The sequence below is a fragment of the Arachis ipaensis genome, chromosome B5, assembly GCF_059453495.1.
Source record: "Arachis ipaensis isolate K30076 ecotype BB chromosome B5, ASM5945349v1, whole genome shotgun sequence".
NCBI classification, from domain to species: Eukaryota; Viridiplantae; Streptophyta; class Magnoliopsida; order Fabales; family Fabaceae; genus Arachis; species Arachis ipaensis.
The window spans coordinates 125,647,187-125,719,275 of record NC_142440.1 but is presented as its reverse complement, the minus strand read 5'-3'; the positions used below and the strand labels follow the sequence as shown (position 1 = coordinate 125,719,275).

The 72,089-nt window shown below is 36.4% G+C and overlaps 2 protein-coding genes and 1 non-coding gene across 5 annotated transcripts in view; all 3 read right to left on the bottom strand.

Moving 5' to 3' along the window:
- Positions 1 to 6,310, bottom strand: part of LOC107643870 (nuclear factor kappa-B-binding protein) — a 9,289-nt gene extending 2,979 nt beyond the window's left edge. Inside the window, exons 1-7 of one of the 3 annotated variants that reach the window (XM_021124300.2) lie at positions 5,932 to 6,310; positions 4,158 to 4,627; positions 3,909 to 4,045; positions 2,427 to 2,540; positions 2,248 to 2,331; positions 1,685 to 1,858; positions 63 to 219 (exon numbers count right to left, since the gene is read on the bottom strand). In XM_021124300.2, coding sequence (XP_020979959.2) covers positions 63 to 219; positions 1,685 to 1,858; positions 2,248 to 2,331; positions 2,427 to 2,540; positions 3,909 to 4,045; positions 4,158 to 4,475 — 984 coding nt within the window. In that variant the 5' untranslated portion in view covers positions 4,476 to 4,627; positions 5,932 to 6,310. Of the gene's footprint in view, positions 1 to 62; positions 223 to 1,684; positions 1,859 to 2,247; positions 2,332 to 2,426; positions 2,541 to 3,908; positions 4,046 to 4,157; positions 4,628 to 5,931 lie in introns of all 3 variants that reach the window. The other 2 variants (XM_016347617.3, XM_088489154.1) reach the window with 2 other exon arrangements.
- Positions 6,311 to 24,478: 18,168 nt separating this feature from the next.
- LOC110272269 (uncharacterized) lies at positions 24,479 to 36,929 on the bottom strand. The gene is made up of 3 exons (XM_088487215.1): positions 35,333 to 36,929; positions 34,909 to 35,263; positions 24,479 to 24,599 (listed from the first exon to the last, which is right to left on the bottom strand). Exons 2-3 carry the CDS (start codon positions 35,175 to 35,177, stop codon positions 24,479 to 24,481), a joined length of 390 nt encoding a protein of 129 aa, XP_088343341.1. The 5' UTR covers positions 35,178 to 35,263; positions 35,333 to 36,929.
- Positions 28,290 to 28,397, bottom strand: LOC148565695 (small nucleolar RNA R71). Its single transcript, XR_015885505.1, has one exon. It is a non-coding gene; the product is annotated as a small nucleolar RNA R71 (small nucleolar RNA).
- Positions 36,930 to 72,089: the final 35,160 nt, after the last annotated feature.

Sequence of the window (72,089 nt, the reverse complement as noted above, 5' to 3'; positions counted from 1 at the left end):
CTACCAGGACTTCTCTCCCTGCCATCACAGTATATCTCAGAAACAAGGTAGGATGGTCTAACCTTGATACACGACATGTATTTGTCACCGTCACTGGAGTGAATATTGCGCTTGGACAGTTTGTCCCCTTTCTTAAGCCTCTCTCCAACATTATGCACATCATCAGATGAAACCATCAAATTCGTAGATTTACCTTTCATGCTGCCTATTTCCCGCACCCTGCTGAAATTTCCAAACAATTATATATGCATTATTAAAAAAACAAGTATTGAGAAATTAAGACAAAAATAGGGAGTAAATAGTCAAATTAGTCCTTGAAAGATCACTTGTTCTCCAAATTGGTCCTCAAAGGATCTTTTTAATCAAATTCGTCCTTCAAAGATTTAAAAATTAGTCATGTTAGTCCTTCTGTCACTTCCATTGCTAATGACGTCAAAATTTGCTAATATGGTACATTAAGTGACATCACAACACACACCTAGTAGTTCTAATTGGCAGCTAACATGATAAGTTCAAGAAATTAGATCAAATCAACCCCAAATTAAGGGATTCTAATGCCTCAAGTTCTCCCCTCAATTAGATTTTGATTTGATCTAATTTTATAGACTTATTATGTTAATAGTCAATTACGACTCTTAGTTGTGTGTTGTGGTGTCACTTAATGTGCCAAATTAACAAATTTTGACACCATCAACAAAGAAAGTGACGGAAGGACCAATATGATGAACTTAAAAACTTTGAAGGATGAATTTGATTAAAAAAAATCTTTCGGGGGACCAATTTGGAGAACAAATGATTTTTTAGAGACAAATTTGACCATTTACTCCAAAAATAGGACAGAAACATAGCAAAGCATCTAGCAGGAGACTTAAATCTAAACAATGCGAACAAAAGCATACAATTATGGCAAAGAAAAATAAACAAGCCAGAAGAGTAATGTGCCCAAAATGATATCAATATAACTTTAGCATACTAAGATTCTTCCATAATAATGTTGCATACTAACATGCTTGTCATAGACAGTCATCAAATTAAAGTAAGAACTTCTTATAATAACAACTGACAACAGTCACCAAATTCAAGATTTTCACAGCATCTCAACAGTATGAGCAAATATCGGAAGCAACCTGGACATCACCTACCAACATCTAGTTCATTCAAAAGCAACCAATGGGGAAGGAGGGGATTATATATATGGCAAAGCAAATCATAGGGTATACAAGCATTGTACAAGAGCCACACAACATTTATACAAAGGTTAGCATTTGCCATGCTACAAAAAACTACGACTAGCAACCAATAAACATTGTGTCAATACAAATGAGCATCTCATAAGAAAATAAATTTTTTATGATTGTTCAATAAGCAGGGGAGAGTGCCAAAAGGAGCAACCACCAATGAAGAAGTTAACAATCATTCAAAACAAGACAACAATCATAAAAACCATGATAGTGCCATCAGCAACTATGTGTATTAGTTAAGAATTCATAGATTTATTAAGCAAACATTCTAGTAGATCTATTAATTAAGCAGTCTTGGGTACATAATTCATAGATTTCTTTATCACATTATCTCAGCTTTACAAACTGTTCAAAAGATGGCAAATTAATCAACTTTGTAAACAATTATCATAAATGTTGCAGGCCAACCCTATGTGAACAAACCATCCAAATTCACAAGTTACCTTCTTTGGAGTTTTTCATCCCTTTTCACTGAGAAAATTTGATTGTCACAACTAAATTCCTTCTCCTCTGCATCCCAGGAACACGACTCAGATGTAACTGTAAAATTTCCATCATGATCATAGACTTTCAAGTCATTCACATTTGAGGACACTCTTTTATCTACATTCTTTGACCTGCATAGTACAACGAAAATGGGAATGACATCAATAAAGTCTGAAATTCAAATAAAGAAGGTTCCCCATAACAACAAAGCTCAATATTCAACATGAATTCTCTCCAAGTATTATACATATGTATATAGGGTAAGATGACATTTCAGATTATCTCTCCATAAACCAAAAATCATGTGAGCAATTTTTAGGATATCTTCCAGTTATTTTCTCCCCTGCTTCTACAGCAATGAGCAGCTTTTTCTTACTGAAGTACTACTGAACCACTAATGCAAGCATTGGAAGCAGCAAAGAGTAAAAAGGCATGCTTCTACTATATGTCCTGTCTGACTTTGTGTGTGCAGGTGTGTTGCGAACAAATAAAATGGATAGAAAGTCTTGCAAGCATCAACCTCCACATCTTCTGCACAATATCCTTTTCTGGATCTTTGCAGCTTTGCCATCTTTCCTTCAACTTAACAAGAAATCCTATCATACTGAAAAAGAACAGTGTCAATACTGGATTAAGTGCCATGCCAAAAAGACACAATCACACAAGCTGATGAACAGTGGATATCTATGGATGACTTACTCATTATGATAATTATGCAACTGTGAATAGTATGCCCTCTTCTCAGACTTCAGATGCCGCTCCTGATCAACAATTACATCAGGATGAAGATCACCTGAACAAAGTGAAGCACCCCTGCAAATATATATTTATAAGCTACTTGTGACTTTGAAGAGAAGATTTTCATAAAAAGTAACAACAACTAAGCCTTTCCCACCTCCCAGGGATGGCGTGATGGGACAGAACTTTATGGGTCAAGTGACACCATGGTGTCCTGTCATACGTTCAAGATTCTACAATCTTTTCCACAATAAATGCTACCACAACTTTCTCTAAAGTACATTCATTTCCAATTCTACCTAGTCCAATGTGAGAGTCACACAATGTGACACCCTCATCTTTGACCATTTAGCTTATTTTCAAGTAGGATTTTCACCATCCAAGATTCAATCCCATGCTGCTCTTATAGCAGTTCAGTAAAAATCTTCCTTAAGCTTTAGTTGTATTTTCTTTGTACACAACAACTAGTTTAATTTCACAAAGGATCAGCAAACCAAGGGAAGAAAGGTATTCCATGTTTAACAATAGGACAATAGTAAAACGCAAAAGGATCATGCTGAAAGATAATCAGAAGCTATATTAGACAGGCATATAAGTGGTATTGTAAGGAACCACACAATAAAACAGAAAGAATACGTATGGTGTATTATTTACTCACAGTACGCTGGGGTCTCAGCTCTACTGCTTGAGAAGAAAACATATTAGAATTAGCAAAGTAGAAGGGAGAAATGAGACACTGTAGCCACCTCACTCTCCTAGCCAATTCCTACCTTGCCTGTGTACAGGTTTTCCTCATAACATATTCTACTGCCAAACTGGGAGTCTCTCATTCCTCACTCCCTGAAACAAGTTAGTTAGGCTCTAAGGTCCCACTCAATCCTGCCCTATTCTGATTTTGAGTAAACCCCAAACTTCCCCTGAATTTCTTACACTTACAAACTTGTAGCCCATTGAGGAATTTGTTTCTAATCCTAACAGGTAGTCAGATAATTAGATAAAACAAAGTAAAATGTGAAAAATAGAAACTACGAATGATGATCAAAGCAAACTTCCACCAAACAAGACACCTTCAAGTAACGAAAAATAGATGTGTGTGTCTAATGCAACAAAAGGCTAATTCAAGAAAACTGGTCAAGCATGCTGCAAGAATAGTTAAACCTAGACTGAATTAAAAAAGTTCAACACAACTTAATTTATACTAAATATATAATATATAATTGGTAAAGCTGGTGAACTCAACCCAACAACTAATATCAGGCCGTCATCTAGACTCAACAATATATCAACAACAAATATCCAATCAATCGTTCAAAATGGAAAATAATCAAAATATAACATGTAGTATAATATAATCTGCAAGATTAGATGTAAATGCTACAAACAGCAGACCATGTCTCTAAAGAGCTAAAGAAAGAAATATTAAGAAATTAGAAGCGATATTACCATTTCAAGAAGGGGTTTCCAAAGTGAATGTTATTCCCAGCAAGTAATTCTTCCACAACTTGATGTGGCTCCAAGCCATGAGGAAGAAAATGCACAAGAAGGTTTCTCTCATTTTCTGAAAGATGGTTCTTCCAAACCTGCAAATTTCCAAAATTGTAACAAAAGATTATTTAATAATTTAATTACTAGAAAAAAAATTAAGGTTAATTTAGCTGATACAAATCGAAACTGAGTGCAACAGTATATTACCTTATATGAAAGCACTTCCTTTAAATTATCCAGGTCAAAGAATTCTTTAGGTATGGTCAACACATCTGCCAGGACATTGTGATCATTGGATACAAAATTGAAAAATGGTTTCATTTGTCTCCAGGTGATGCCAATCTGTTCCTGTTTGGCAACAACCCTTTTCTGACTACTGTCCCACTCAACAGTGATGTGAGATTTCATCCTTAAGTCATGTTGCATCAATCCCAAATTTTTTCTCTTAGCCCTTTGTTGCTCTCTGGAACCATAACTGACAATGCTTGCACCATTTAACCGTTTTCTCCTCTGATCAGCAGCCATGGTTACAAAGGAATATGATTCAAAAAAACACTATACCGGTATTGAGCAAAACACCACCTTGTTCGCACTCAATAAACATATTTCATTCTAAGTTATCTGGCAATCACCAATAGAAGATGAAATCAATTATATCACCATTTTCCATGAGCGATCTACAATTTCCATAAAAGAATAGTTATTTTCTACACACAAAATGAAACTTTAATTAATAAAACTACTAGTAAAAAGTAAAATCAAGTCAATCACTCCCCTACTTAAAAAAGTAGCAGCAATTTTGATATGCAAAATTGCCATTTAATTTCTACAATTATTGCATTTTCAGCAATTTCGGTATGCAAAATTACCATTTAAGTTCTACAATTATTGCATAAATACAACAACAGCAAAGTTCAGGAGAAAAGATTTTAATTGAACACCATAATTTTAAAAAAGCATAAACCTTGTAATTTAGATTAATTCTATGTGGCAGAAGCTTTGAACCAGCATAGAATAGAACAAAAACTTAATAGTATCATTTAAACACCAGAGCTCATATCACATCATACATCAAAAGGAAAGAGGTTATTCACAATGAGTATACAATTCAATCAAATAAAACACATACTTATATTTGTACCAGGTTAGTTGGTCCCAAAATTTTACCACTAATGCTGACATAAAAAAAGGTTTCAATGTATCATAAGTTATGAGCTCAATAAAACAGATTTTCAAAGAACAAATATTCACATAATCAAAGAAACACAACTGTGATAGAGAAACTATCCACAATGTAATGGATGCAAATTTCTTTTTAGAGTCCAGATTATCTATAACTACACCATCACAAGCATCATAATTATGCAAAATGATCAAGCGTTTCCCAGTAAAACTGCAGTGCAGCTTCGCCAATAACAATCAAGTTGACAACAACAACTAGCTTTTCCATCTTAAACCAGATAAGCCACATGTAACACAGAGAAATACAGTTTTTAGTTAGTTGGAACACCCCATAATTCGAAAAGATAACAACATTATATTCTCAAAAGAACAATACGAATATTCTTGGATACCCGAGCAAAACTAAATTACCATCCAAACATTAAAATCAACCACAGATGCAAATCCATTGTTTTTGCTCTCAACCCTTATGCTCCCCACAAACAAAACCCATAAAGAAAATTTTTAAAAAAGAAAATCACTAAAAGGAAAACATAAAAGAATTCGCAAAATATTATCTACGGATTACATGTCGAACTCCAAAAATTCGGGTGAAATCGCGTTCAAGCTATCACCTTTCAAATTCAGAGCAGCAAAACCCTAAAAGTATTTAAAAGGAAGAAGCAGCAGCTCATAAAATAAATTACAAGTTACTTTCTCGGCGACAGACCCAGTAAAAGAAGAAGAGCCACTTTATTTGCAGTAAATCCAAGTTAAATAAAAAAAGAAATAAATACTGCGAGAAGGATTGGAAGTTTACCCTGCACCGAAGACTGCGATAACCTAAGAGAAGGAGAGAGAACAAGAGGGAAAGAGAGAGAGAAGTCTTCGTTTTTTATGAGATATAAGAATATGAGATGAGATGAGATTATTTATGAGATTGGGCCTTAGAAAGGAGCAAGAGAGAAAAGACACGCCACAATTGGCAGAGAGACAGAGAGGATCGACGACTGTGGTTTCTCCATGGAAACCGTTATTTTCCACATCGCTTGGCGCCTGGATCGGCTCGGCTCGGCTCGGCTCGGCTCGGCTCCGCTCCACTTATGTTGCGGCTCGGGGCTCCAAGTGGCTCCTGTTTGTGGTGCTGTGTGGTGTGCGGTCTGTGGGGGGTCGGTGTGGAGTGATGTATTTAGGAGGACGAGAGCGATAAGATGACGTCAGGTTGTGTTTGAGACTGTACCTCCGGGTGCTGGACCTAGTTCAAGTATTTAAGTGGTTCTGATTCAATTGGATCTGGACCTAAAACCTTTAAGGTCCGAAAAACTCTAGAAGTAACTTTTTTTTACTTTTGACTTATGAAAAATAGTAGTATTAATATTTGGTGCAATTTTTAAAATCAAATTGCAATTTTTTAAGAAGCTATTTAAGAGCTTATAGAGAAGTTAAAAAAAATGACTTCTCTCATAATACTTCTACTTTTCATCACATTTCTATGACTAAAACCCCAAAGTGATCCCTGAGATTGGGCGAGTTACCCATAATCGTCCTTGACTTTTAAAATTCCTTAATGGTATCCCTCACATTCAGCTCCGGGACCCATAGTCGTCCTGCGACCCTTTCCGGCGCATAGTCAGCAAACGGAGTAATGATTTGGCACCTCCCATGCCATGCTGGAGCCAGCAACGGCTAGCTGACGTGGCAAATCTTAATTTTTTACCCAATGTGGTCCTGGTCCCATTAAAACCCTAGAAAGTAAGAATGATGCAGTATCTCTTCTTCCCTTCTCCTCCGTCCCATAATTGTGGTCCACCATAATTGTTGTTCCGATGGCCTAGGGCCTCTCGAGGTGGAGACGCTGTTCTGGAAGGCGACCGTTGACAAGCCGTTCTCGGTGGAGTATGTGAACGACATGCCGGGCTTGGCGTTCAGCCGGAAATGCAGGGAGGAGTGTGCGGCGGCGCTAGCGGAGTCAGCGTGGAATATGAGGGAGATTTCGAGGGCGAATGGTTCGTTGTTGAGGTTCATGAAGGAGGAGATACATGGTGTTACTTCTCCAATGGTGTATTTGGCTATGTTGTTTAGCTGGTTCGCTTGGCATGTTGAGGACCATGACCTCCATAGCTTGAATTACCTTCACATGGGTTCTAGGAAGACCTGATATGGCGTGCCAAGAGATGCAGCCATGGCGTTCGAAGATGTTGTTAGGGTTCATGGATATGGCTCTGAGATTAATCCTCTTGGTGAGTTTTCTTCACTTTTTGCAGGGGATAACAGAGTGTTTGTGTTTTTGGATTTTGGATTTCAATTTGCATTGTTACTATCCCCAACTCCCAAATTTTAGCTCCAAGTATGCAATTTGAGCTTCGAGCTTCCAATGGATTTCAATTTGCATTGTTACTGTTGAGTTAAGAAATTAACTAAATTAATTAGTGATGACAAAAATTATTTTTGGGAAAATAAATAATTAGTGTTAATTAATTATAATTGCATATTACTAATTATTTATAAAACTGCTGCAGGCCAAAATCTGATTTACAGCCCAAATTTGAATGGAAAATAAAACAAGGCAAATGGGCTGAATGGTAAGTGTGAATAAAGGCAAGCCCAAGTCATTCATTTCAAACAAAATTCATCAAAGAAGCATAGCAAGGCACCAACGGGCTGAAGTAGAGAAGAACCCGATCCAAGCCCGAAATTGTTTTTCAATTTCCCACCATCTTGCTCCAACCAAAGCAACGTTCCTCTCCTCTTTAATCAAGTCAAATCAAGACTTTAGAAAAAAGTAAGAAAGAGAAAGAGAAGAAAAGCTTCCTCCATAAGCCAGTAACCAAAGAAGCAAGAAAGAGAAAAACTAAGCTTGAAGCACAGAAGCTAAAGCAGAAAATCTAATCCAAATCAAGCTTAGGTTAAAGGTAATCCATCTCATCTTACATGCATCAGATCTTCATCCCTTCTTCCCAACTCTCTGCACTATCCGAAAATGACATTCAAGGAAAAGTTGATCTCTGTTCTTCACTGCTACAAATCCACGGTCATAAGAGATTCTTGGGGACCAAGTTGCATCTCTATGGTTCAGATTTGGTTGACCATTGGAAGAAAATTTCGGTTACTCTTATATGGCTTTTGGTCAAGTTGGAGAAGTCAGAAGCAAAGTTTCCATTGTGAGGTTTAATGGAAAAAGTGAGACAGTGGGTTGGTGAAGCTCAAGGCTCAAGGTGTTGACCTTGGAAGAAGAACTCAGCCACATGCAAGGAGATAAAAGAAGATTGTTGTTCATTCAGAATGCAAAGAGAGAAAACCAGTGAATAGAGGTTTTGTTCTGAGAGAGCTCTTTGAAGAAGTTCAACTAACTGGACAGTGTACCCTAATCAAAGGTGCATTCCGCCAGTATGAAGAACTAAATCAGAGGCTTGCTAGTCTGGTTTTTCGCATAGCACAGAGGTTGTTGATGAAGTCAATCTCCTTCATGTTTTACTGATTGTAATGTACTTTTCTACGTTTATCTTTCTGTAATTTCTTGTGAGAAAAGGCATAGTGAGAAAGTTCAAGTAAAAGCCATGAGTGGAAAAAGGCTGAGTGAAACACTTGAGAGAAAAGCCTAGAGTTATTTTCAGATTTCTTTAGGTGTGTTTATGTCTTGTATCTTGTACCTGTGAGGTATTCCTTTCTTAGTTGGATTAGCACTAAGAGTGAATAGTTAGGTATTAGCATAGCCAATGTCAAGTTAGGTTAGAACTTGAGTGTGAAAGGATTGGGTCAATCCTGAGTTATTGGTGTATGTAATACTGTTAACTATAGTGAAATTCTTCCATAGTTGTGGAGGAGACTGGATGTAGGTTGCATAGCACAAGGCAACCGAACCAGGATACATGCTGGTGTTAGCTTTTCTCTTCTCTGCTGTGTTCTGTTTTCTGATATTCATGAGACAAAAATAAATTGTCTCATAAATTTTCGCTGCTAAGTTAAAACAGAATCAGAATTGCAAATCTGTTTTGAAAGGGTAACAACAGCAACTAAAAGGAAGGCATAGATTCAACCCCCCCTTCTCTAAGCCTACCACAACCTTCAATTGGTATCAGGAGCTAAGGTCTCAAGAATCAAGCTTAACCGCTTGGAGCAAAGATCCAATGGTGAACAATCTGGGCACAACCACAATTGCCTACACCCTCACTGAAGGCCAGTCAAACAACCGGCCACCTTTCTTTAACGGAAAGAACTATTCCTACTGGAAAGAAAGGATAAGGATCTTCATCCAATCCATTGACTACAACTTATGGAAGATCGTTGTGAGTGGTCCCAAGATCCCAACAAAAACAAGTGTTGATGGAGTGGTAACTCCGAAAGAAGAAGCTGAATGGAATGAAGATGACAAGAAGAAGATAGAGCTGAACGCTAAAGCAATCAACCTTCTTCACTGTGCTATCAGCTTTGAAGAGTACCGGAAGGTGTCTAGATGCAAGACAGCCAAAGAAATCTGGGAAAAACTCCAGGTTACACACGAAGGTACTAAACAAGTCAAAGAAACGAGGATTGATATGCTGCGAAAAGAGTATGAGATGTTTAGCATGAAGGATGGAGAAAGCATTGATGAATGATGAAGCATTTGAGAGATTCTCAATCATAATCAACAACCTTGATGCTATGGGTACAAACTATGCAGAACAAACCTTGGTGAGAAAACTCCTTAGAAGCCTCACAAAATAGTGGGAAAACACTGCCACTGTCCTAACCGAGAGTAACAACATAAGTCCCATAACCTATGATGAGCTGAGAGGAAAACTCCTTGCCTATGAAGCCACACACACAAACACAGACTCAAAGAAAAAGGGAATAGCCCTCAAGTCACAAATAGAACCAAAAGAGAGTGAGTCTAGTGATGATATTTCAGATGACGAACTTTTGTTTTTTGCTAGGAGATTTAGAAGGATGATGAAAAGCAAGGGCAAATACAAGGGTTCAAGTTCAAAGGAGCAAAAGATGGACTTGAGCAAGGTGACATGCCATCATTGCAAGGAGGCTGGACACTTCAAGTCAAACTGTCCAAAGCTCAAAAAGGAGGACAAAGGCAAGAGGGAAAGGAAGAGAGTACTCATGGCAGCTTGGGAGGATCTTGAGAATGACTCAAATAAAGAAGAAGAATCTGAAGGAGATGACAAAGACTGCTTCATGGCTGGAAACAACAATCTTGATGAGGTAAACTACTATGATTTAACCAATGAGGACTTGCATGCTATTATTGATGATCTTACTTTAAACACATCAAAACTGATTGATAAATACAATGAGTGCAGATCTGAAAGAGATGTGTTAAGAGCTGAAAATGATTTTTTAAAAGAAAAAGTGAAGGAAACTGAATGTACTTTAGACATCATTGAAGAAAACAGATTTCTAAAATCTGAACTTGAAAAATTAAAAGGAAAGCACATTGTGGATCCTTCTCATGAGTTAATTGCTAAAAATAAAAGATTAAATGATATGATTAAAAGGCTGAATGGTGACTTAGCAAAATTTGCTCAAGGTTCTAGCAACTTGGACAAATTACTTGCAAGTCAAAGACCATTGTTTGAAAAATCTGGTTTAGGCTACATAGCCAAGGAAGATGTAGTTTCTAACACTTCCTCTATAAAATTTGTGGCCTCTTCATCAAATACCAAATCCATACCAAACAAATCAGGTATCGGATATGTTTCAACATGTGAAGAAAAATCTGATGAAGAATACACAATTGAAACTGAGCCTTCACCAAAAACTGAACCGAGTTCAAACCGGCCAGGTTTGGGTTATATTTCGAAAAATGAGGCTGCTTTCAAGAAACCAACTTTTTACAACAAAACCTCATTTTCGAAAGGCAAAAATATTCAAAAAAATCTGGTGAAAATGCTTTTGCAAAGAGGAATAACTTTATTAAAAATCAGTTTGTCAAAAGAAATGCATCTCCTCCAAGAACCAGAAAATTTCAAAGCTTTAATCATTTCAAGCAATATAACTCACATCAGTTTCAGCAACACACCCCAGAAAATTATTGTGTTAATTGCAAGAAATTTGGTCACTCATATGCACAATGCTTCATTGAAAAGAGAGTTGTAGGAAACAAAGTCTACAATGTTGTTTGTGATTTCAATGCACTTGTGCAACCAAGATAGATTAACTTCAAATGATCCAAATTAATTTGGATACCTAAGGCTACTTGAAACTCATCATGCAGATTTGCCTAGCATCTAAGAACAAAAAGGACATGTGGTACATGGATAGTGGATGTTCAAGGCACATGACTGGAAGGTCAACCTACTTCATCAAACTAAATAAGTATGATGGAGGTTTTGTGACCTTTGGAGATGATGGTAAAGGTAAAATCATTGCTGTTGGAAAAGTAGGTAATGAGCAATCTACTTTCATTGATGATGTGCTTTTGGTTTGTGGTTTAAAGCACAATCTTTTGAGTATAAGTCAGCTGTGCGATTTAGGATATTTAGTTGTTTTCAAAAAGCTTGAATGCTGTGTTGTTAATGAAAAAATAAATGAAGTGATGTTTGTTGCCAAGCGCTTCAATAATATGTATGGACTTACTCTTGATGAACTAAAGAATCAAAATGTAGCTTGTCTTCACTCTAAAGAATCTGAAAAGTGGTTATGGCACAAGAGATTGGGCCATGCAAGTATGTTTCAAATAAACAAACTTGTAAAGAAAGAATTAGTAAGAGGTCTTTCTTTGATAAAGTTTGACAAAGACATCACTTGTGATGCTTGCCAAATGGGAAAACAAACAAAAAGTTCTTTTAAACCAAAGGAAGACATCTCTACTAAAAGACCACTTGAGTTGCTACACATTGATTTATTTGGTCCAACAAGAACTCAAACCCTAGGTGGTAAACATTATGGTTTAGTAATTGTGGATGACTATACTAGGTTTGGTTGGGTTTTATTTCTTACACACAAAAATGAAGCCTTTTCGGCCTTTGAACCTTTTTGCAAGAAAATTCAAAATGAAAAGGATTTGAAAATCTCTTCTATAAGAAGCGATCATGGAACTGAATTTAAAAATAATTTATTTGAATCCTTTTGTGAGGAATTTGGAATATCTCACAACTTCTCTTGTCCAAGAACACCACAACAAAATGGTGTTGTGGAAAGAAGAAATAGAAGCATACAAGAGATGACAAGAGCCATGCTTTGTGAGAGTAATGTTCCAAAATTCCTTTGGGCTGAAGCGGTTAACACAGCTTGCCACATTTTAAATAGAACAATCATAAGAAAATTTTTGAAGAAAACCCCTTATGAACTTTGGAAAGGCTACCCACCAAACTTAGATTACTTGCACATCTTTGGATGCAAATGTTTTGTTTTAAATAACAAAGAAAATTTGGGAAAATTTGATCCAAAGGCTTATGAGTGTTTGTTTGTAGGATATTCCACAACTAGTAAAGCATATAGGGTTTATCATCAAGATGCTAGGATTATTGAGGAATCCATACATGTTACATTTTGTGATACTAACTTGGTACAAAGCTTTTTGGAAGAATGTGATGCAAGAAATCAAGCTCAAAAGGAAGGTGAAGCTGCTCAAAATCAAGAAAAAGAGAGTTCTGGACAAGCTGAATCAGAAACTGCTAATACTGAGAATTCAAGAGACAATTCCATTTTGTCTCATGAATCTGAAGGAAATCCTGCAGTCAGCAGCGTTCAGAATCCCTTGGTGAATGAATCTGCCTCCAAGTCCACCAGACCTCGTGAATGGAGATTCTTGAAGAATTATCCTGAGGAATTTGTCATTGGAGACGTCTCTCATGGAGTGCAAACAAGGTCTTCCACTAGAAAGGCAAATGAAGGATCAAACATTGCCATTCTCTCACAAATAGAGCCTCAAAACGTCAAGGAAGCACTTAGTGACCCTTCTTGGGTTAAAGCTATGGAGGATGAGCTTCTTGAGTTTGAAAAGAACCAAGTATAGACTTTGGTTCCAAGGCCAAGTGGAAAGAAAGTGACCGGCACCAAGTGGATTTTTCGGAACAAGTTGGGAGAAGATGGTAGCATTGCAAGAAACAAGGCAAGGCTAGTGGCTCAAGGATATGACCAAGAAGAAGGAATAGACTTTGATGAATCTTTTGCCCCTGTTGCCCGAATGGAGGCCATAAGACTTCTCTTAGCTTATGCTGCATTTTGTGGTTTTAAATTATACCAAATGGATGTGAAATGTGCATTTTTGAATGGAGTGATAGATAGAGAAGTGTATGTGGAGCAGCCTCCTGGTTTTGAAAATAAAGAGCATTTTGATCATGTTTTCAAACTATCTAAAGCTCTCTATGGTTTAAGACAAGCTCCTAGAGCTTGGTATGAGAGACTTAGCTCTTTTCTTTTGAAAAATGGTTTTCAAAGAGGCACCACTGACACAACTCTGTTCATCAAGAACTCTAATGATTCTTTTATTCTAGTCCAAATATATGTTGATGACATTATTTTTGGATCAGCAAATGAATCCCTTTGTTCTGAATTTGGAAAACTCATGACAAGTGAATTTGACATGAGTATGATGGGTGAACTTAATTTCTTCCTTGGGCTGCAAATTAAACAAACTGAAAAATGTATTTTCATTCATCAAGAGAAGTATGCCAAGGAATTAGTTAAGAAATTTGGTATGGAAAATGCCAAACCCATGGGAACTCCCATGCATCCTAATTCTAAATTAGATAAGGGAGAAACTGAGAAAGATGTTGATGAGACTAGGTATAGAGGAATGATTGGCTCTCTTATGTACTTAACTTCCTCTAGACCCGATATTGTGCAAAGTGTTGGATTGTGTTCTAGGTTCCAATCCAAACCAAAAGAGTCACATCTTTCTGCAGTTAAAAGAATCATTAGATATGTTCATGGCACATCCAATTTTGGTCTTTGGTATCCTAAGATGATGATTTTTCTGCAGTTGGTTATTGTGATGCAGATTTTGCTGGTGATAGAGTTGATAGGAGGAGCACCTCGGGTTTATGTTGCTTCCTTGGGAAGTCCTTAAATGTATGGTCAAGTAAGAAGCAACCAACAGTGGCCCTTTCCACTGCAGAGGCTGAGTATATAGCTGCTTCTTCTTGTTGTTCTCAGCTTTTATGGTTAAAAACGCAGCTTGCTGATTACAAATTAAATGCTGAAAATATTCTCCTGCTGTGTGATAATATGAGTGCCATTAATATTTCTAAAAATCCAGTTTTGCACTCTAGGACTAAACATATTGAAGTGAAATTTCACTCAATAAGAGAACATGTCCAAAAGGGGGATATTAGTATTCAATTTGTTAAATCAGAGGAGCAATTAGCAGATATTTTTACAAAACCATTAGCTGAGGATAGATTCTGCATGCTTAGGACTTGTCTAGGAATTTTGAGTTATGATTCCTTGTTTGAAAAATGCTGATGTATTTGCTGGAGTTTTTTGTCTCATAAACAGGCATGAGACAATTCTGGGCAGGTGATGAACATTTCCATCACGTCAACATGTTCTGGGCTTGTTTCAAATGAATCTCAATCTGGGCCAACCTCAATATTCAGATCAAGAGTGGTCCAAATGTGTTTCATTAATTTCATATCACCTCAAGGCCCAAATATGAATGTTACAATCTTGTTTGTTAGTTTTTGATGAATTGTGTGTTTCATAAAAGGCTTTTACTAAATGTTTTGTGGCCCAAAAAGTGTTTCAGGTTAATTTTGTTGTTTTTCAAAATTTTAAAATTAATTTTTTAAATTTTTTAAAATCAAATAAAATCTTTCTTGAATGAGGTCATGTCTTTTCAAGTCTTTTCAAATGGTGATGCAGTTGCATGATTTTGGAAATTTGCTTTTGGGTATGGTTACCAACACTCCCTCTCTTCCCTCCATTACTCCTTCTTTATCCCTTCGGTTTTCACCGCTACCCACATTACTCTCTTTCTTCTTAAATCAAAAACCACCAAATGAGGAAGAAAACCATAGCACACAAGCCTCCTCGAGAAAAAGTGTATAAACTTCCATCCAAACCCTCCACTCGCTCCCAAGACCGCACCTTCACACCTTCACCATCTCCTCCTACCTCTCCTCCTCGTACTGCACCCATGGCGCGAACCAAGACTACACCAAGGTACCCTGCTCCTGCCAAGCCGACGCCACCACCTAAGACGACGCCCTCCAAACTGAGCTCTTCGAAACCTGGCTCATCCAAAGGGAAGCGTCCTGCTGTTGCAGAACCTGTTCCTGAGACAGCAAAACCTAAGTCAAGGTCTGTCCCTGTTCGATCACAAAGAGGTAACCCTCATCGCCCTCTCACATCTGTTAGAGAACCAGACATTGATCCTTTTGCTCACAAATCACACTACATGACATCTCACTCAGACTTTAACCCCCATCGTTTCAAATCTGCCATGAACCATGATTTTTATGAGGGAGTCGTTTAGTATCGTACTCTATGTCCATCTTTTCTGGCTGATTTACCTGATTTGAAAAAGAAAGGTTTTTCTTTTGTTGAAAATTTGGAATTTTTAGACTGGAATCACCTTTTCAAAATCAAAAACCTGTATATCCTCAGTTGGTCAAAGAATTTTATGCAAACATGACTTACCATGAAGGAAGTGTGCATTCGTATGTTAAGGGCAGAGACATTATCTTGAATAATGAAACTATCAGTGACTCCTTGAAGTACACTGATGTTGGGCCGTGTGCTTATACCTCTGTGAAATGGGATGAAGGTGTTGGTATTTCTTACCATGATGCTTTGGCTCACATTTGTGAACATGTTTCCCTAATTGATGGCATCACACCCACTCACAAAGCCCTGGGATATGAACGTGCTCAGTTGCACCGAATTGTTAATCACATCTTGATTCCTCAAAGTGGTTCATATCAAAGGGTCTCTTACACTGACACACTTGTTTTGTATGCCCTAATCACTAAAACAGAAATCTCTTTTGCCTACTTGATGGCTAGATACATGTTTGATTCTGTTAGAAGTATAAAAGATAAAGCACTATCTTATGGCATGTTTTTAACTTGCATATTTGAGAATTTTGGTGTTGACCTGTCAAATGAGGATTATGAAAACAGACATTCATACCTAAAAGGGGATGGTTCAGTGAAACAGCAAAAAGGACCAACTCGATCTAAGAGAGTGGTTCTAGATGATGATGATGATGATGAAGAGTTCATTCCAGATGATTCTATTGCTCCGTCCACTGAGGGTACTTCCATCTCTACTGGGAAGAAATCCACTCTGCTGAATGTGATCAGGGATGTTGCTCAAGAGTTTGTCTCCCAATCGAATCACTTGATTGAATTGAGCAAAGAGAAAAGGAAGCTGGCTAGCAAGCATGAGAACTTTCTGAAGAAATCAAGGGATAGGGTGGCTGTACTGATGACTTTCATTGACAACCTTCAAAATGATGAAGACATTGCCACGGATGTTGAAGAGGAAGATGCTTCAGAGGGGAATGGTTCTGATGCCTAGGATTTGTCTCATAAAATCTGCTGATGCTGCTCATTTTTTTTGTCTCATAAACTCTGTTTTATTTTGCTACTGTTTGGTATACTCTTGTTGTCTTGGATAACTGTAATAACTTTGAACACTGATGCACTTTTGGTTATTTCGTTAGTTATCTTGGCTGTGCACTAACCTTTCTTGCAGGGCTTATAATGCTGTTTTTGTTGATCTTGCTTATTATCAACCCTTGATGACAAAAGGGGGAGTAATAGGAGCAATAGCTGGCATGCTGGCATGCTATTCTGACTAAAGTTGCCTTTTGATTACTGTTTTTTTTTGTGGACTTTGTTTGACTGCAGCAGATTTTAATAAGCTTGATTTGCAAATGTTTGCAATTATTGTGAACTGTTGTGAAAGAGGTTGGAAACTTGCTTTATGATATGTTGCTATCCGACTCTGACCCTGATGTATTAGAGCTCTATTTTGGCCATTTAAACTATCACTATTTGCTATATTTCTAGTTGGTACATAGCATCTGTTTGGTTCCATAAAAGCATATGTAAACAGGAAAGAAGAGAAGAGCATAAATCCAGGGGGAGCAAATCTTGAAAAGGAAAGGGGGAGCAACATAAAAGCAAATGATAAAAATCAAAGGAAGCTTCTAAACCTTACTCAAACTCATTTCTTTTGCTTATTGCTTAAATCATGTTTGTCATCAAGGGGGAGATTGTTGAGTTAAGAAATTAACTAAATTAATTAGTGATGACAAACATTATTTTTGGAAAAATAAATAATTAGTGTTGATTAATTATAATTGCATATTACTAATTATTTATAAAACTGCTGCAGGCCAAAATCTGATTTACAACCCAAATTTGAATGGAAAATAAAACAAGGCAAATGGGCTGAATGGTAAGTGTGAATAAAGGCAAGCCCAAGTCATTCATTTCAAACAAAATTCATCAAAGAAGCATAGCAAGGCACCAACGGGCTGAAGTAGAGAAGAACCCGATCCAAGCCCGAAATTGTTTTTCAATTTCCCACCATCTTGCTCCAACCAAAGCAACGTTCCTCTTCTCTCTAATCAAGTCAAATCAAGACTTCAGAAAAAAGTAAGAAAGAGAAAGAGAAGAAAAGCTTCCTCCATAAGCCAGTAACCAAAGAAGCAAGAAAGAGAAAAACTAAGCTTGAAGCACAGAAGCTAAAGCAGAAAATCTAATCCAAATCAAGCTTAGGTTAAAGGTAATCCATCTCATCTTACATGCATCAGATCTTCATCCCTTCTTCCAAACTCTCTGCACTATCCGAAAATGACATTCAAGGGAAAGTTGATCTCTGTTCTTCACTGCTACAAATCCACGGTCATAAGAGATTCTTGGGGACCAAGTTGCATCTCTATGGTTCAGATTTGGTTGACCATTGGAAGAAAATTTCGGTTACTCTTATATGGCTTTCGGTCAAGTTGGAGAAGTCAGAAGCAAAGTTTCCATTGTGAGGTTTAATGGGAAAAAGTGAGACAGTGGGTTGGTGAAGCTCAAGGCTCAAGGTGTTGACCTTGGAAGAAGAACTCAGCCACATGCAAGGAGATAAAAGAAGATTGCTGTTCATTCAGAATGCAAGGAGAGAAAACCAGTGAATAGAGGTTTTGTTCTGAGAGAGCTCTTTGAAGAAGTTCAACTAACTGGACAGTGTAACCTAATCAAAGGTGCATTCTGCCAGTATGAAGAACTAAATCAGAGGCTTGCTAATCTGGTTTTTCGCATAGCACAGAGGCTGTTGATGAAGTCAATCTCCTTCATGTTTTACTGATTGTAATGTACTTTTCTATATTTATCTTTCTGTAATTTTTTGTGAGAAAAGGCATAGTGAGAAAGTTCAAGTAAAAGCCATGAGTGGAAAAAAGTTGAGTGAAACACTTGAGAGAAAAGCCTAGAGTTATTTTCAGATTTCTTTAGGTGTGTTTATGTCTTGTATCTTGTACCTGTGAGGTATTCCTTTCTTAGTTGGATTAGCACTAAGAGTGAATAGTTAGGTATTAGCATAGCCAATGTCAAGTTAGGTTAGAACTTGAGTGTGAAAGGATTGGGTCAATCCTGAGTTATTGGTGTATGTAATATTGTTAACTATAGTGAAATTCTTCCATAGTTGTGGAGGAGACTGGATGTAGGTTGCATAGCACAAGGCAACCGAACCAGGATACATGCTGGTGTTAGCTTTTCTCTTCTCTGCTGTGTTATGTTTTCTGATATTCATGAGACAAAAATAAATTGTCTCATAAATTTCCGCTGCTAAGTTAAAACAGAATCAGAATTGCAAATCTGTTTTAAAAAGGTAACAACAGCAACTAAAAGGAAGGGATAGATTCAACCCCCTTCTCTAAGCCTACCACAACCTTCAGTTACTATCTCCAACTCCCAAATTTTAGCTCCAAGTATGCAATTTGAGCTTCGAGCTTCCAATTTAGGTCAACATGTTCAGCAAAATCAAGTTGAATTGTTATAGTTTTGACTAGAAGTGAAGTTAGGGTTTAGTTAGCTTTCTGCTGGACCAGAGCATAGTTTGTTAATTGAAGCAAGCAAAATTCTATGCAAGCAAAATTCTTTGGGACGGAGGAGAAGAGAAGAAGAGATACTGCATATAATAATCATTCTTACTTTCTAAGGTTTTAATGGGACCAGGATCACATTGGGTAAAAATTAAGATTTGCCACGTCAGCTAGCCGTTGCTGGCTCCAGCATGGCATGGGAGGTGCCAAATCATTACTCCGTTTGCTGACTGTGCGCCGGAAAGAGTCGCAGGACGACTATGGGTCCCGGAGCTGAATGTGAGGGATACCATTAGGGAATTTTGAAAGTCAAGAATGATTATGGGTAACTCGCCCAATCTCAGGGATCACTTTAGGGTTTTAGTCCATTTCTATAAAATAAGTACTTTTAGAGTTAAAAATCCAAACAAAATAACTTATTTATAAGTTACTTTTAACAGAGTCATTTATTGTTTAAGTTATTTTATCAAAAGGAGCTTAATTAAGTTGGTTACCCAAACTGGGCCAGTCCAATTTGAATAACAGCTTAATTAAGTTCTTTTTAAAAAAATAACTTTAATAATAAATGATTATATTAAAAATTATTTATAAATAAGTTATATTGTATTTGAGTTTTTAGTTCTAAAAGTGTTTATTTTATAAAAATATAATCAAAAGTAATAGTATTATCAGAGAAGTTATTTTTTTTTAATTTCTCTATAAATTCCTAAATAGCTTTTTAGAAAGTTGCAATTTGGTTTTGAAAATTATATCAGACATTAATACTACTACTTTTTATAAGTCAAAAGTTCAAAAAAATTACTTTTAAAACTTTTCAAACGATCTTTAATCTGATTGGGATAAGAATTAACTACTAATTCTTTACGCCAAAAATTTAAGCGTGAACAAAAAAGGTTTTTAAAAATATTATTGATAAAATAATTTTTGAATAATTTAAAAATAATTAATGTAAATTATATCTTTTATAAATGATAAAATTTTTTTGTCTTTAGAAAACGTTTTGTACATTTAACTTGAATTTTTTTTAATAGTATTTGAATAAATATTTAGAAAGTGTATAAAAAAATTCGGAACAAAATTTAATTTTTAGATTTTTTATTTTTCAAAAAATTTTTGTCATTCATAATAAAAGAATTTAAAAAAAATCACTTGATATAAAAATTACCAAATTTTGAGAATGAAAATATCTTATTTTTCTAATGATGTTTGTAAAAAATTACATCAAAATATGATTTTTAAAGTTTTTTTTAGAATCATTTTTATTAGCGATGTAAATTTTTTCGAGTATTTTGATAGTTTATTCTAAGAATAAATATTAGCATTATTGAACTAGTCCCATATTATTATATGTTTTCTATTTTAAAAGTTATAATTTTGTATATTTTAATTTAAAAATATTATTTTGAAAACTTAATTTAGTAATTTAATCATGGTTTAATTACTCTGTAGGTCTCTATAGTTTCACCAAATTTTCAATTAGGTCCCTATACTTTTTTTCTTTTCAATTAGGTCCTTAGATGTTAAATTTTTTTCAATTTAGTCCCTACCGTGACAAAACCGTTTAAAATAACAGAATATTCTATTCAAAAATCGAATATTCTCCTAATTAAGTTATAATAGCTAATTAAACCCACTTCTATTTTTTTAGAATACCAAAATTACCCTTGCCATTTTATCCAAAAACAAAGAACCCTAATCAGCCCTTATTCTCTGAAGTCACTGCGTTTCTCCTCCGATCCATTCGATGGTGTCGTCCTCCATCTGCGGCGGCGTCGTCGTCCTTGGCGGCGTGAGCGTCCATCGTCGTCATCGTCCGTCGTCCTTGGTCTGCGCTGCACTGCTCTGTGCTGGTCATGCGTCTGCTCTACTCTGCTTCCCACTGGTGGTGTGTCGCTTCCGTCGCGTTCCCTCGCCGTGGATCGCTACGCCGCTACTCGCGTCGCCACACCTCGCCGCACCATGCCTTGCTGCCTGAAGTCGATCTGCCAAAACAGGTAACAGGTTAATTTTTTCTTTTGTTTTTTCAAAGTTAATGAAACAAGTTTAAGCAAATGATAATTTTTCTGATTTCTGAATTGATTTGATATACCTATTTGTTTAATTGAATTCTGAATTCTTTTGATACAATAGTTTGGGTTTACAATATATATATATATATATATATATATATATATATATATATATATATATATATATATATATATATATAGAGGGACCTAATTGAAAATTTAGTGAAATTATAAGACTTGTAGAGTAATTAAACCTTTAATCATTTAAAGCTATTATTCTAAATAACAAAAAAGATTACTTAACAAATAATATTAATTTTTCTTTGTGTTGTAAAATAAGTAAATAGAGAAGATGGAATAGATATAAAATAGAGAAATGAGAATAAAAAATTTTACTATAAATATTCTCTAATATGTGTACCACAATTTGGTTGAGATGATTGAGAGATATTATGTAGTCGTAAAGCCTTGAGATCAATTAGGTCAAATGAAAAGTGCTTTTTTTTTTGGTGACTAAATGAAAAGTGCTTTGGTTCAACATTAGTGTGGATTAGAATTTTTAGTTTATCAATATAGTGCTACCAAAAAGAGGTTATGCTTCTTATTACGACGGCCATAAATAATCCAATCAAAGTTGATTTGGCAACCAAATTAGCAGAATGAAGACGTTATAAACTTATGCGCGTGCTTGTATCCAAATAGATTTGGAGCGTGCTTGTATCCAAATAGATTTGGAATTGTCGGTAACTAAAAAAATTATTGTTGAGGATATAGGTATGAGATTGAATATAAAAACCTCCATCTTATTTGTGATTCTTGCTCTAGGTTCGAACATGATATCCGAGCTTACGAGAACGGTAGCAATTTAGGGATCAGAGAAGGAGTTAAAGCCACAATGGAGAAGGTGGTAACACAACTGCCAGAAAATAAATTCACATAAGTCGGTAAGTATTAAAAGAGAAACATTTAAATTTGGCAAGAATCATAAAGAGAGTAGCATAACTACCACTATTCCAGATTTGATTAGAAGTGATTTGCATGTAATTCACATATAACATGCATATCTTGATGATATGGAGGGTCGGACTCAAATCTTGAGAAAGAAAAATATATCATGGGCCATAAACTATCTTTATCCCATCAGCATGCCCATATGAAGCATATGAGGACTCCTTCTAACCCTTTATATAAGTGAAACAAGTCCAATCAACTATGAAGCACAGATACGAACATGGATGCGGAACATGACACGATATAGAACACGACGACACACTAATTCTAAAAAATTGTCGAACATAAGGACACATATATATCATTAATATTAAATTAATAACTATTTTCAAAAACAATGGTATGATATGCAATTATTCTTAAAATGTATAGGTATTTAAAAGATAAAATTGTCTTAATAGAGTTAGTACATCACATGTACACAAAAAAATATCTAAAGGCGCACTATTTCTCCATTATATATGGTTGATATCTTCATCATTATAAAAAAGTTACTCTTTTCAACCTTGCTTCATCAAGAGAAAGGTCAATAACTTCAAGGACACCATATTTTTATCAATTGGCAAAAAATTATCTCTAATAATATTCCACATCATAGTTTCTCATTCATTGTATTGTGAAATCTTTTTTGAAAGAAAACGAAAATTAGTGTGGACAAATACTAAATTTTTTGTACGTTTAGGTTTCAGCTTATTTCTTTTTAGGAAATATATAAAAGAATAAATGCTCCTACTTCTTTCACAACAAGAAGATGAAGATAGTTGCCCAAGTAATCTAAGAGCAATTGGTTGAAGAAGTTTTTCTTTACCACCATGAATTAGCCACCAAAATTTTGGATTGACTATGCCTTAAAATAATTTGACTAATTCATGAGCATTCTTCATTAATTAGCAATTTGAAAACGAAAATATTTGGTAACAAAAAATAATTAGTCAAAAATAACCAAAACTTGTCTTAATTAGCATTCATTAATTATTGTAATAATTAATGCTACAATAATTAATGAATGCTACAATAATTAATGAATGCTAAATAAGGCAAGTTTTGACTATTTTTTTGTCTTCCTAACATTACCGATTAAAAAAAATACATCTTCAAGTATTTAACTCTTTCATTAGTGATCTCAATATCTTGATGAGGAGAAACTCGTGTAGGGTCTTTTCTTAACCATTGGTAGCTATAATACCTATATAATTAGTGATTAAGAAGAAATACTAATAATTCAATTATCTTTACTTAATACTTATAAATAAAAGATATAAATCATAAATGTAAAGGGTTATCTTGGATTCAATGAATGTGATAAACAATGAAGGAAGTATGCTACTTTTTGTCTATTTTTAAACTAATATTGAGTGCCCAACATTGTAGAAGGATGATGACTCTTGTTCTTTCTTTTTTTCATAGAGATATATAATACTTTTCACATTCTTGATCATTGAATCACACATCTCATGAACCAAATAAAGAGTAGGTACATCCATGTCTGTACTTCTTAAAATATCATAAATAGAATTTGTGAAAATAAGAATACAATCAATTTTTTGTCATAAATTTTCACTCAAAATTTTTTCTATAACAAACTCAGCTTTGCTAACATTATCTTCCTTATATGAAGACCACTTTTCACTTATAACCATCTCTTTGAATTCTTTCTTTAACAATCTAAATCTTTTGAGTATCATAATGGTAGAGGCAAATCAAGTAGGAGCAACATTAAATAATTTCAATGTATTAAACTCATTGATATGATGATTAGCATTAAAATTTTTTATAAAAGAAGCATCTTTAGCAATTTGACTAATTCATGAGCATTCTTCATAAATAAAGTTGTTATTCTCTGTATTCTTAGCTGCAGAAATATCCTTTGAAGCAAGGTTGAGAGTATGAATAACACAAAGAGTCCAAACAATAGATGAAAATTTAACTTTAATCAATAAACCAGTCGCTTTATGTAAGACCTCGGATTTTAAAAAATTAAATAAGAAATTTATTTATAATTTATTATATTTAATTGAGATTATATTTTTAAGAAATTTTATATATCAATTAAGCAATTTCTTATATATGATTTAAAGTTTTAGTAATTGAATGATAATAATAATGTTATATGCTTTAATTTAAATAATTAGATTTTTAGCTCTATTTTATAATTTAAAGAAAATTAGTTTGATTATTTTCAAATATTGAATTAGAGTATTGAGTTAAAAATAATTTGTAAATTTATGATTAAATAATATTTTTATAGATATTATTATTAGATTCAAAATTAGTTTTCAATTACTATATTATTTTTTAATTTAATTAAAATTACTAAATTATCCAAAATCCCCAATTTCATACACAAAACCCTAATTTTGCCCTAAATCACCCTAACCTAACCGCCTCACCTCTCTCATCCTCCCCAAACACACACACACGACACACAAACACAGAAATGGATTAAGGGAAACGAGAGAAAGAAGGTTGCGATCGCGGAGAGAGAGAGAGAGCCTGATGAGCGGATAATTTATACGCTTTTTGGCATTGTTTTTACATAGTTTTCAGTATAATTTAGTTAGTTTTTAGTATATTTTTATTAGTTTTTAAATAAAAATTACATTTCTGGACTTTACTATGAGTTTGTGTGTTTTTCTGTGATTTTAAGTAATTTCTGGCTGAAATTGAGGGACTTGAGCAAAAATCAAATTCAGAGGTTGAAGAAGGACTGCAGATGCTGTTGGATTCTGACCTCCCTGCACTCAAAGTGGATTTTTTGGAGTTACAGAACTCTAAATGGTGCGCTCTTAATTGCGTTGGAAAGTAGACATCCAGGACTTTTCAGCAATATATAATAGTCTATACTTTACCCGAGTTTAGACGATGCAAACTGGCATTCAACGCCAGTTCTATGCTGCATTCTGGAGTTAAACGCCAGAAACAGGTTGCAAAGTGGAGTTAAATGCCAGAAACAGGTTACAAACTGGCGTTCAACTCCAAGAGAAGCCTCTACACGTGTAAAGCTCAATGCTCATCCCAAGCACACACCAAGTGGGCCCTAGAAGTGGATTTCTGCATCATTTACTCATTTCTGTAAACCCTAGTAACTAGTTTAGCATAAATAGGACTTTTTACTATTGTATTTACATCTTTGGATGATCTTTTGATCCTTTGATCATGTTAAGGGGGCTGGCCTCTCGGCCATGCCTAGACCTTCATCACTTATGTATTTTCAATGGTAGAGTTTCTACACACCATAGATTAAGGTGTGGAGCTCTGTTGTTCCTCATGAATTAATACAAAGTACTATCGTTTCTCTATTCAATTCAAGCTTATTCCGATTCTAACATTCGCACCTCAATATGAATGTGATGATCGTGACAGTCATCATCATTCCCAACCTATGAACGCGTGCCTGACAACCACTTCCGTTCTACCATAGATTGAATGAGTATCTCTGGGATTCCTTAGTCAGAGTCCTCGTGGTATAAGTTAGAATCCATGGACGGCCATTCTTGAGATCCGAAAAGTCTAAACCTTGTCTGTGGTATTCTGAGTAGGATCTGGGAAGGGATGGCTGAGACAAGCTTCAAACTCGCGAGTGCTGGGCGTAGTGACAGACGCAAAAGTATCAATGGATCCTATTCCAGTATGATCGAGAACCGACAGATGATTAGCCATGTAGTGACAGCGCATTGGACCATTTTCACTGAGAGGACAGGATGTAGCCATTGACAACGGTGATGCCTAACATACAGCTTGCCATAGAAAGGAGTATGAATGATTGGATGAAGACAATAGGAAAGTAGAGGTTCAGGAGGAACGAACGCATCTCTATACGCTTATCTGAAATTCTCACCAATGAATTACATAAGTATCACTATCTTTATTTTATATTTTATTTATCTTTTAATTACTAAATCTCCATAATCAATTGAATCCGCCTGACTGAGATTTACAAGATGACCATAGCTTGCTTCAAGCCGACAATCTCCGTGGGATCGACCCTTACTCACGTAAGGTTTATTACTTGGACGACCCAGTCCACTTGCTGGTTAGTTGTGCGAAGTTGTGACAAAGAACTAAGATTATGAACGTGCGTATTGAGTTTTTAGCGCCGTTACCAAGGAATGAACCGTCACGATTTCTGCGCACCAAGTTTTTGGCGCCGTTGCCGGGGATTGTTCGACTTTGGACAACTGACGGTTCATCTTGTTGCTCAGATTAGGTAATTTTATTTTTATTTTAAGCTTTTTATTTCTTATTTTTGAAAAAAAATACAAAAAAATTTCTTCTTTTTCTTTTTTCCCAAAATAATTTTCGAAAAATCCAAAAAAGAAAAATTGATAAAATCATAAAAATAAAAAATATTGTGTTTCTTGTTTGAGTTTTGTGTCAAATTTTAAGTTTGGTGTCAATTGCACCCTTTGTAATTTTTCAAAAAAATTTCGAAAACTCATGCATATGTTCTTCATGATCTTCAAGTTGTTCTTGATGAATTACTTTGTTTGATCTTTGCATTTTTTCGTTTTGTGTCTTTTCTTATTTTTCATATGCATTTTCAATTTCTTAGTGTCTAAAAATTAAAAATTTCTAAGTTTGGTGTCTTGCATGTTTTCTTTTATTGAAAATTTTTCAAAATACATACTTGATGTTCATCATGATCTTCAAAGTGTTCTTGGTGTTCATCTTTTCATTCAAAGTGTTCTTGCATATTTTTCTTGTTTTGATTCATAATTTTCATGTTTTGAGTCTTTTTGATGTTTTTCTCTTTCATCATTAAAAATTCAAAAATAAAAAAATATCTTTTCCTTTTTCTTCTCATCAAATTCGAAAATTTGAGTTGACTTTTTCAAAAATTTTTTAAATCTAGTTATTTCTTATGAGTCAAATCAAATTTTCAATTTAAAAATTCTATCTTTTTCAAATCTTTTTCAAAAATCAAATCTTTTTCATTTTTCTTTCATTTTTTCGAAAGCTTTATGATTGATTTTTAAAATCTTTTTCTTATTTTTATTTCATATTTTTGAAATTAATGCTAACAATTAATGTGATTGATTCAAAATTTTTAAGTTTGTTACTTGCCTAGTAAGAAAGGTTCAATCTTTAAACTCTAGACTCATATCTTTTTAGTTTCTTGTTAGTCAAGTAATCAACTTTAATTTCAAAATCAAATCTTTTTAAATTTCTTTTTCAAATCTTTTTCAAAACAAATTTCAATCACATCTTTTTCAAAATTAATTTCAAAATCTTTTCTAACTTCTTATCTTTTCAAAAATTAAGTTTCAAATCCTTTTCAATTAATCTTATCTTTTTGTTTGATTCATATCTTTTTCAAAACTACCTAACTAACTCTCTCTTTCTAATTTTCGAAAATTACCTTCCCCTTTTTCTAAAATTTTCTTTTTAAATTAACAAATTGTTTTAAATTTAATTTAATTTGATTTAATTTTTCCTTTCTTAATTTTCGAATTTTCGAAAATTCTTTTCCCTCACCTACTTCTATTTATTTATTTATTTACTAACACCCCTCTTCATCTAAGAATTCGAACCTACTCCTCACCCTTGTGTTTGGATTCTCCTTCTTCTATTCATATCTTCTTCTACTCACATAAAGGAATCTCTATACTGTGACATAGAGGATTCCATATTTTCTGTTCTCTTCTTTTTCATATGAGCAGGAACAAGGACAAGAACATTCTTGTTGAAGCTGATCCTGAACCTAAAAGAACTCTAAAGAGGAAGCTAAGGGAAGCTAAAGCACAACTCTCTAGAGAAAATCTGACAGAAATTTTCGAAAAAAGAAGGAGACATGGCCGAAAATAACAACAATGCAAGAAGATGCTTGGTGACTTTACTGCACATAATTCCAATTTACATGGAAGAAGCATCTCAATCCCTGCCATTGGAGCAAACAATTTTGAGCTGAAACCTCAACTAGTTTCTCTGATGCAACAGAATTGCAAGTTTTATGGACTTCCATCCGAAGATCCCTTTCAGTTCTTAACTAAATTCTTGCAGATCTGTGATACTGTTAAGACTAATGGGGTTGATCCCGAGGTCTACAGGCTTATGCTTTTCCCATTTGCTGTAAGAGACAGAGCTAGAATATGGTTGGACTCTCAACCCAAAGACAGCCTGAACTCTTGGGATAAGCTGGTCACGGCTTTCTTAGCCAAGTTCTTTCCTCCTCAAAAGCTTAGTAAGCTTAGAGTGGATGTTCAAACCTTCAGACAAAAGGAAGGTGAATCCCTCTATGAAGCTTGGGAGAGATATAAGGAACTGACCAAAAAGTGTCCTTCTGACATGCTTTCAGAATGGACCATCTTGGATATATTCTATGATGGTCTGTTTGAATTATCAAAGATGTCATTGGACCATTCTGCAGGTGGATCCATTCACCTAAAGAAAACGCCTGCAGAAGCTCAAGAACTTATTGACATGGTTGCAAATAACCAGTTCATGTACACTTCTGAAAGGAATCCTGTGAATAATGGGACGCCTCAAAGGAAAGGAGTTCTTGAAATTGATACTCTGAATGCCATATTGGCTCAGAATAAAATATTGACTCAGCAAGTCAATATGATCTTTCAGAGTCTGAATGGATTAAAGGAATCATCCAACAGTACTAAAGAGGCATCTTCTGAAGAAGAAGCTTATGATCATGAGAACCCTGCAATAGCAGAGGTGAATTACATGGATGAACCCTATGGAAACACCTATAATCCCTCATGGAGAAATCATCCAAATTTCTCATGGAAGGATCAACAAAAGCCTCAACAAGGCTTTAATAATGGTGGAAGAAACAGGTTTAGCAATAGCAAACCTTTTCCATCATCCACTCAGCAACAGACAGAGAATTCTCAGTAGAACCCATCTAGCTTAGCAAATATAGTCTCTGATCTATCTAAGGCCACTGTGAGTTTCATGAATGAAACAAGGTCCTCCATTAGGAATTTAGAGGCACAAGTGGGCCAGCTGAGTAAAAGAGTCACTGAAATCCCTCCAAGTACTCTCCCAAGCAATACAGAAGAAAATCCAAAAAGAGAGTGCAAGGCCATAGCCTTACATGATGTGGCCGAACCCAAAGAGGAGGAGGAGAACGTGAATCCTAGTGAGGAAGACCTCCTGGGACGTTCAATGACCAATAAGGAGTATCCCTTTGAGGAACCAAAGGAATCTGAGGCTCATCTAGAGACCATAGAGATTTCATTGAACCTCCTTCTGCCTTTCATGAGCTCTGATGAGTATTCTTCCTCTGAAGAGGATGAAGACATTACTGAAGAGCAAGTTGCTAAATACCTTGGTGCAATCATGAAGCTGAATGCCAAATTATTTGGTAATGAGACTTGGAAAGATGAACCTCCCTTGCTCACCAATGAACTAAATGCATTGGATAGGCAGAAATTACCTCAAAAGAAACAGAATCCAGGCAAATTCTTAATACCCTGTACCATAGGCACCGTGACCTTTGAGAAGGCTCTGTGTGACCTGGGGTCAGGAATAAACTTAATGCCACTCTCTGTAATGGAGAAACTTGGAATCTTTGAGGTGCAAGCTGTCAGAATCTCATTAGAGATGGCATACAACTCAAGAAAACAGGCTTATGGACAAGTAGAGGACGTGTTAGTAAAGGTTGAAGGCCTTTATATCCCTGCTGATTTCATAATCCTAGACACTGGGAAGGAAGAGGATGAATCCATCATCCTTGGAAGACCCTTCCTAGCCACAGCAAGAGCTGTGATTGATGTGGACAGAGGAGAGTTGGTCCTCCAACTGAATGAGGACAACCTTGTGTTTGAAACTCAAGGATCTCCTTCTGTAACTATGGAGAGGAAGCCTAAAAATCTTCTCTCACTGCAGAGTCTACCAAAGCCCCCACAGTCAAACTCTAAGTTTGGTGTTGGGAGGCCACAACCAAACACTAAGTTTGGTGTTGAACCCCCACATTCAAACTCTAAGTTTGGTGTTGGGAGGTTCCAACCTTGCTCTGATTATCTGTGAGGCTCCATGAGAGCTTACTGTCAAGCTATTGACATTAAAGAAGCGCTTGTTGGGAGGCAACCCAATGTTATTTAATCATATCTATTTTATTTTCTTTTTGTTATTCCGTGTTTTATTAGGTTGATGATCATGTGAAGTCACAAAAACTACTGAAGAATAAAAAATAGAATGAAAAACAGCATTGAAAATAGCACACCCTGGAGGAGAGCAGTCTGGCGTTTAAACGCCAGAAAGAGGCACCAAGCTGGCGTTTAACGCCAGAAATAAGCATCTGCCTGGCGTTAAACGCCAGAAACAAGCTACATTTGGGCGTTTAACGTCAGAAACAGGCAGCAGTCTGGCGTTAAACGCCAGGATTGCACAGCAAGGGCGTTTTACACACCTAATTGGGGCAGGGATGTTAAGTCCTTGACCCCACTTGATCTGTGGACTCCACAGGACCCCACAGAATCCCCACATTTCTTCTCTCCTCTTCACACCTTTTCATAACTCTCTTCCCCAAATACCCTTCACCAATCACCTCAATCACTCTTTCCCATCACCTCTTCACCACTCACATCCATCCTCTCTTCCCCATAAACCCCACCTACCTTCAAAATTCAAACTAATTTCCCTCCCAAACCCAACCCTAATGGCCGAACCCTACACCCCCATCACTCCTATATAAAATCCTCACTCCTTCTTCATTTTCACACAACACAACCCTCTCTTCTTCTCCTTGGCCGAATACATCTTCTTCCCCCATCTCCTCCATTTTCTTCTTCTTCTACTACTTTCTTTCTTCTTTTGCTCGGAGACGAGCAAACATTTTAAGTTTGATGTGGTAAAAGCATAGCTTTTTGTTTTTCCATAACATTTATGGCACCTAAGGCCAGAGAAACCTCTAGAAAGAGGAAAGGGAAGGCAATTGCTTCCACCTCTGAGTCATGGGAGATGGAGAGATTCATCTTAAAGGTCCATCAAGACCACTTCTATGAAGTTGTGGCCAAGAAGAAAGTGATCCCTGAGGTTCCTTTCAAGCTCAAAAAGAATGAGTATCCGGAGATCCGACTTGAGATCCAAAGAAGAGGTTGGGAAGTTCTCACCAACCCCATTCAATAAGTTGGGATCTTGATGGTTCAAGAGTTCTATACAAACGCATGGATCACTAGGAACCATGATCAAAGTGTGAACCCGAATCCAAAGCATTGGCTTACCATGGTTTGGGGAAAATACTTAGATTTCAGTCCGGAAAATGTAAGGTTGGCGTTCAACTTGCCAATGATGGAAGAGAACGCACGCCCCTACACAAGAAGGGTCAACTTTGATCAAAGGTTGGACCAAGTCCTCATAGACATATGTGAGGAAGGAGCTCAATGGAAAATTGACTCAAGAGGCAAGCCGGTTCAACTAAGAAGGCATGACCTCAAACTAGTGGCTAGGGGATGGTTAGAGTTCATTCAACGCTCAATCATTCCTACTAGTAACCGGTCTGAAGTTACTATAGACCGAGCCATCATGATCCATAGTATCATGATTGGAGAGAAGGTGGAAGTTCATGAGATTATACCTCAAGAACTTTACAAGGTGGCTGACAAGTCCTCCACTTGGGCAAGGTTAGCCTTTCCTCACCTCATATGCCACCTCTGCAATTCGGCTGGAATTGACATAGAGGGAGACATCCTTATTGAAGAGGACAAGCCCATCACTAAGAAAAAGATGGAGCAAATAAGAGATCATGGACTTCAACATGAGCATGAGGAAATTCCCCACCATGAAATCCCTGAGATGCCTCAAGGGATGCACTTTCCTCCACAAAATTATTGGGAGCAAATCAACACCTCCCTAGGAGAATTAAGTTCCAATATGGGACAACTAAGGGTGGAGCACCAAGAGCACTCCATCATCCTCTATGAGATTAGAGAAGATCAAAGAGCCATGAGGGAGGAGCAACAAAGACAAGGAAGAGACATAGAGGAGCTCAAAAGCACCATTGGTTCTTCAAGAAGAGGAAGACGCCACCCTCACTAAGGTGGACTCATTCCTTAATCTCCTTGTCTATTTATTTTTTGTTTTCGGTTTCCATGCTTCATGTTTAATTATGTTTGTGTCTTTACTATATGATCATTAGTGTTTAAGTGTCTATGTCTTAAAGTTATAAATGTCCTATGAATCCATCACCTCTCTTAAATGAAAAATGTTTTAATTACAAAAGAACAAGAAGTACATGGTTTCGAATTCATCCTTAAAACTAGTTTAATTATTTTGATGTGGTGACAATACTTTTTGTTTTCTGAATGAATGTTTGAACAGTGCATATGTCTTTTGAAGTTGATGTTTATGAATGTTAAATATGTTGGCCCTTGAAAGAATGATGAACAGGAAAAATGTTATTTGATAATCTGAAAAATCATAAAAATGATTCTTGAAGCAAGAAAAAGCAGTGAATACAAAAAGCTTGCAAAAAAAAGAGAGAAAAGAAAAAAATGGCGAAAAAAAAAATAGAAAAAGAAAAAGCAAGCAGAAAAAGCCAAAAGCTCTTTAAACCAAAAGGCAAGAGCAAAAAGCCAATAGCCCTTAAAACCAAAAGGCAAGGGTAAATAAAAAGAATCCAAGGCTTTGAGCATCAGTGGATAGGAGGACCTAAAGGAATAAAATCCTGGCCTAAGCGGCTAAACCAAGCTGTCCCTAACCATGTGCTTGTGCGCGTGAAGGTGTCAAGTGAAAACTTGAGACTGAGCGGTTAAAGTCAAGGTCCAAAGCAAAAAAGGAGTGTGCTTAAGAACCCTGGACACCTCTAATTAGGGACTTTAGCAAAGCTGAGTCACAATCTGAAAAGGTTCACCCAGTTATGTGTCTGTGGCATTTATGTATCCGGTGGTAATATTGGAAAACAAAATGCTTAAGGCCATGGCCAAGAATCATAAAGTAGCTATGTTCAAGAATCAACATACTGAACTAGGAGAATCAATAACACTATCTGAACTCTGAGTTCCTATAGATGCCAATCATTCTGAACTTCAATGGATAAAGTGAGATGCCAAAACTATTCAAGAGGCAAAAAGCTACAAGTCCCGCTCATCTGATTGGAGCTAAGTTTCATTGATATTTTGGAATTTATAGTATATTCTCTTCTTTTTATCCTATTTGATTTTCAGTTACTTGGGGACAAGCAACAATTTAAGCTTGGTGTTGTGATGAGCGGATAATTTATACGCTTTTTGGCATTGTTTTTACATAGTTTTCAGTATAATTTAGTTAGTTTTTAGTATATTTTTATTAGTTTTTAAATAAAAATCACATTTCTGAACTTTACTATGATTTTGTTTGTTTTTCTATGATTTCAAGTAATTTCTGGCTGAAATTGAGGGACTTGAGCAAAAATCAGATTCAGAGGTTGAAGAAGGACTGCAGATGCTGTTGGATTCTGACCTCTCTGCACTCAAAGTAGATTTTCTGGAGCTACAGAGCTCCAAATGGAGCGCTTTCAATTGCGTTGGAAAGTAGACATCCAGGGCTTTTCAGCAATATATAATAGTCCATACTTTGCCCGAGTTTAGATGACGCAAACTGGCGTTCAACGCCAGTTCCATGCTGCATTCTGGAGTTAAACGCCAGAAATAGGTTGCAAAGTGGAGTTAAACGCCATAAACAGGTTACAAACTGGCGTTCAACTCCAAGAGAAGCCTTTACACGTGTAAAGCTCAATGCTCAGCCCAAGAACACACCTAGTGGGCCCCGGAAGTGGATTTCTGCATCATTTACTCATTTCTGCAAACCCTAGTAACTAGTTTAGCATAAATAGGACATTTTACTATTGTATTTACATCTTTGGATGATCTTTTGATCCTTTGATCATGTTAAGGGGGCTGGCCTCTCGGCCATGCCTGGACCTTCATCACTTATGTATTTTCAACGGTAGAGTTTCTACACACCATAGATTAAGGTGTGGAGCTCTGCTATTCCTCATGAATTAATACAAAGTACTATCGTTTCTCTATTCAATTCAAGCTTATTCCGATTCTAAGATATTCATTCGCACCTCAATATGAATGTGATGATCATGACAGTCATCATCATTCCCAACCTATGAACGCGTGCCTGACAACCACTTCCGTTCTACCGTAGATTGAATGAGTATCTCTGGGATTCCTTAATCAAAGTCCTCGTGGTATAAGTTAGAATCTATGGACGGCCTTTCTTGAGATCCGGAAAGTCTAAACCTTGTCTGTGGTATTCGAGTAGGATCTGGGAAGGGATGGCTGCGACGAGCTTCAAACTCGTGAGTGCTGGGCGTAGTGACAGACACAAAAGGATCAATGGATCCTATTCCAGTATGATCGAGAACTGATAGATGATTAGCCATGCAGTGACAGCGCATTAGACCATTTTCACTGAGAGGACAGGATGTAGCCATTGACAACGGTGATGCCTAACATACAGCTTGCCATAGAAAGGAGTATGAATGATTGGATGAAGACAATAGGAAAGCAGAGGTTCAGGAGGAACGAATGCATCTCTATACGCTTATCTGAAATTCTCACCAATGAATTACATAAGTATCACTATCTTTATTTTATATTTTATTTATCTTTTAATTACTAAATCTCCATAATCAATTGAATCCGCCTGACTGAGATTTACAAGATGACCATAGCTTGCTTCAAGCCAACAATCTCCGTGGGATAGACCCTTACTCACGTAAGGTTTATTACTTGGACGACCTAGTGCAGTTGCTGGTTAGTTGTACGAAGTTGTGACAAAGAACTAAGATTATGAACGTGCGTATTGAGTTTTTAGCGCCGTTACCAAGGAATGAACCATCACGATTTCTGCGCACCAGAGCCAGAGGGAGATGTTGCCACCACGCCTAGCTACCAAAGCATTGCCGCCGAACCCATCACCTGTGTCGCCATCGTGAACTGCGAACAGAGGAGAAGGAGAGACGAGTTCGTAAGGAAGAAGTGGAAGCAGCATCCTCACTCCGTCGTCGTTCCTCGCCATTGTCGAGCCACCGTTCGTGCTTTCATTAGCGCCACTGTGACTCTCGTTGTCTCCAGATCTGTCGCCGCGAGCTGCAACCGCCACCGTTGAAGTCACCCTCGCCATCGTCCTTGAGCGCCAGTAAGAGAGAAGGCTCGAGGAAGAAAGGAACGCGATAGAGGGGACTGGAGAGGAACACTGTTCCGCATGCACTGTTGTTGTTGGAGCTGGACCACCGTCGTGGGAGGGAGGTCTCGCCGCCAAGCTATTGTCGCCGAAGCCCTGTCACTGCCGTGGAGTTCGACGCTGTCAGATCAGAGAAGAAAGGAGGAAACTTGCACCGCCGTGTTCCTTGCTGCCGTCGCCATCGCTATTCAGGGTTGTGCGCCGCCATTCGTCATTGCTCAGTCACCGCTGAAGCTTTCTGCCGCCGCTCTGTTGTTGGTTCCTTTTGTTATAGTAAGTATTTTGTTCCGGAACCCTTGATATATCAATTTTTGTTATTTGTGGCTGAGTATTCTGCAGCGTTATCGGGATAGGTTTAAGCTTCGGTTCTTGCATGTGGTGTTTGATGATTGCCGCTGTTACGGGTCGAGAAATAAAGGGGGTATTTGACGCACTGTATAGCTTTCGAGTTTCGATGAGTTGAGGTAGGGGATTTTATTTTGAAATTAACTGTTTTAATTTATGAATGCCATGGAAGTCTAGTGGGTATTTGCAAATAATTTATGATTGTTTGGAATGACCAAATGATGAGTTTGAATTGTATTTGTGACTGAATTTGGTGAATATGTGTTGATTTCTTGATTGTTTAGGAATGCTGAAAAATTCTGATTTTACTAGCTAGTTATAATGAATATTTGTTGAGTTGTGGTTGTGAATGCTGATAGATTTGGTATTGCTTGTTGAATTGGAGATATGAATTGAATTTTATGAATTAAGTTTGAATTGAGGCTGGGATTGATGCTGGAAACTCTGGTTATGTCAATGTCTTGGTTGGGTTGTTGATTTGAGAAATTATATAAGTGAGGGAGCCCGTAAGGGTGGTGAAGACGAATTTTAAGAGGAGGTTTTGTCCGAGTTTTTATAAAAACATTTGAAAAAGTGATCTTATTTTGAAAATCCGATTTATAAGCTTATTTTGAGAAATAATTCTATGTTGGAAAAGACCTAGTTTACACACTTACCCATACTGAGAAAAGGATTTTGTATTTAAAATTTGAGTTATACATTTATATTATGAAGTGACTTGGATTTGAAATCGTTGAAAAGAGTTTGAGAAAATATTGGTTTGATTCAAGAGCAAAAGATTTAGAAAGAGGCTGGATTTTATTGAAAAAGAATGTGGCTTTGTTTCAAAGGAAACGATTTGATTATTGAAATTTATTTGATATTTGAAAATGGTTTAATTATTGAAAAGGATTTGATATTCAAAATGGTTGAGAGATTGTTTAGTAGGGACCCTGAAAGGGTGGCATAGTCCGAATTTTAGAGGAGATGCTGCATAAATTTTTTTAAACTCCAAGGCCTTATTTAAAGCATTATTTAAAAGCAAATCTGATTTAAGAGTATTATTGGATTTCGATTTATTACTGAAAGAGTCTTGTTTTCAATTCGATTTGTTATAAAAGTATAATGTTTTCAAATCAATCTTTTGAGAAGAGTTTTTGTTTTAAGTTATGATATGAGTTCGATTTATTAAGGAAAAGAAAGAAAGAGAAAAGAGAACACGGCACGTGTGATTATGAAATGAATAAAAGGTCACGAGAGGGTGACGGAAAGTAAATAGTTATGGTGCCGATGTGAAAATGTTAAGCCATGGGCTTTGTATGTGAATAATTGTGCAGGGACACATGTGTAAATGGAATGGATTCCAGGAGAAAGGGACACATGCTTCAGCTGGAAAATCAGCGCTTGCAAGTACTTGCAGAGGTCATGTTCGGTATACTTCAGCTGTAGAATCAGCGCCTGCAAGAAGTGAAAACTTGCAGAGGTTATGCCGCTGGAATGCCTTATCTGACTTGCGAGTCGGATTGCATCAGGTGCGGGTCGAAATCGACAAATGAGCTCATCACCTGCGTTAGGGATAGACATGCATTATGTTGTTTGCATATTTGCATTTGGTTGTGTTTGCTTGTATTATTTCTCTGTAATTATTCTGTTTGACTTGTTTGTGTGTTGATATGTTTCTTGTGCTATTAGTTTGTGGATTGAGATTTGTTTTAAGTTCGAAAATTTAAAGAAGGTAATTAATTATATAAAGTAAAAGTAAAAAGTATTTCCAAAGATTTAGCAAAATAGTTTTATTGAGTAAATTAATTATTCGCATTATATTCATTACTTTTACGACATTCCCATTCCCTACTGAGAACATGTGGTTTATTCTCACCCCAAAATCTTCCACCCTTTTAGTGACACAGGTTCGAAGACTCTGTATGAAACCGTGGACGAATATTTAAAAGTGAAGCTGTTTTCATAGAATTCCCTCGCCTTTATTGATTAGGATTTTATTTTACCCAGAGGGATAGGTAATGTATTCGAGTTTTGCGTTGAATTTATTTGTATGGCATTTATTATTAGTAATAACTATGTGATTACTATTATTTGGTGATCTTTAATATATGATTTTTAGTTAATAAAAACAAAATTTTCAGGCATTTTCTTAAAAATTGAAACGCGACAACGAACTAAAGGCTCAATATTAAATAGATAATAAGAAAAACAGGTTAGTAACGCCTTACTTTTGGGACGATCATGACGTGCTAAAAGTTAGGGTGTTACACTATGGTATCAGAGTGGTTCATCCTGATTAGAGCCTTGGGAATGGACTGACTATGCTTCATTGCATACTCTGAGTGTATGTCATGTAGTAGGTCTTGTCCAGATAAAAAGAATTAGAGCTTTAAGCACCTAACTGTCTATTGATTAACGCTTTTGGCTTACCATTGCAAATCTATTAATATTAAGTCTGGCCAACTTAATGTTGATGGTTTATGTATACGAAAAAGTTAACGGGTTATCATAGGTAAAATAGAAGAAATAGATAACGTGAATCGTGGGTTTTGGGAACCTTAGGAGTTAATTTCTTGATGCTACTCGGTTACGTATCTATTCTTTCATGGTTTGCCTAGAGGTTTTTGTTCGAGATTTCTTTCTTGAAAAGTTAACTGATTATTTTCCAACCCTGTTCCTCGTTCATATGTGTCTTTCATTCGATCTGAACTGTGTATGTTTATTTGAATCCCCTATGATATCAAGTCTATCTCGTCACTTCTGTTTTGCGAATCACACTCCTACCCTATCCTCTTTATATAGTATGAAAACCCAAGTATATGTAACTGTATATGTATCCATATGAGTACAGACAGTTTACTTCTTCCACAAATATTTAAAAAAAAAAGAAAAAAAAGAGAGGTAAAATGTTGAAATTATGTAATGTTTTATGCAATATGTTAATTTTTTAGGACGAAAATTTTTATAAGTGGGGTGGGATGTAAGGGCTTGGATTTTAAAAAAATTAAATAAAAAATTTATTTATAATTTATTATATTTAATTGAGATTATATTTTAAGAAATTTTATATATCAATTAAGCAATTTCTTATATATGATTTAAAGCTTTAGTAATTGAATAATAATAAGAATTTTATATGCTTTAATTTGAATAATTAGATTTTTAGCTCTATTTCATTATTTAAAGAAAATTAGTTTGATTATTTCCAAATATTGAATTAGAGTATTGAGTTGAAAATAATTGTAAATTTATGATTAAATGATACTTTTATAGATATTATTATTAGATTCAAAATTAGTTTTTAATTACTATATTCCCTTTTAATTTAATTAAAATTACTAAATTACCCAAAATCCCCAATTTCATACACAAAACCCTAATTTTGCCCTAAATCACCCTAACCTAACCACCTCACCTCTCTCATCCTCCCCAAACACACACACACGACACACAAACAAACCCACACAAGCACAGAGATGGATTAAGGGAGACGAGAAAAAGAAGGTTGATATCAGAGAGAGAGACATGCGTTAGAGAGAGAGAGAGAGAGAGAGAGAGAGAGCCAGAGGGAGCTGCTGCCACCATGCCTAGCTGCCGAAGCAATGTTGCCGAACCTGTCACCTGTGTCGCCACCATGAACTGCGAACAGAGGAGAAGGAGAGTGATAAACCACTATTTTATGGTTTATCTTGTGCTTAATTAAGTAGTTTTTATCAAGTCTTTGCACACTTATTCATACAAATTGTATGGTTTTACAATTCCTTCCTAGTTTTGTTCTATGGTTGAAAACTTGCTTCCTAAGCCTTTAATTTGTGTATTTTAATTCCCCTTTATACCATTCGATGCTGTGATCTGTGCGTTAAGTGTTTTCAGACTTTATAGGGCAGGAATGGCTTAGAGGATGGAGAGGAAGCTTGCAAAAATGGAAGGAATACAAGAAATAAAGGAGACAACCAGCGAGCATCGACGCGCACGCATGCCTCACACGTGCGCGTACTTGACGTGTATGCGTGAATTAGAGTTTTCACGACGACGTGTGCGCGTGCCTGACGCGTATGCGTGACATGCAAAGATGACCAGCGACACGTACGCATGACATGCGCGACTTGCAGAAATCGCAGAAAATGCTGGGGGCGATTTTGGGCCAAGTTTGGACCCAGTTTTCGGCCCTTAAACACAGACTAGAGCCAGGGGACAAGCAGAGACTCGAGAGACATTCACATTACGCATAATTTTAGTTTTTAGTTTGGAATCTTAGAGAGAAATTACGACTTCCTCTAGGTTTCCTTTACATTCATAGTTCTAGAGTTTTATGCTTTTGCTTTGGATATTAAGAAGAGTCATTACCTCCGTTGAAGTTTCCATTATTCTAATTTGCTTTCTTATTTCTTTACTCTTTTGATTACTTATTAACCCTGTTCAGATACGTATGTTGCATTTTGGAATTTATTAATGCAAAGAACTATTTTTACTTTTAATTAATTTTCAGTTATTGTTTATCATGTCTTCCTTTTATTCCCTTTTTAATTCTATGCAAGTAATTTTCATGTCAATGGAGTAGACTCCCAACTTGACTTGGGGGTTGATTAAAAGGAGACCCTAGAGTTGGAATGCTCAAGTGATTAGCTAAATTGGAAGTTGTTGGCTAACTCTCTAGTCCCTGACTCTAATCCTTCCTAAGGAGAGGATTAGGCCCTGGGATTCAGAGTTGATTAGTTGGTTGCTTGACTTTCCTTTATTTAGTAAGGGATGAGGATGACTAACTAGAACAACAACCTTTTGCTATCCCACTTGGGAAAAACCAACAAGGATAGAACTTCCAATTAATCTACCCCCTGGTCAAGGCTTTTATTTAATTGAATAAATTCTCTCGTTAATTTTCATTGTCTTCAATTTACAATCATTTACTTTTCTATTCTACAACTCTTAAAAATTCTCGGAAAACTCCTGACTAATAAAATAACACTCTTTTGTCAACTCGTTGGGAGACGACCTGAGATTCCTACTCCCAGTATTTTTATTCTAAATTTGTGACAACCCTTCTAAGTTGATAAGCGGATTTTTGCTGGTTAAGAAATGTACTTGCAACGTATTTCTTCTATTAATTTCTTAATCGGTTCATTTCTGCCACGTCAATTTTTAGCGCCGTTGCCGGGAAGTTGCAATTGCGTGCTAAATTATTAGTTGGTGTACATATTTTTAATTTTTGCATATTTTATTTTATTTTGTTACCATGAGCTGTATGTTTCTTTCATTGAATAACGCATTCGCTGCCTGATCCGAGCTTAGCCGCGTTTGATCCTGAAATTGAAAGAACTATTTCCCGTATTAGGCGAGCTCTGCGTCGGTTAGCCTCTGAGGGTGGTGAAGTGGTTCTCGTCAATTCACCAATCTCATCAGAGGGCGAATCTGAAGCGCCATCTGAGGAAGAAACAAGCTCCTTTTCTATTAATTCTGTTGATTCACGTGCAGGTGATATGGCAGAGCCCAGAAGGATTACACTACAGGAAACCGGAGCTCCAGACTTTACACTGCAACCGTATCAAGCGCGTCACCGAAATCTGGCTCTAGATTTTGAACTAAAGACTGCGCTAATCAACCTAATACCCAAGTTTCATGGCTTACCTGCTCAGGAGCCTATCAAGCACCTCAGGAATTTTCAGACAGCCTGTTCTTCTGTTAGGCGTCATGGTGCAAATGAGACTTCTATTCTGCTAATCGCCTTCCCGTTTTCTCTTGAGGAAAAGGCGAGGGAGTAGTACTACACCCAACCAGAAGCAGTTGTTACCAACTGGGATATTCTCAGGAGAGAATTCTTGAAAAAATACTTTCCAGCTGAAGTTACAGATAGACTGAGGAAAGAGATCTTTTGCATTATCCAGGGTGACTCAGAGACCCTTTACGAATATTGGGAACACTTTAGGAATCTCCTAGATTCATGCTCCCACCACAAGATTGATGAGATGGTGTTGATTTGCTACTTCACACAAGGCATGAAGCCTCAGGATAAGACTACATTAGATGTTGAAAGTAATGGCTCTCTGAAGAAGTACAAGACGGTGACAGAGGCGTGCCAACTGATCACCGATCTAGCTGAATCTACTCAGAATGTCAGGCACAGGAACAACCATCCCAAGGCTATTGCGGAGGTTTCCTCTAGCAGTGAGACTGCTGCTCTCACGCAGACTCTGGGAGAGATGACCAACTTACTGAAGCAGCTTCAACTAAATCAACAACAATAGTCAACAACTAGTTCCTCAGAGAGTGTGTGGGATATGTGCCGATTATAATCATTACACTGATGAGTGTTCGTAGCTCCAGCAAGAAGACAACACCTTGGCAGCTACTCATAACTTCTATGACCGCCCAAATCTAGGATACTCTCAACAAGGCAGTAATTATAACCAAGGTGAAAACTATAACCAAGGTTGGTAAGACAACTCCAACCATGGATGGAGAGATAATTCCAACCAAGGCTGGAGGGATAACTCCAACCAAGGATGGAGGGACAACTATAACAGAGGAGGCAGAGACAACCAGGAAAATCAGAGGTGGAATAATAATAACAATCAGCAGCACCGGAATCAGCAAAACCCTCCCTATCAACAGCAGAACCAGAACCAGCCTTACAGAGCACCTCACCTAAGGCAGTCCCAATTGCCTCAGGATAACCAACAGCAGGCTCCTCAGATCACTTACCCCCCTTCCTCTTCTAATGATGAGATACTTCGTTCTCTTGCACAAGGACAACAAAACATTCAGAATACACTTAACTCTACCATAAATGGTCTGAATGCCACTTTACAAGCTCTCGTCTCCAGAATGGATTCATTCTCCGCTCCCAATAATCAGCCTTCAAGCTCCAGTGGAATTCCTTCTCAACCTATACCCAACCCCAAAGGTGAAATCAATGCCATCACTCTAAGGTCCGGAACTATACTACAAGAGAGGAATCATGAAGAGCCAAGCCCACCAGAAAACGCCCCAATTGAGGACATGGTTGAAGTGGAGGATGTTGAAGAAGAGGATGAAGTACAAGACATGATTGAAGAAGAAGCAGCTCAACCAAGAAATGGAGAACCAAAGGAAGATGAAGCTACAAGAGACACCATTCCTATCCCCTTTTCACACCTTGCAAGAAAGCCCAGAAAGCAAATGAAACTCAATCCCAAAATGGTAGAAATCATCAAAAAGGTTGAGGTAACTGTTTCCCTTTTTGATGTTATTCAGCAAGTACTTAAATATGCGAAGTTTCTGAAAGGTTTATGCATGCATAAGGAAAAAATTAATGAATTAGAAACTATTCCTTTAGGTAGTTCTATATCTGCTTTAATGGGGAATATACCTGAAAAATGTAGTGATCCAGGCCCATGCATGGTTAACTGTACCATTGGGGGTGTAATATTCTCTGACTGCATATGTGATTTAGGAGTGTGCGTGAGTATTATGCCTTTGTCTATATATGATGCTTTGAGGCTCCCTCCTTTAAACAGGTCGGCAGCTCGTTTTGTTTTAGCAGATAAAAGCATCATCACAGTGGTTGGAATTGCTGAAGACGTGCTGGTGAGCATTAAGGGCCTCACATTTCCTATTGACTTCTATATCCTGGAAATGCCCCCTAATGATTCAGGAAGACCGTCATCCATCCTGCTTGGAAGGCGATTCCTGAAGACTTCAAAGTTCAAACTGGATGCCTTCTCAGGAACTTATTCTTTTGAGATAGACGGCCGCACAGTGAGCTTCAATCTGGATGAAGCTATGAAGCACCCTCCGGAAGATCATTCCATCTTCCAGTGCGACATCATTGATGAGACTGTAGCTGTAGTCCACCAAGAAGAATTAGAAGAGATGCACATGGAGCATGGTCCAAGTGTGGGGAAACCCTCTGAACACAATGAGGACACTTTGCCATTATCACTAGCTCCAGATGATCAAGTGCCTAGCCATGAGCAGAAAATGGAGTTAAAGCCCCTTCTACCCCACCTTAAGTATGCTTACTTTGAGGATAATCAGAAGCTCCCAGTTATCATTGCAAGGGAACTCACATCCCAACAGGAGGAGCAGCTGCTTAGTGTGCTGAGAAGATACACGAAAGTAATTGGGTGGAGCCTGGCGGATATAGTAGGCATCAGCCCTCAAGTTTGTGAGCACATGATATTTTTAGAAGAGGGAGCAAGGCATGTCCGTCAACCTCAAAGAAGACTGAATTCCACCATCTTAGAAGTTGTCAAGAAGGAAGTAACCAGACTGCTAGAAGCTGATATCATTTATCCAATCTCAGATAGCGAATGGGTTAGCCCAGTACAAGTGGTGCCCAAGAAATCTGGAGTCACAACAGTGAAGAATGAGCATGGAGAGCTCATGGCAACTAGAGAGCAGAATTCATGGAGGGTTTACATTGACTACAGGCACCTCAACCAAGCTACTCGCAAGGATTATTACCCCTTGCCATTTATTGATCAGATACTTGATCGCCTGTCAGGTAAATTACATTACTGCTTTTTAGATGGTTATACAGGCTATTTTCAAATTCATATAGCTCCTGAAGATCAAGAGAAGACTACTTTTACATGTCCCTTTGGAACGTATGCTTACAAAAGGATGCCTTTTGACTTATGTAATGCACCGGCTACTTTCCAAAGGTGCATGATGAGTCTTTTCTCAGATCTTATTGAGAGCTGTATGGAAGTTTTCATGGATGATTTTAGCGTATATGGTGATTTATTTAGCCTTTGCTTGGATAGTTTAGCTAGAGTATTAGACAGGTGTGTTAGTTCAAACCTTGTTTTAAATTTTGAAAAATGTCACTTTATGGTAAAACAAGGTATTGTACTAGGACATGTTGTTTCTAGTAATGGTATTTCTGTAGATCCAGCAAAGGTAGATGTCATTTCTAGTTTACCTTATCCCTCCTCCGTGAGGGAAGTCCGTTCGTTCCTTGGTCATGCAGGTTTCTACCGGAGATTTATCAAGGACTTTAGTAAGGTAGCATTGCCTTTATCCAGACTGCTGCAGAATGATGTTGAGTTCGAGCTGAATGCGGACTGCATGGAAGCGTTTGATAAGCTGAAGATCGCCTTGACTCAAGCTTCGATTGTGAGAGGACCAGACTGGAGCCAGCCATTTGAGATTATGTGTGATGCCTCCAACCATACAGTAGGAGCGGCGCTGGCTCAGCGTGCAGGTAAGGATCCTTTCATAATTGCATACGCTTCTAAGACATTAGACGCTGCTCAGTCTAATTACACTACCACTGAAAAGGAGCTTCTGGCTATTATTTTTGCTCTGGATAAATTCCGAGCCTATTTACTTGGTACTAAGGTGGTGGTGTACTCAGACCATGCAGCTCTAAAGTATTTATTAGCTAAAAAAGAGTCCAAACCGAGGCTAATACATTGGATATTGCTACTGCAAGAATTTGATTAAGAAATTAAGGATAGGAGTGGTTCACAGAATTTAGTGGCAGACCACCTGAGTCGCCTTGAGCACATTAAGGCTGACTCCACTCCTATCAATGATGCTTTTCCATTTGATAGCTTGCATGCAATATCTGAAGTAGTTCCTTGGTATGCGCCTATAGCTAATTATCTAGTCAGTCATATCTTCCCTCCCAACTTTACTAAGCATCAAAAGGACAAGCTAAAAAGCAAGTCCAAATATTATATATAGGATGATCCATATTGATGGAGGTATGGTGCTGACCAGATAATTAGAAGGTGTGTGCCTCAATCAAAATTCTAGTCCATCTTAGAGGCGGCCTACCACTCTTCTGAGAGTGGTGGAAATTTTGGCCCTCAAAGAACAGCTAGGAAAATTTTAGACTGTGGATTCTGGTGGCCCACTCTTTTTAAAGATACTATTGTCTTCTGTAAATCTTGTTCCCCATGCCAGAGGTTTGGTAATATATCCAAGAGGGATGAGATGCCCCAACAGATTATGTTGGTCTGTGAGAGTTTTTATGTTTGGGACATTGACTTCATGGGTCCATTTCCAAACTCTAGTGGTTTCTTATATATATTGTTAGCTGTAGATTATGTTTCAAAATGGGTGGAAGCAATTCCTACCTATACTGATGATGCTAACACTATTGTCTCTTTTGTTAGAAATCATATTATCTGTCGCTTTGGATCACCACGAGCAATCGTGAGTGATCAAGGTACTCACTTTTGTAACAGGAGATTAGCAGGTCTACTGAAGAAACATGGCATTGTTCACAAGGTGGCGACTGCTTACCACCCCTAGACTAATGGACAAGCCGAGGTGTCGAACAGAGAGATAAAGCATATCCTGGAGAAGATCGTCAAGCCTCATAGGAAGGACTGGAGTACCAGGCTACAAGATGCGCTTTGGGCATATCGGACAGCATACAAGACACCAATCGGGATGAGCCCCTTTCGCCTAGTTTATGGAAAAGCTTGTTACCTCCCAGTAAAGGTAGAGCATAAAGCATTCTGGTCGGTAAGAGAAATCAACATGGGATTTGAGAAGGCTGGAGCTGAAAGGAAGCTGCAACTACAAGAATTAGAGAACCTTCGCCTAGAAGCATATGACAACTCCAGGCGATACAAAGAGAAGATGAAGGCTGTGCATGACAAGCACATCAAGAGGAGAGAATTCAGACCCGGGGAGCTAGTTCTCCTTTACAACTCAAGGCTGAGGCTCATGCCAGGCAAGCTGAGATTAAGATGGGAGGGTCCCTACAAAGTAGAGAAGGCGGAGCCATATGGAGTCTTTCACCTGAGTCATCCTTCAAGCTCCAAATTCATCAAGGTCAATAGACATCGCTTAAAGCTGTATCATGGTGAGAAGATGAAGAACAACAAAGAACTAGAGATCTTCCTCCTAGAGGATCCATCAATCGATGAAGACTGAGCTTATGGACCGTCCAACTTAAGGACGTAAAAGCAAAGTACTAGGTGGGAGACAACCCACCATGGTATGATCGTTCTTTTTCATTCTTAGCTTTATTTTATTTTATTTTTATAAGTTTTTCATTCATAATTTCTACATATTCATCTGCATGCTGCATTTTGCATTCTGCATATAAAAAAAAACCATCGACGCTCACGCGTCTATGGCGCGCACGCGTCCCTTAGGATCGAAAAGTGCACAAATGTTACAGAGAATTGGGCTGGAGGCGTGCAGGAGGGAGGCTTAGTGCACCAACAACCTACGCGGAAGCGCGCGTTGCGCGTACGTGTCTGATAAACCCATATTTTATGATATATTTTGTGCTTAATTTGAGTGATTTATTCAATCCTTCACCCACTTATTCATATTAATTGCATGATTTTACTTCTCCTTCCTTATTATGTGATGTATGTGAAAAACATGTTTCCTATGCTTTAAAATTAATTATTTTAATTATCTTTATTTCCATTCGATGCCGTGATTAGTGTGTTGAGTAGTTTCAGATCTTCTAAGGCAGGAATGACTCAAAGGATGGAAAGGAAACATACAAAAATGGAAGGAAAGCATAAAACGAAGTCCTTGAAGAAACTGGCATCCACGCGATCGCATGGACGACGCGATCGCATGCCAAGCGCGAATCAACAGCGACGCGGCCGCATGACTGACGCGACCGCGTGACAAGAAAAGCTCCGAATGACGCGACCGCGTGACCAACGCGGACGCGTGACAGAGGCCACGTACCACAAATTGCAGAAAACGCTCATAGCGAATTCTGAAGCCCTTTTTGGCCCAAATCCAAGTCCAGAAGGCATAGACCAGAGGTTATGAAGTGAGGGAATGCATCCATTCAGGGAGGGCTCACCAATTTTTACTTTCCATGATTTAGATTTAGTTTTGAGAGAGGTTCTCTCCTCTCTCTCTAGGATTAGGATTTAGATTTAGGATTTTTATTCACTCTCAGGATTATCTCTTTTGATCAGGTTCAATATTCCTTTTATTTACCTTTGCAAGTTACTTTATGAATCCTTTCATGTTACAGATCATTCTTTTATTAATGTTATTTGAGGTATTTCAGTTTAATATTGATTTCTCTTATTTATGCTATTGTTACTTTTACTCTAAAGACATTTTTATTCCAAGTAGATTTATTTTTCTCCTTTTGGTCTTGGTTAAGAAATCAGTAACTCAGGAGTTATCAAACTCAAACGTGATTGATAATTGTTATCTTTGTTAATTGAATTGAACTTCCATAATCCTAATCTTTTCTTAGGAAATAAATAGGATTCAAAGATCAAACCAATTAATCCCTTGACCTTCCTTTATCTTAGTAAAGGTTAACAAAGTGGAATTAAGATTCAACCATCATCATCATTGATAAGGATAGCTAGGATAGGACCTCCAATTTCTCATACCTTGCCAAAAGTTTGCTTTACAGTTATTTATTTATTTTAATTGCCATTTAATTTACTTGTCATTAAATTACTCGTTCCTCATTCTTGAAACCCCAATTTTACAATCTCCATAACCAATAATAAGAACATACTTCCCTGCAGTTCCTTGAGAAGACGACCTGAGGTTTGAATACTTCGGTTATCAATTTTTAAGGGGTTTGTTACTTGTGACAACCAAAACGTTTGTAAGAAAGGTTGATTGCTTGGTTTAGTAACTATACTTGCAATGAGTATTTACCATAACTTCTAAACCATCAATCTTCAGTTCTTTCAGTGTCCCCTGCGCAATTGCCAATCCACGCATCAGAAAATCGGCGTACTTGAGTATTTTGGCCGAAAGTTGTGCTGGCCTCGCGCTGGATTTGCGCTAGAGGCACCGCCTCATTCACGCATACGCGTACGGGACGCCTCTGCGTCCCTCTCCTTTCGCACAACCCACGTGGACGCAAGCAGTACGCGTGCGTGTTGGTTGCACCGCACCACTAAATCCCAGCACCGCCAATTTTCCTTCTTTCTCCCTCCCAAATCCTAATTCTCTCCTAATCCCAATTCTTTTCAATCCTAATTATTTCATCCTTCTTTCTTTTTTCTTCCTTATTCTTTCTTACTTTCTATTACTTTCTTCTCTCCTTCTTCATCATCCAGGTTCTTTTCTTCTTCCCCTTTTACCCTTTCATTATTACTTTTATTTATGTTTCCTTCTTCTTTATTTTTCTTTTAATTTCATTATCTATGGTGTCTTTTTCTTTCTTCTTCCAACATTTTAGTTTTTCTTTTGTTAGATAGAATAGATTGCATGATAATAATTGTTTGCATGTATGTTTGCTTAGTTAAAGTAATAAACTTCTTTTCAAGACTCTATTTTATAATATTTCACTAATTTAAATTGAAAAAAAAATTTGTGTTCAACTTGTTTGAAAACTATAAATTGGAACATGAATTGTAGCTAAGAACACACAACCCGTGAGATTTGAGCTTAATTACATGGTTATACTACTTAACCATAACATTTTATTCTTGTGTGTTTCCTTCTCTATAATTGCAATCTATATGTTGTTCCATTCTATATGTCCAATGTTTAGTATATTTATATGCATACATATGATTGAGGCCATTATTTGTTATTAGCTCACTTATCCCAAATAGTCTACCCTTTCAATCACCTTTGTTAGCCACCTTGAGCCTTTTAATCCCCATTTGTTCTATATTTTACCACATCACTAGCCTTAAAGGATCCACAATTATATTTCAAGGCATGTCATTATTCAAGAGGTTTGTTACGTAATTTGCTCTAGTCTGACGGGATTAGCTAATTAGACTACCGATTCTTCGGAGGTGTTATTGTTTTTGATGCCACGTACAAGAAGAACAAGTATAGTTGTCCATTAGTCATATGCAATGGGGTTAACCACCACGACCAAACAATTATTTTTGTTGTTGCATTAATTGTGGATGAAACTATTGATATATATATTTGGCTTTTGCGTCAGCTCATGTTTACAATGAAGAGTAAGACCTCAACCTCAATAATAACTGATGAGGCCATGACGATTAAGAATGCAGTAAGAGATGTATTTCCCGATGCCAGACGTAGATTATGCGTTTGGCACCGTATTCGAAATACAACTAGCAATATTGGAAATCCATCATTTACATCTAAATTTAGAAACAATCATGTTAGGAGACTACAAGATTTTCGTGTTTAAGCGTAAACTAATTGAAGAATTTAGCGTTGAGGATAAGCTCTGGGTGAAAAGCATGTATGGAGAGAAGCATGATGCCAAGGCATCTTAGGCTAGTTTCACTAGCATTTTTCTGTTATTTTTAGTTGTTTTATGCATTTTCTTGAGCCTTAAGTAATCATTTGGGCCAAATAGTCATGCTTGTCTTAAATCATTCAAACATGAAGATTTTGATGCAAATTCCATGAGTTTTTAGTTATATTACTTGAATGCTATGAATGGAAGATTTCTCATGAAATTTTGCAAGACTTTGATGCAATTGTTTGGATGATTTCAGGGAAGAAGAGGCTAGGCAAGGAAGCAACAAAGTCAATAAAGGAAGCTTGAATATCATATGTGGAGTTTAAGTTCCAGTTTAAGCCTAAACTGGAGCTTAAACGCCAGAATCATGAAGGCTAAGAAATGCTGAAACTGAAGTTTAACCTCCAGTTTAACCTTAAACTGGAGGTTAAACGCCAGAATGAAAAGTCTCACCAAAGAAGCATTCCACGTTTAACCTCCAGTTTGACCTCAAACTGGAGGTTAAACGCCAGAATGAGAATGCCAATCAGGAAGCATTTTCACGTTTAACCTCCAGTTTAACCTTAAACTGGAGGTTAAACGCCAGAAATGGGAAGTGCACCAGGGAGCCATTTCCACGTTTAAGCTCCAGTTTGACCTTAAACTGGAGCTTAAACGTGTTCGACCAAGTTTTCTCCTCCAGGGTTGCTTTCTCCATTTCCACGTTTAAGCTCCAGTTTGACCTTAAACTGGAGCTTAAACGTGTTCGACCTCCAGGGCTACCTTTTCCATTTCCATGTTTAAGCTTCAGTTTAACCTTAAACTGAAGCTTAAACGTGTTATATGGAACAGCTTGACCATGCCTTCTTCAAACATAAATAACTTGAGCTACAAAACTCCAAATGAGGTGATTCAAAATGCATTGGAAAGAAGACATCTAGAGCTTTCCAAGAATATATGGCATGCATGGTGGATACTAAAAATTGAGGGAGAAAACAGCCCCGTAATGTGCATAGAAGAGCATAGTACCAACATGCAATCAGGCCAGCTGACCTCTTCACCTTCCATGGAGTATAACTCGAGTTGTAGAGATCCAATTGAGGTGCTTCCAGTTGCGTTAGAAAGCTGACATCCATAGCTTTCCAACGAGGTATAATAGTCTATATTTGGCATCAAATTGGCAAGGTTGACAAGGGAACAAAGTGACGACTCAAGAAAGGGGGTGCAACATTTGAGTGTAGTTTAATGAATCATTATCCTTTTTGGATCAATTATGTCACTCAGCCCTTCAAGCAAGCAAGGCCCATCAACAACACCAAATCAAGGCCACAAGAATCATCTAGAATAGTTTATTTTCATTTGATTGTAATTTGCTTTGAATTTCATTTTCATTTTGTAATTTAGGGAGCCTATTTAAAGGCCTTAGTTTTTGCATTTGAAGAAACACGGAGGGGATTGAAGGGGAATCCAGCCCCTGAGGGGGAGAGGACTGGAAATCATTTTCTTTTAGTTTTGTAATTGAATTCAGAGCTATGACTCACTAAACCCCTTTCATTGGGTTAGGGAGCTCTATTGTAATTCAATGAATCAATAATAGTTTATCTTCTTCTTCAATCTTTTCTCTTGAATTTCGTTAGAAAGCTTCTCGTTCTAATTCCATTGGGTAGTTGTCTTGGGAAAGAAACTACCCATAATTGGAATCCTTCGGAACCTTGGGAAAGGAATGGAGGATTCATGCTAGAGAAGCTTTCTCACAGTGAATTGGATTGGGGTTTGGATGGATATTGTGACATGTAATCCTACCAAATTGTGGTTCATGAAACTGTGTGGTATAATCAGTGATCGAGCATCATCTCTTCTTATGAACATTTAAACCAAGGGATTGGGAATTTGTTTGTTTTTAGAGAGAATTGGTGAGCCAAGGGATTGGGATCCAATCATATAAGATTGCCAAGCAAAATTCAATGAACGCATTGGTTGAGGAAGAGATAAACATGTTTTGATTCGGAGATCTCAATATCTCCTATAACCCAATGAATTCCCCATTTCTGATTTCCAATTTCTATTTACATTCTGCAACTCAATACTTGCAATCACCCCCATTCCCTTTTAATTTCAGCAATTTAGCTTCTGGTCTTTAATTCATGCAATTTAAGATTCCGCTATTTCAATTTCTTGTCATTTACTTTTCCCGCCAATTTTACATTCCGCAATTCTCATCTAAATCTTGATTCCGCTCAACTAGAACACACTTCTAATCCGAATTGCTCACTCAACCAATCCTTGTGGGATTCGACCTCACTCTATTGTGAGTTTTTACTTGACGATAACCGGTGCACTTGCCGGAAGGAATTTTGCCGATCGTGCAATTTCCTAAATCGTAGCATAACTAGTTTATGCGCATCAAGTTTATGGCGCCGTTGCCGGGGATTGGTTTTCGATTGACAATTCTCCAATTGGAAGTTAACTAGATTGAGCAATTTTTCTTTTCTTTTGTTAATAGTTTTTGTTTCAGTTTATTACTGCTAATTTCTGCAAATTTTAATTTGTTTTCTTTGCTTATTCACTTGTTAGCATACTAACCACTAGCTGTTTGTGATATTGCCTCACTATGGAATTTCCACTATCTTTGGATGAGTATTGTTTGAGACTGAGCACATTGCAAAAAAGAAAGGAGTATCCATCATCTTTTGGTCAATCAAAATTCATGAGAAACTCTCCACCACCACAGAATGATTCATGTTATTATGCTCATGGTGGGTGGGAGTATCAGGAACAGGAAACGGGGTACTTCCCAGAGCCACAAAATGGTCCATATTTTGGTGAATTTGATCACTACTCAAGTTGTGGCTGGGAAGATCAAAACCAAAGAGATTTCACTTATTCACACCCCATTCATCAAGAGCCATCACCTCTGAATTATCCAACCTCACCTCCCAGTTTTACACATCCAAATTCTTCATCACTTGAGCATTTCTCAGCACAAAATTCCTTCTCAAATTCATACAATTCATCTCACTATCCACAAGACTCATTCCACTACAACCAACATAACAATTCCACATACCAAAACTCCAACCAAAGATCGTACCAAACCACACAAAACACTTACTCTCAACCACCATATCATGGCCAAAATAATCAACCTGCCCAACCTAATCCGAGCCAACAATTTCAAGATCAATTAAACAGGATAGAAGGAATGCTTGCAACTATGGGCAGAGATGTGGCCGATTTGAAAGGCTTTAAGGAAGAATTGATATCCAACTTACAAAATCAAGGTGCTGCCATTCAAAAGCTAGAAGCACAAATTGGATATCTATCAAAGCAAATCCCTACCCACAATTCTTCTAGTGATACCATGGCAAATCCAAGGGAGGAATCAGAAGAACAAGAAAGGGAGAAAGTCAATCAAGGGAGATCACACTCCAATGACACAGAGAGTTGCAAAGAGGAAGGGTTCATTGAACCACAAATTCAGGAAGCTTTTGATGAACAGGATACTCCAACTGTCCAACAACAACCAAGTTCTGAGATCAAGGATGTGAAGGCAGCAGAAACAAGCACCAAAATGAGGATTGTGACCGAGAAACAAAGGATCATATCCATGAAGAAGAGAAGGTCGAAGAACAATCCAACTCCTGAGCCAACAAGCAAGTTCACTCAAGCCAATCACAAGGGAAAGCTTGCTGGAAAGAAGCATTCACAACAAGGGGCACTAACTAGCTCCTTTATCCACTTGAAGTCATTCCTCTTAACAAACTGGAAGAAGAGGAAGAAAGTCAGGAACAGCATGTCAAGCTAATGACGTTAAAGAAGCGCTTGTTGGGAGGCAACCCAACCAAAGGTAGTTTTTCTTTTCTAGTTATTTCAATAAAAGAGTTAAGTAGATTTATCTGTATTGCAAGGAGCTAAGTTTGGTGTTGCACACCAAAACAATTCAAGGGTAAATGTGAGATTCTAAGTTTGGTGTTCCACCAAAAACTTCATTAAAAGCACATTTCTACCTCAGCATGACTAGTCACTAGCTCCAACCAATCAGGGAAACTACTTAAACAATAGTTTAATTTCTAGTTCATAGTTTCTTTTTCTAGTTCATAGTTATTTTCTTAATAAAAGCACATGAGGTTTTCTGCATATGATCCAAATTGATGCATATGGCAAGGAACTAAGTTTGGTGTTCACACACCAATCTAAGTTCAGAGGCCTACAAACATACATGCATGCTAACCAATTCTCAAAGTGCTTGGGGAACAAGCAACTTCTAATAGCTTTGCAGGAAGACAATCAATCTCATGGAAGGAATATACATCATCATCAAAGAGAACACCAAGGCTAGGAAGGATGATGATCAACAAAGAAGATGCTAAAAGGTTGTATTGTCACTTAATTGCTTGTACTTTGAATTGCTGATATTGGAAGTTTGCATGCACCCCTGCTTTAAGTTTGAGTCATTGCAGTTTTTGTTTGTCTGTTTGTTTAATTTCCAAATAAGTGATAGTCTAAGTGTCTGGATAAACTTCACTTGCTTAAATGTATGCTTGCCATGCTTGTTCTGTTTCCAAAAATAAAAGAAATGTTTGAACAAAAGTAACTCAATTCCATTTGGTAAGAAATCAAATAAGATTAAGTGGTGGTATGCATGTTTGATTGAATAGTCAGCTCACTAAGAAATAAAGTTAGAATTGTCACTTTTAGTGGAAATTAGGATGCTGTCTATGGATCTTGATGAATAAATGTCTTTGGCCATGAAAAAGAAAGAAGAAGAAGAAGAAAAAGCCACTGAAAAAGGGCAACCAAAAAGCAAAAAAAAAAAATTGAGAAAATAAGCTAGGCACCAATGGTTTGAACTTCTGAGACAAATGCCTGTGGTGTTTATGTATTAAGGATATGCTTGGATGAATAGGTTCTGAGGAGTGTTTCAACACTTGGTAACTTGGGTTAACTAACCCGGGATTATCAACCAAAAGTCCATTATCAAGAGCAACCTAAATACAAAACATTTAGTCACACAAAGAGGTGCTGGGTACCAATGTCTCAAGAAGAAATGTGAACTAAAATGCCTGTAGTGGATATGTGTAGTGCACTGATAAGAAAAAGAAAATGCCAAAGGCTTGTGCAACACATGACACTGAGCAACAAGGAGCAAATAAGCTCAAAGAAAAAGAAAAACAAAGAAAAGAAACTTGCCAAGGATATGTGAATAACAAGAGGCCATAGCAGTGTTTTAGTGGGAACATAAAAAGTGACATTCTTACCTAAGAAACAATAAAGTGATGCTGCAACAACTTTCTGCATGAACACCCCATTAATCAATGACAATTACTTACTGATATGGCTAATGAATTTACTTTCTGTTTCATTCTTTCTTCTCAATAATTCAGAACTTGCTTAGGGACAAGCAAGTATTAAGTTTGGTGTTGTGATGCCAAGGCATCTTAGGCTAGTTTCACTAGCATTTTTCTGTTATTTTTAGTTGTTTTATGCATTTTCTTGAGCCTTAAGTAATCATTTGGGCCAAATAGTCATGCTTGTCTTAAATCATTCAAACATGAAGATTTTGATGCAAATTCCATGAGTTTTTAGTTATATTACTTGAATGCTATGAATGGAAGATTTCTCATGAAATTTTGCAAGACTTTGATGCAATTGTTTGGATGATTTCAGGGAAGAAGAGGCTAGGCAAGGAAGCAACAAAGTCAATAAAGGAAGCTTGAATATCACATGTGGAGTTTAAGTTCCAGTTTAAGCCTAAACTGGAGCTTAAACGCCAGAATCATGAAGGCTAAGAAATGCTGAAACTGAAGTTTAACCTCCAGTTTAACCTTAAACTGGAGGTTAAACGCCAGAATGAAAAGTCTCACCAAAGAAGCATTCCACGTTTAACCTCCAGTTTGACCTCAAACTGGAGGTTAAACGCCAGAATGAGAATGCCAATCAGGAAGCATTTCCACGTTTAACCTCCAGTTTAACCTTAAACTGGAGGTTAAACGCCAGAAATGGGAAGTGCACCAGGGAGCCATTTCCACGTTTAAGCTCCAGTTTGACCTTAAACTGGAGCTTAAACGTGTTCGACCAAGTTTTCTCCTCCAGGGTTGCTTTCTCCATTTCCACGTTTAAGCTCCAGTTTGACCTTAAACTGGAGCTTAAACGTGTTCGACCTCCAGGGCTACCTTTTCCATTTCCACGTTTAAGCTTCAGTTTAACCTTAAACTGAAGCTTAAACGTGTTATATGGAACAGCTTGACCATGCCTTCTTCAAACATAAATAACTTGAGCTACAAAACTCCAAATGAGGTGATTCAAAATGTATTGGAAAGAAGACATCTAGAGCTTTCCAAGAATATATGGCATGCATGGTGGATACTAAAAATTGAGGGAGAAAACAGCCCCGTAATGTGCATAGAAGAGCATAGTACCAACATGCAATCAGGCCAGCTGACCTCTTCACCTTCCATGGAGTATAACTCGAGTTGTAGAGATCCAATTGAGGTGCTTCCAGTTGCGTTAGAAAGCTGACATCCATAGCTTTCCAACGAGGTATAATAGTCTATATTTGGCATCAAATTGGCAAGGTTGACAAGGGAACAAAGTGACGACTCAAGAAAGGGGGTGCAACATTTGAGTGTAGTTTAATGGATCATTATCCTTTTTGGATCAATTATGTCACTCAGCCCTTCAAGCAAGCAAGGCCCATCAACAACACCAAATCAAGGCCACAAGAATCATCTAGAATAGTTTATTTTCATTTTATTGTAATTTGCTTTGAATTTCATTTTCATTTTGTAATTTAGGGAGCCTATTTAAAGGCCTTAGTTTTTGCATTTGAAGAAACACGGAGGGGATTGAAGGGGAATCCAGCCCCTGAGGGGGAGAGGACTGGAAATCATTTTCTTTTAGTTTTGTAATTGAATTCAGAGCTATGACTCACTAAACCCCTTTCATTGGGTTAGGGAGCTCTATTGTAATTCAATGAATCAATAATAGTTTATCTTCTTCTTCAATCTTTTCTCTTGAATTTTGTTAGAAAGCTTCTCGTTCTAATTCCATTGGGTAGTTGTCTTGGGAAAGAAACTACCCATAATTGGAATCCTTCGGAACCTTGGGAAAGGAATGGAGGATTCATGCTAGAGAAGCTTTCTCACAGTGAATTGGATTGGGGTTTGGATGGATATTGTGACATGTAATCCTACCAAATTGTGGTTCATGAAACTGTGTGGTATAATCAGTGATCGAGCATCATCTCTTCTTATGAACATTTAAACCAAGGGATTGGGAATTTGTTTGTTTTTAGAGAGAATTGGTGAGCCAAGGGATTGGGATCCAATCATATAAGATTGCCAAGCAAAATTCAATGAACGCATTGGTTGAGGAAGAGATAAACATGTTTTGATTCGGAGATCTCAATATCTCCTATAACCCAATGAATTCCCCATTTCTGATTTCCAATTTCTATTTACATTCTGCAACTCAATACTTGCAATCACCCCCATTCCCTTTTAATTTTAGCAATTTAGCTTCTGGTCTTTAATTCATGCAATTTAAGATTCCGCTATTTCAATTTCTTGTCATTTACTTTTCCCGCCAATTTTACATTCCGCAATTCTCATCTAAATCTTGATTCCGCTCAACTAGAACACACTTCTAATCCGAATTGCTCACTCAACCAATCCTTGTGGGATTCGACCTCACTCTATTGTGAGTTTTTACTTGACGATAACCGGTGCACTTGCCGGAAGGAATTTTGCCGATCGTGCAATTTCCTAAATCGTAGCATAACTAGTTTATGCGCATCAAAGCATATGTGGGTTACTGCATATATAAGAGGTAAGTTTTTTTGCTGGTTTTAGAACTACCTCAAGATGTGAAGGTTTACACTCAGTTGTGTCAAGGTATGTGGGGTCGCGGTTTGATTTGACAAGTTTTGTAGAGCATTTTCAAAGGTGTGTTGCACAATTGCACTTTAAAGAATTTAATGCTGATTATTAATCTACACGTGGGGTGTTCGTGATGCAGAGCTACTAGAGAGATTTGCTGTTGTGGTATACACTCATGAGATGTTTCTATTATTTCGGCCATTTTTTTCTAGAGCTGGATCAATGCAGGTGCTAAACAGAGAAGAACAATGATTGTTCAAAGTACATTGTGTGTAGGCGTGGGAGGTCCAATTCTTTGTGGGCTATTGAATTTCATCAATAAGGAATGATCTTCATGTGTTTTTGTTTAAGAATGGAGTCATTTGGAATTCTTTGCGAACAAATTGTGAAAGTTCTGGTTAACAGAGATATTTGTGAGATTCCCCAGTCATTAGTGTTGGGTAGATGGACAAAGAAGGTGAAATCAACACTCAATGATGCAAGTGGGTTCGCCAGGGATGTTGTTGTTATTAGTCGTCAAAGTGTCTTGATGGAGTTTTACAAAGAATTGGCTGCTGTTGCAGCTAGAGGCTCAGAAAGATTTGAAGAGACACATGATATTATTATGGGATCGTACTCGTCTTACAAGGCTGCAGATGAAGGTAGTAAGCAACCTCAGTAAAGTGTGGCTAAAAGTAGTAATCCGTATATACATCAAACCAATATAGGCTCAGGACAACTATCTAAGAAGAAGCGACAACGTTGTAGTGTTTGTTCGATGAAAAGACATAAGAAGACAACATGTCCTTGGCAAAAGGACATAGACAACGTTATGGAAAACGAAGCTGATGGTTCAGATGATGGTGATACATATACTGAATTGATAGCTGATTTAGACAGTGATAATTAGCAACCTTCATCAACTTCATATCTTTACGTAGAAAACCACCTGTAGATTTGGGTTTATATTTTTTTCACTATATTAATCAAATTTTGTATATACTTCCAATATTCATGTTTATGGTTTTTGGATGAAACAATTGTCATATAAATCTTGGTTAGACGATGAATTAATTAATAATGTTTTTAATTCCTGAAATTTATAAATTTATGTAATTATCCTTAATAAAGATTTTTTGAAAATCGAATCGAATTGGCAAACTGGAAGAACTGGTCTGTTTTTTAAAACTTTTCAGGTCCAAAGTATATACATCAATGAACCCTAATGACCTCTGCCTCTTCACTTCTTTTCCTCTCTCAGCCTCGTCCCTCTCCCATGGTCATGTCCCTTTCAAGGTTCTGAAAATTGGATTGGATTGGCCGGTTCGACCCGATTAATCGAAAAACAGTCATTTGGCCAATCCGATTAACCTCCAAAAATCCCTTGCAAAAAAATGGTCAAAAAATCAGTCGAACCGGCGACTAACCGTTGAACCGGCTAAACCAGCTGGGTTTTTTAAAGGCCCAGTTTTGTGATCCATGTTCAGAAATGGTGTCGTTTTGACGCCAGAAAAAACCCTAAATCAATAACCCAGTCCCCCCAATTCCTAAACCTAAACCCGTACCCCCTCTCCCTTCTCAAATCATTTACTTCCTCTCTCAATCGTCTCCCAACTTTGCTCTCCTCCTACCCAACCACCGCATTCCCCCTCTCAGTCGTCATCCCCTTCCCTTCACTGCGTGTCTCAATTCAGTCTCTCTTTACTTCGTGCGCCGTCGATGCTTTTCCCCCCATTGCCATGGGTCATCGTTACTCATCTCCTCGCCCTGCTTCTCGCCTCCTCGCTGTGCATTGTTTCTACTTCTCTGCCTTCTCACCAGTCTTGCTGGATGGTATCTGCTCCTCTGATTTTAGGTAACTGTCTCACACTCTCACCGCGAGCTCATTGTCACTGCAAACTCACTCTGTCATCGCCATTCATCTATCGCCATCTTTCCGAATGCTTCTTCAATTAAATCTCTTTTTCCAATTAATATTGAACATTTTCTCTGTTAGATACTTTGGTAGTTGATAATTGTGACAAGCTAGAATTATCATAGGGACATAATAATCAACATTCCAATTTGAGGTAAAAGTTCTACATTTTGTATCTATTCCAAATTTGGTGACCTTACCCCAGTGACTTCAAAGATCTATGAAGACATTACAGTATTTGTTGGCTTCAAGCTGCATCAATCTTGTGGTACTTCTTGAGTTGCTACCAACTATGGATTCAATTTATTTTTTGTTGCTGATGTGTTTTTGGATTCAGAAATCAGAATTATTATAATGAATAATTTATTAGAATTCCAAAAATTAAACCCTAACCCAGAACCAGAACCCCACTTCCTCTTCTCTCCTCATCTCTTTTCTCTTGCTTTGGTTTTGGTTTTGGTTTTGCTTTTGTCTTGAATTTGATCATTTTATTTTGATTGAATATTGTGTGGGGGCTCATCGTTTTGAAGCTATCTAAGTTTTTCACCTCCATTCTTATGGATTTAGTTAGGTTTCAAACATGCTGGCTATTGTGAAACGTGGAATAGGAGTGCATCATTCAAGTTTAATTCCAATTTTAAATGAAGTGATTAAGATTTTCTTTCAAGCAGGACTAATAAAAGTTAGTAGATAAATTATGATGCAAGACGCTTTGTTTATTTGGACATTGTGTACCTGTAACACAATAATATACATTCATTTTGTAATTTGCTTAAATTATTTTTTCCAATATGATTTCATTTCTTTGAAAATGTAGTGTTAGAAATAAGGAGAATATCCTATAATATATCATATCTTAGTATATTGAATTCTAGGTCTATTATTTTACTTGCTTATATATCTACGATTACTACACTGATGTTGTGCAGTCATTATCTTTAATATTATTGTAAATGTCCATTTGTGTGGAAAGGCTTATAGGCACTATAAATACTCTATTGTGCGCCTTTTGATAACAACTATTTCAAGAACTTGATTCAGAAAAAGGATCTTTTTCAATTGGATCAAGTTCTGTTTAGTAGAGGATCTATAGCTTCATTTGTTTCTGAGTATAGTAAAAATCCTACAACTTTTAAATAAGATTTTGTAGCTGCTATGATAAAAATGGGAGATATTTTCCCTTTGACTGGATTAGCTACAGTCATAAGAAAAATTTGCAGTGCTATCAACTAATGGCTCTTGAATCTTGGCTTTAACTTGTACTCCTATTGTTTTGTTTTATACATGTTTAGTAAATTCTTATTGTTCTTGTCCTCACTAAGGTGTTCCCTAAATTCATATTGATTCATTTAATTGTAATTTGTAACTTTCTTTTTTTATTCAATGATAAAAGGAATTATAAGTTTGATTTTCTTTATATAAATTTATTTGTCTATGAGCAGTGTCATACTATCCAAATGTTAATTTATTTGGTGATTATTTAATTATTCGAGTATTTCACTAATATGAATCTATGATACACTTTCGTTAATTTTGAGAAAGAAATCATTTAATTGAATTGAAATTTAAGAAGATCAATTTGATTCACAATAAATTTAAGTAACCAATCAATTATGCATTTACTTGTTACAAAAATATGTACAGTAATTTATTGGTCAGTCATAAATTTTTTAATGGAGCTATAATTTATGACGAATTTATTTTTAAGGGACTTGGGTTGAAAAATATAATAAAAAACTAAAAATTAAACTAAATTAGTCATTGTATCTTTTTATATAAATTTATATCACAAACATCTAAAGAATGAAAATAACATTAATATATACAAACATATAAATAGAATGCAAACAAATAAAAAATAGAAAAATATTTTTTATAAACAAATTAATTGTATAAAATAAAATATAATTGATAACACATAATATTTGTATGACATGGTCGTTGAAATAATAAATAAAAATGACATTACTTAATTATAAAAATGAGTTTATATATATATATATATATATATATATATATATATATATATATATATATATATATATATATATATATATATATATATATATATATAAAGCCAAAAAGCATAAAATATCTATTTAAAAAGTTATTGAAGAATAACTACAGAAGTACACATCAAACTTAACAAATAAATACTCAATAACTAAAGTGTCTTAGTATTCTAGGTTGCATTTGTTTCCGAGAACAGGACAGGACAAGACATTGAGAACAGGACAGGACAAGAAACTGATGGATAGAGACACAAAATTTTGTGTTCTTGTATTCTGCTTAGTGATAAACTAGAACAAATTATGAAAATTCAATTTATTCTTATTTTTTTCATTCAAAAAATTTGAGATGAAAAATATAATAATAAAAAATATAATTATGAAAAATTAACAAAAATAATGAAAGAAAAATAAAAAATAAGTTGTATCCCTTGTTAGTGTCTCCGTGTCCTTTCTGTCAGGATGGACACAAAATACACTAATTCAGTGTCTCTGGACACATTGTCTCTGTCTATGTCTCTTCTGCCAAACACAATTTTGTGTCTCTATGTCCCTGTCTCAATGTCTTGTCTCTGTAAACAAACGCAGCCCTAGATTACTAATATTAGCTTTACATCTCATGGTTTGTGTGCATATTCCAAAATTCCTTGGCCGACGCTATAATTCGTGACTTGCTCTGGTTGATCTGACTCCTGAGTAAATGCAAAGCAGTTATCATGCGAATATAATGGTCCTCAAGCTGCAATTTAATTATTATATATTAGTACTGTAACACCCTACCACATAGAATTTTACACCTAGGTCGTAAATCAAAGGTAGTGAGGTACCACGACCTCTAAAAACAAAAATACATACACAAATGTATATATGAAAGATAGTATAACTAGGAGCCTTGAACAAAAGGGTAAGCAGAACAAAGTATAAATCTCGGCGCACTCGAACATTGAGAATAGAAAGCGTAGATAACAGAAAGCAAAATAGACAATATATATATATATAGAATTCCAACAAGTTATATAACAAACTCTAGTCTCGACCCGTGAAGTAAAGGCCGGCTAGAATATATATATATATATATATATATCCCAAAAACAAACTAAAAGATAAAATACCAATCCTGATTCTCTAAGTCAACCACACACACACAAGCTAAGGAGTCTCCAGCATGCTCAACTAGGTACCTCACATCCTGCATCTGAAAAATAACAGATACGTATGAAATGAGAACTGGGAGTTCTCAGTATGGTAACAGTGCCCAAATAGATAAGATATAAGGCTCCATAAAGACAAAGGCAATCCTAAACTTCTACAATCCAGATCAAAGCCTAAAGTTCTCATTGAACGGAAATATGGTAATTCTACCTATGGATTCTAATCCATCTCTTCAATTTCAGTTCTCTACAGACCTCTCAATCACTAGTTTGGAACAACCCTCAGCGTCACTTCTACCATCATGAGGGATCTCTTAGAGCAAACACATACAACGCATACAAGTAATATATAGTTAAGAAAATAGATACATCATTTAAGTCACGTAGCATATATAGATAAACAATTAGGCAAACCCAAACACAATATGCATACTCAAATAAATCATACAAATGCACATGTGATACGAAACTTGTTGTCGGTATAGATTTTCTTCCTAAAGAAAGGAATTACTTCGTTGTAAGCATAGCTCTAAACCAACAAACAACTCTCACATCAAATTAAAATTCGATTTTGTCACAAGTACAAACCCCAATATTAACCGAAGTATTTAAACTCCGGGTCATCTCACAAGGAATTGCAATGAAGTGAATGATTATTTGCTATGAAAGGGGGTAAGGGGTTTGGTTTTGTATTTTTTCAAGAAAATAAATGGCAAGAAAAGTAAAGAGAGCAATTAAAGAAAGCAATTAATAAAGAGAGACATTCATGGCAAGGTTTGAGATCATAGGCTTTCTATCCTAGTCATTAATCATAACAATACTTAACAAGAATTTATCTTATTTCGTCATCCCCAATGTTGGAAGAAGGTATAAGTTATCTTCCATTAGAGAAAGTCAAACAAGACTAGTTAATCTCAAATCAAAAATCCTAATCAACTCACAAATTGAATTAGCAAAAGATTAGAGTCATTGAAAATGATATTAACTAACAACTCTAGATCACCAATCTAAATTGGGTACTAATGACTCAAGATTACCCAATTACTCTTCCCAAGCCAAGAATGCTCAAAATCTACTCTAAAGCCCAACCAAGCATTTTGTCAAACACTTGGTGGGTACAAATAGAAAGCATGGTAAAAATACAAGAATAATAGATCTACCAACTATCAATTGCAAGGAAAGTAAATCAACAACTCAAATCAACAATAAAAGAACATCAAACATTAAATTTCATTAAATGTAAATAAAATCCAACATGAGCATTCATCAACATAAAAGAGACATAAAAGTAAAATTGACAAGAGAACTAAGAAGAATAGAGTAGTAGAAATAAGAAATTATGAAGGAAACAAGATGAGAACATGAAAATTGACCTAGATCTAAAATAGAAATATCCTAAGAACCCTAATTCTAGAGAGAGGAGGGAGCTTCTCTCTCTAGAAACTAACCTACATGATGCTATACTACAAAAAATTGCTCCCCCCTTGCCCAAGCTTGAATTCAGCATGAAATAACATCAGAAATGAGTTGGATTGGACCCAAAATAAGCTGCAAATTGCTGGCCACGATTTCACTTTAGTGAACCACGTGCTCCATCGGTGTGCGCGCGTATAGTGAACGTGCGCATCCTTAGACATCAAGCAACTATGGCAAATTTTATATCATTTTGAAGCCCCAGATGTTAGCTTTCCAACGCAACTAGAACCGCCTCATTTGGACCTTTGTAGCTCAAGTTATGGTCGATTGAGTGCGAAGAGGTCAGGCTTGACAGCTTACGATTCCTTCATTTCTTCATGAGTTCTCCCACTTTGCATGCTTTTCTCCTCACTTCTTCCATCCAATACTTGCCTTATGAACCTAAAATCACTCAACAAACATATCAAGGCATCGAATGGAATTAAAGTGAGTTAAATTTAGTTATTTTAAGGCCTAAAAAGCATGTTTTCACATTTAAGCACAAATCAAGGGAGAATTGCAAAACCATGCTATTTCATTGAATAAATGTGAGAAAAGTTGATAAAATCTCCCAAATTAAGCACAAGATAAACCACAAAATCGGGGTTTATCAAATCTCCCCACACTTAAACCAAGCATGTCCTCATGCTAAGAATAAAGAAGGACAAGAAAAGGGGTATGAGCATTTATTCAATGCAAAGAAACTATATAAACCTATCTACATGCATGCAACTAAATACAAAATGCTTCTACCTACTTGGTTAAAAGCAAATCAATCTCCAAGAACATATATAAGCAAGTAGGGCAGAGGTCATATGACAACTCACAAACTCTACCAATTCAAATATCAAAATGAAGTTCAAATAGACTTGCAAGAAGAAAGCTCATGAAAGCTGGGAACAAGGAATTGAGCATCGAACCCTCACCGGAAGTGTATCCGCTCTAGTCGCTCAAGTGTATAGGGTCGATCACTCTATTCTCTTCTAATCATGCTTTCCATGATTTATTTTTCATCTAACAATCAACAATTATTCAATGCATGCATACATTCATCATGAGGACTTGTTCATAGGTTGTAATGGGGCTAGGGTAAAGGTAGGGATGCATATATGGCTAAGTGAGCTTAAAATTTGCATCTTTGATTAGCTTAAGCTCTCACCTAACACATATAACAACCTATACAATTCTAATACACAACCTAGCTACCCATGATTCCCACTTTTTCACATACTCATGCATTCTTTTTAATTCACCACACATATGCATTGATTTTTTTTGAACTCTACTTTGGGGTAATTTTGTTCCCTTTTTATTGCAATTTTTCTTTTTTCTTTTTCTCTATATATATATATATATTTTATCAACATGATGCATGTCTGCCCTATGGCCGATGAGTCTCATCTGTCGGTTATCCAGTCAATTCAATCTACCATTCAATCCACCATTCAAATTCCAACCAAATTTTCCATCAATTATCATGAAGAAGTAAAATCATCATCATTCAATGAGATCACAATTATATTGATCACATCCAATTTCACTTTATCAACTTCATTTAACAATTTCACTCACAAAATCACCAACTTCAACATTTATCTTTAATAAACATCAACCACTCATATTACATGCATATACCACATCTAATCAATCAAATCAACTAATTTATGTAATACAAACCTATCTTAAAGGCTACTAGCCTAAATTTCACACAACATAATATATTAACTACAAGAAATCAAAACCATACATTGACCGATTTCTTCCAAGCTCAAAATACCACAATTCAAGCTTCCAAGACTCCAAATCAATTCCAACAAGTTTCAGCCACTAGATCCTTATCCCAAGCACTCCAATTCACCAAATTAATCTTCAATTTACATGTATCAATCTAATTTCATACAATTTCATCATATCAATATTAGGGTTCACTAATTCAATAATTTACAAGAATTTAGTAATTTCTTACCTTACCCATCAATGATTGGGGCAAAACCCAATAATTACCTAATGTTAGATTGTACCTAAACCACTAAAGTCATGAAAATATCTCAATACCCAAACTAAATTTGCACAAATAAAGGGAATGGAGAACTAGGCAAGAAATTCAAAGTGCCTTACCACTTTGTTCAGATAGAATTGAAGATCTCAACAAGGTGAATGCGTGGTCGTAAACTGTGCACCGATCGGAGCTCCGCATTGAAAGTTATTGCAATAGAAGATTGAATTGAAAAATGAAAGTTAGGGTTCTTCCAGTCCCATCTCTTCTCAACGTGAATGGACTTAGAATGGGGGGAGAAGGGCTGATGCTAAGTATATATGGGTTGGTCCTTGGGTCCAATATGGATCCGGTTCAACTAATTTAAACCGTGACCGTAACTTTAGGCTAAAACCTTTAAAATTAGTGCTTTAATTCGTATTTTAATTATTTTTACCTCTTTAAATTATAAATTTTAATTTTCCTAATTTTATTGGCTCATAATAATTTATTAGTTAATTATTTATTAATTTAGTGAGATTTACATCCAACTCCCCTAATTAAGAATTTTGTCCCTAAAATTCAATCATTTGAAAATAAGTGTGGTTATTCCTTCATCTTTTCCAATTCAAGTTCCCACATATGTTCCTTGACTCTGACATGATTCCAAACAACCTTTACTAATGAGACTTTTTTTCCTTGAAGTTTCTCGATGTTGACATCATCAATCTTGATCGGAATCACTTGAAGTGTCAACTCTTCTTTCAATTGAACTGACTCAGGTTGTAAGACATGGGTTGTATCAGAAATCTACTTCTGAAGCTGCGAAATGTGGAGTACGTTGTGCAGATTCGAGGGATACAGCGGTAAAACTATTTGATATGCCACGGCCACCAACCCTCTTCAGAATTTGGAAGGAACTAATATGGCAAGGGTTTTCAACTCCTTGGTTTTGATTGCTCTTCCGATCCCAATTGCTGGAATAACCTTCAAGAACACCTAACTTCCTTCTTCAAACTCTCTAGGTCTTCTCCTCTTTTATTCACATAACTCTCTGTCGACTTTGCTCAGTTAGAATCTTAGCACGAATTTGCTTGACTGTTTCTCCATCGTCTCGGCTATCGATTCGGGACCTAAGACGCTTGATCCTCCGGGTTCATATTAACATAAAGGCAAATCGATATTAACACACCTTTCCTTTTTCATTGTAAAACCTCCAAAGGTTGCAGCATTCCGAATGGCTTCTGGTGCTTAATCTTTATCTTCTAACATGTCAGACACTTAGTCACATGCACCGCCACGTTATTCTTTACTTCGTACTACTCAAATATCTTCTTTGAATCATGATACATTTTAGTAACTCCAAGATGAATAGAAAATCTTCTCTTGAGAACTTCAGACAATAGTTTACATCTCAACTTCTGGCATTCAGCACAAAAATCCTCCTATTATTCCTCCAATTTCCTTCCCTGTCTCCCTCGATTGCTTCCTGATTCTGATTCCCTTGTTCAACAGACTCCAACATCCTTAGTAGCTCCTTACCACCTTGGTCTGATCCCCGAATCTCAGCTTTACCATTGTTTGTAGTTGTACTTGATTCAGTCCGACACCTTCAACCACTTTCTCAATACCCAGCTTAAAACTCCAAACGTACTTAACAATTCTTCCTTCTTAATCACCATCCAAGTAATACTCAGAAACTTTCTTCTTAGGGTATTTGCCACCACATTACGATGTTGCATCAGCACGCATCCTAAGCTCTTCTATGATGCATCGCAATAACCCACAAATGGTTCACTAGGTTCAGGGAAAATGAGTATTGGCGCTGTAGTTAATCTCTCTTTTAGAGTTTAAACACTCTCTTCACAGTCGGATGTCTATACAGATGGTGCATCCTTGCGAGTCAACTTAATCATAAGCAATGCGGTATGCAAGAATCAAAGCTTTAAAACTCCTCGTGACATCACATACTTACAAGTTCCATCTTTCACGTTCATAAGTGTTGCTCTAAAGAACTAACGTCTCGATGGTTACCTCTAGAAATTATGAGCGACACAAAATCAAGCTTGAGTTGATTTTTTGAAAAGGTACTAAGTTTAAAAGACGAACAAACAACACAAACGGTGTTCGCAAGAAATTAGAAGAAGGTCTTGTATGCGATCAAACGAAGTTGTAGAAAAATAACAAAATGAATAAGAAGAAGAACTAAGGTGCATCTCAAGAAAGGAATCCAAATCAAAAACCTTGATAGAGAGAATAAGGTGTATCGAATCAAGTAAGTCTCAGCTGATTTCAAAAGAATCAAGTTCATGAAGGAGAGCAATTCAACCCATAGCAAGTTTCCAAGATTCAAGAATCACTAGATTATACCAAAGCAAGCTCAGGCTCACCTCGAAAGGACAAATTCATGCATGGATACATATGCGTAAGGAATAGAATTGGGAAGATGGTCAAATCATTTGTCAAGAAGAAATCCGAGATAAAATTTCAATGCAAGTTACAAAAGAAAGCTAGATCAAGTCACGAATATTCGTTGACACTCCCTCTCACTTTCAAACCAATTCAATCCACCATTCAAATTCCGACCAAATTTTCCATCAATCATCGTTAAAAATCAAAATCATCATCATTTAATAACATCACAATTATTATTCATCACATCCAATTTTACTTTATCAACTTCAATCAACAATTTCACTCACAAAACCACCAACTTCAACATTTATCTTCAATAAACATCAACCATTCACATTACATGCATATACCACATCTAATCAACCAATTCATGTAATATAAACCTATCTTAAAGGCTACTAGCCTAAATTTCACACAGCATTATATATTAACTACAAGAAACCAAAATCATACATTGGCTAATTTCTTCCAAGCTCAAAACACCACAATTCAAGCTTCCAATACTCAAAATCAATTCTAACAAGTTCCAGCCACTAGAGCTTTATCCTAAGCACTCCAATTCACCAAATTAATCTCCAATTCACATGTATTCAATCTAATTTCATACAATTTCATCATATCAATATTAGAATTTACTAATTCAATAATTCACAAGAGCTTAGCAATTTTTTACCTTATACATCAATGATTGGGGCAAAATCCAACAATTATCCAATGCTAGATTGCACCTAAACCACCAAAATCATGAAAATCTCTCAATACCCAAACTGAATTCACACAAATGAAGGGAATGGAGAACTGGACATGAAATTCAAAGTGCCTTACCACTTCATTTAGATAGAATTGAATAGCTCGGCGAGGTGAACGCGTGGTCACAAATGGTGCGGCAATTGGAGCTCCGAATTAAAAGTTATGAGCAATAGAAGATTGAATTGAAAAATGGAAGTTAGGGTTCTTCCACTCCCATCTCTTCTCAGTGTGAATAGGCTTGAAAAGGGGGGAGGGTGGAGAATGGATGATGCTAAGCTTATATGGATTGGACCTTGGACCCAATATAGGTCCTTTCAATTGGTTTAGACCGTGGGCCTAATTTTGGGCTAAAATCTTTAAAATTAGTATTTTAATTCATATTTTAATTATTTTTATCTCTTCAAATTATAAAATTTAATTTTTCTAATTTTCTTGGCTCATAATAATTTATTAGTTAATTATTTATTAATTTACCGAGCTTTACAAGTACCACAAAATGGAGTAACAAAATTTTGAGATTTGTTTTGGCTGCTTGTCTCATTGTTACCCTTTGATTTAAACTCAAAAGTCATATCCATCCATTTCATTACGTAAGTTGCAAAGTTCTAGCTTGAACCACATTAAGGTATATCTTCTGGCCTATTGATTTTATAGTCATGAAATTGTTTATTATATGCTTGAATGCCATCATCCTTGTAAAAGTTTGACATGATGATTTGCTCCAATACTTTTGCCTATTTTTAATTAAGTAGTTAAGATTAAAAATAAAATATCAGCAAATAAACTAAGCTTAAAAAATTTTTTGTTAGCCTTACTAGAGTATTAATAACACGTTCACGATGACAAATTTTGTTATCATCAAAATGGATGTCCAAGTGATAGATTGTGTAATTGTTAACGGAGATTACCATTAGATACCAGTGGTCTCCCTCTTGAATGGGAACATATATCTAAATCATAAAATTTTAACATGAGTATTATGTATATTGATAAGGAAAAACTATATATACCTAAAAATGGACAAAAAAAGCTTACAAATTCTAAATCACAGTAAAGTGCATAAATTTCTAAACACAGTGTTGCATCTTGTGCTTTAAATCTGTCTTGTTAAAGAAATCTACCTACAAACATTAATGCGTTCATATAACTGTTAGTATATGATAAAATATGGTACTTTATTAGCATTACATTTACAACTTATAACCAGTAAAATTATTTCGGTAGGTGTTATAGAGCATACCACAAATCTCGATGGAAGCTGTCATGTTGTCTTAAAATTTACATAAGATTGCTCATCAGTGCACCTTAGTGCCACTAATTCAAGAATCTGAACCATAATCCCAATATATTACTAGATTATCTGAAAAATCAAATACAAGTTAATTAATATATGGTTTGTGTACCTTATCAGTAATGGGTTTGCCAGGTATGAAATGATCAAAGTCTTTTCTAGTAGCTATGATTGTGTCTGTTACTACAAGTTCTTCACTATATCAATTAAATATCAAAACATATTAGATGGGCCCTCATTGATCGGCAACATAGATAATATCAACTCAACTTACCATGGATCTAGCGAGTCTGAAAATGTATATGCACAGGCCTTTATCTGATCTTCCAAAAGACGCATAGTTGGGGTTGGCATAAATTTACACTTCATTGACTGCAAGTTTTAAAACAAAATAATTAGCACTACTCGTAATAAACTAGATGGTCAAATATTGGTTCCTAAGAGATAATTACATTGGTAATCAAAAAAGAAATAAATGGGTCTTCTATAGTCTTTTTTGGATTGGTTCAGTGCATAAGATGCCTTGGATTTACTGAATGATTTGGGCTAAATTTTTGGCTTTCTAATTCCGCCTGGTGAAGTGAAAGGTAGTTTTTTCTGTGTCCCTGTAATAGTTTTACCCTAAGAAAAAATAGGTGAGTAAACACTTATTATCTTATTAAGAATATACTAATAAAAATATTATGATTTATGAATTTTACTACACATGTCTATACCTTTGATATGTTTTTCTTTCTCGTTGCAACTCTTACAGTTGGAGATACTGGTTTGTTCATATTGATTTTGATGTTGAATGCATCATCAGGAATGGAAGACCTCTTGTCTAGCTCAATAAAATTATCTTCATCATTTGATATAGCAGTAGATATTAGTATCTAAACCCTTAGCCTTCAATATGTTTGGGAATGGACGTTTCCTTTGTGAAGAAAGCTTGGTTGGAGTCTCGAAATCATTGTTCAGGATCAGTTGTGCCATCGTTGCCTCAATGCGGCTTACAGATTCAAGTATTTTATCATTTTTTTGTCCCAAGCCATGTTTGCAACTCTCACTGACTGCAAAAATTTTAAAATAACTTCATAAATATAAAAATAAAAAAGATAATGTTGTTAATGTTATTAAAAAATGTTACAAGGAGAAAAAGAGTAATGGTTGTTCTGATGAGATTGTTAATGAGAAAAGATGAAGATTTTTCTAACCACAACTAATAGCATAAAAAACATAGGAATTAAACATGAATATCATGAAAATAATTCTATTAATGTTGTATAATATGAATGGGATGAGAAGAGCCTTTAAGAATTTTAATTATATTACAAAAAAATGTATGACTATGATAAAAAATTCTTTCGTAGTTCATGTGTTGGTTATTTTCATCAAATTGATATACATAAAATGTATTACGTAATATAAGTTACATTACTATTTGCCAACTTAAATTACCTGCATGCTAAGGAGGACCTCATCCATACATCTATTGGACAATTGTTCACTTTTATTTAGATCAATGTTTGGAATAACATCGTCGTTGTAACACCCTAATTTTTAGCACCTCATGATCGTACTAAAATCTCAGGCGTTACTTACCTCTAAACCTTTTTATTCTA

What these genes read in the sequence shown, in the direction of transcription:
- LOC110272269 (XM_088487215.1), bottom strand. Translation starts at nt 35,177, where the DNA reads ATGGCGAGGGTGACTTCAACGGTGGCGGTTGCAGCTCGCGGCGACAGA. An exon ending in AACATCTCCCTCTGGCTCTG is followed by an intron (nt 24,600 to 34,908) that starts GTGCGCAGAAAT and finishes TCCGCTCATCAG; the next exon opens with GCTCTCTCTCTCTCTCCGCG.